General features: G+C 35.4%; 4 protein-coding genes across 9 annotated transcripts; 1 reads left to right on the forward strand and 3 right to left on the reverse strand.

Moving 5' to 3' along the window:
* The first annotated feature begins 3,860 nt into the window (after positions 1-3,860).
* LOC140877368 (chloride channel protein CLC-d) lies at positions 3,861-18,111 on the forward strand. Of its 4 annotated transcripts, none has more exons than XM_073280966.1 (23): positions 3,861-4,425; positions 4,864-4,936; positions 5,677-5,898; positions 5,999-6,045; positions 6,137-6,235; positions 6,438-6,512; positions 7,958-8,046; positions 12,596-12,736; positions 12,838-12,908; positions 12,999-13,078; positions 13,157-13,300; positions 13,954-14,013; positions 14,092-14,166; positions 14,657-14,808; positions 15,031-15,166; positions 15,617-15,748; positions 16,196-16,273; positions 16,357-16,412; positions 16,512-16,592; positions 16,679-16,835; positions 16,907-17,008; positions 17,090-17,131; positions 17,686-18,111. In XM_073280966.1, exons 1-23 carry the CDS (start codon positions 4,234-4,236, stop codon positions 17,689-17,691), a joined length of 2,310 nt encoding a protein of 769 aa, XP_073137067.1. In that variant the 5' UTR covers positions 3,861-4,233; the 3' UTR covers positions 17,692-18,111. The 4 variants fall into 4 exon arrangements, with proteins under 4 accessions (XP_073137067.1, XP_073137026.1, XP_073137135.1 ...); XM_073280925.1 differs by having other exon boundaries at positions 17,090-17,136; positions 17,686-18,110; XM_073281034.1 differs by having other exon boundaries at positions 4,278-4,415; positions 17,090-17,136; positions 17,686-18,110.
* A 10,263-nt stretch (positions 18,112-28,374) lies between these two features.
* On the reverse strand, positions 28,375-30,770 carry LOC140890049 (sugar transport protein 8-like). Its single transcript, XM_073297802.1, has 4 exons — positions 30,452-30,770; positions 29,928-30,247; positions 29,226-29,852; positions 28,375-29,061 (listed from the first exon to the last, which is right to left on the reverse strand). Exons 1-4 carry the CDS (start codon positions 30,567-30,569, stop codon positions 28,618-28,620), a joined length of 1,509 nt encoding a protein of 502 aa, XP_073153903.1. The 5' UTR covers positions 30,570-30,770; the 3' UTR covers positions 28,375-28,617.
* A 2,560-nt stretch (positions 30,771-33,330) lies between these two features.
* On the reverse strand, positions 33,331-38,280 carry LOC140867223 (vacuole membrane protein KMS1-like). 3 transcript variants are annotated; one of them, XM_073272451.1, is made up of 9 exons: positions 37,902-38,280; positions 36,956-37,047; positions 36,584-36,795; positions 36,342-36,420; positions 35,363-35,662; positions 34,835-34,995; positions 34,557-34,673; positions 34,289-34,468; positions 33,332-33,825 (listed from the first exon to the last, which is right to left on the reverse strand). In XM_073272451.1, exons 3-9 carry the CDS (start codon positions 36,650-36,652, stop codon positions 33,634-33,636), a joined length of 1,098 nt encoding a protein of 365 aa, XP_073128552.1. In that variant the 5' UTR covers positions 36,653-36,795; positions 36,956-37,047; positions 37,902-38,280; the 3' UTR covers positions 33,332-33,633. The 3 variants fall into 3 exon arrangements, with proteins under 3 accessions (XP_073128430.1, XP_073128552.1, XP_073128492.1); XM_073272329.1 differs by lacking the exon at positions 36,956-37,047 and having other exon boundaries at positions 33,331-33,825; XM_073272391.1 differs by having other exon boundaries at positions 36,956-38,280.
* Positions 38,281-40,030: 1,750 nt separating this feature from the next.
* Positions 40,031-42,166, reverse strand: LOC140875933 (DELLA protein RGL1-like). The gene has a single exon (XM_073279770.1). It carries the CDS (start codon positions 41,940-41,942, stop codon positions 40,200-40,202), a length of 1,743 nt encoding a protein of 580 aa, XP_073135871.1. The 5' UTR covers positions 41,943-42,166; the 3' UTR covers positions 40,031-40,199.
* Positions 42,167-72,089: the final 29,923 nt, after the last annotated feature.

Below are 72,089 nucleotides of genomic sequence, written 5' to 3' on the forward strand. Positions count from 1 at the left end.
ATTGGTTGTTCACGCTTCTAGCGTCCTTTTTCATTTACTTGCAAGTAATATAAGATATGGTCCTGCAGGACATTAATTCATTTTCACAACGACCAACCTCCATTATTATTTTCACATTGAGATATTAACTCATTTTCTTTAAAGGGGTTCTTCGTCACTAAAGACGATTTATATAAATTGTTCAACTTGAACATAAATGAAGTTAAACGAACTTATACACAAGATCAAATAATACATTTTGAGATTGAAAATTTGAACATCATGTTCACTTTATATTTCATTGGGATCGATCTCAAAAATATTCTTGTAGCTTCTAATTCCTCCCCCTCAATGTTGAAAACATTGTTTTACAAGAATAACAAATGAGAATTTCGCGTCATAAAATCTCATTGCTCAAAATAATTGATCATAAGATCCAAGTTATTTCCAACATATTTACAATCTCTTCAAGAGATTTATGTAGTGCATTTCTCGCACAAATATTAACTTTCAATACATAATCATTTGACATAATATATATTTCAGATATTCCCAACTATGACGCATTTATTCCCATGGTTTAGTAGTTGATTGGAGGCAAAATAAATCAACTAAACCAACGTATTTATAATCATAAAATTGATATGCATATTCTCTTTTTTGATCAAGCTTGTCTTGATTATATATTCTGGAAATTTTTCTCAATACGTATTTTCGCAAACATTATTTTGCGCTTCGTGAGCCCACGTTATTTATTCATTCGAGATAATATGGGGATTCTCTACCAATTTGAGCTAATGATAGTGATATCAAATTTGATAAGCCAATAAGAATTCATAAAATCTTCTGGATCTTTGATTCAAAAACATCCATATTTATCGATCCAGGAACTTTTGGCTTATTCATTAACAATTTTGTGCACCATCAATAGTTTTTCAATTATTTATATAATTTGAATGCTTAATTCAATCCATTATGCCAAACTCTGAAATTATTTGTATCAATTATACTTTTGGAGCTCTTTAGCTCTTCTAGAAATATTGATTTGTAATATACTATTTAAATCAAATCAATATATACTAGATTCAAAAATCATATACGTCAATATTGTATATCACTATTTTATAATATCAAGCACATCATATCAATTTTTTTTTCATCGTCAATCAAACGATCTTCAAGATCTTTCATACATTCATATCAACATCCGATGAAACATATAATTTGGGTAGACATCAACGGTCTCCACAAACTTTTATATTTTGCTTGATAGATATCAATAAAATCTCTTTACGTACTTCAGGTACGATAGTGATACGAGATACCGATGCACATTTAGTACAATACTTGATTGTGACGTATATCTCTATATTTTGTGCTGAATACATAATTCATATCTCGCTTCATACGAGATAACATATTCTTCCTTGAAGAATTAAACTACAGTGTATCAACTCTATTCATTGGCACTGTCACATTCTCTTAAAAGAACGGACAACATTAATCAGACATCTTTCATAATTGTTTTCCTTGAACAAAATATCATAAATAAGATATTACAAGAATTGAAATTGAAAAATCAAGTATACCTTTTTTTTCAAATTCTTGTATGCACCAAATTGAGATTTTACTTTCAACAATAATATTCGATCTATCACGAATATCATTTCACATTGAATTTGTATTCCTACATTTGCAAAGCATGTAAGATAATATTTTATCATTCATTTAAAGAGTAATAGCTTAATCAAATTTTGAAAAATTTCAAAATTTATATCCACAATAAAAATTGAGTAATTTAAATTCATTATCAAATTTTATGGAATAAAGATTTAACAACCCAATATATTTTTAAAATATAAAAATTTTCAAATTAGAAAATTTTTCACCAAATTGCATATTCAATTAATGCAATAACTCTTGCAATATATTAATAGAATTTATAAACTATAATCAAAAGTTTATATAATATCTAAAGTATATATAATCAATACATTAGGATTCATACTCCGAACCAAAAATACAAACATGAACCAACCAAATAATAAAATCAAATATGGAATATAAGATAAGATAAGATATAAATACGATCCATTTATGACATGATATATAATTATTATCATTGAATATCAAATCAATTTTCATAAAAAGTGTGACAAATAATAGATAATATTTCTTCTAGAACATTAACAAATATATGATTTGAATCGATATTTATTCAATATTTTTTTATATATATCTAATATATTTAATAACCTTCTCTTGTGGATATTCACAATTTTAGATCAGATATCGATATTTTTTTTACGAAATTTCGATGAATTTCTTTATTTATAAGATCCTAAAAAAACATTCAACCAAAGTTAATTTAATATTTTTCAAGAATATTGCTAAATCTTGGATCTTATATTAATATTCTTCATGAATATTATCAAATCTTGCATATCAGATATCAATCGAGATTTTTTCAGTTTCTCGATATACGAAATCATATATCACATCATTATAATGAATCTATTCAGATTCTCAATATATTTGATCTTGTATCAGATCTTAATCTTGAATATTTAAATATTCAATATATTATATCATGAATTCATGAATATCTTTCGATATATCAAAATTGTAATAATCAATCTCTCAAAATTCTCAATATATTATATCATGATCATGAATTTCTTCAAATTCTCAATACAAAATCATGTTGTGCTACTTTATAGCCATCAACATATTCATGATATTTCATGGGCACCAATATATCAATTATTTCATTGTGCTACTTTTAGAGCACCAATGAACATCTCTCATAAAATCGAGTATTGACAACACGTTGTGCTATTCCAATAACATCAATAAAATGAGAATTATTTTCATTCTCAGTTGGTTACAGCATCGTGCTGATAACATGTTATAAATCATGAGAGAAATAAAAGAGATGAGTAGAGAGAATTCATGAGAGAAGAGAAAATCATACGAGTCAATACTCAGGTGCAAATTTTATTGAACTTCATCACCTCTATTTATAGAGAAAATAATAGAATACAAATCTTTACAGATATTATATTGACATATTTATCTAGATTACAAATCTTCCAAATCTACCTAGATAAAGATAATCATCTATAATAACAATATATTTATAACAATAATCACTTATTTTTAGCGGCTGCAAACACTACCTAAGTTATTTGACAACTTATAATTTATTTTTTAAAAATGTAAGGACGACCTTACTTTTATGAAAAAAAATCTTATTTTAACATTTTATATCTCTAAAATATCCTTGCATATTTTTTATAAATCCTCATCATATACTCCCCATTAAATATTATTTTTAAAAAAATTCCAAATAACATAAATTTTTCTAAAATTAAAATATGAAATATTTTTATTTTTTAATATAGGTTTATTCTAAAAATATTTTCGTATATGTATAACTCATTGTATTATCTTCATAGAATGATATATTTTTTTTGTAAATTTGACGATAAAAAGATTTTATAATACCAAACATATCAACATCAATAAGTTGTTTATTTAAGATAAGTTTACATAAACACTTTAACAACATAACAATTTATAAGCTCTTAAAACAAATTTTAAGCTCTAAGAGCTTATAAACTATAAGCTATTTTTAATAAATTTGGTTAAACAACCTTTTTCTTCAATTAACCACTATAACTAATCATAACGATGCAATTTAAATTCCATAATTATTACTTTTCAATATTATCCCTCTTAATAATTGCATGAACTCATGAAAATTAACTAATTAACATTTGATTTTTATACCAATTGTTTGATCAAAAGTTTATGGTTTTTTGGATCGTAGCTCATAAAATATATGATGAATCGATCCAATTTATATTTACGAAAAAAAATATTTTTGTGGCGGAGTTTTTGTTAATGATTGAAATTTAATTTGGAAGAAAAGAGAAGGACAAAATAGGTGGTGGTCTTACGGAATCCGAAAACCACGAAAACCCTGCGCAGCTACGAAGAAGAGAGAGAGAGCCCACACGAATTCAGCATCCCAACCGTACCTGTCTGTCTCTCAGCGAAAACTATAAAATAATCATTATCAAAATTCACGTTTTCTCCCGTTCTGAGGCTACAGCGGGATCATTTGTCGATTTTATAGAGACACGGATCCGCTTTTGTGCTGAGGATTTTCGAGATATTCCTCTGATTTTGGGTTAATTGTAGTATTCATTTGATTGGGGCTTGGATTCAGTAGATAACGATAGGTGTGAGATGTTATCCAATCATTTGCATAATGGAGTGGAGACGGCGAAGTTGATGTGGTCCCGGTTGCCGGACGCCGAACCCGAAGCTGATGTCGGTGGATCAAATGGTGAATTGGGTCGGGACCGGAAGAATGAAGGAGGAAGTGTGGAAAGTCTTGATTATGAAGTTATTGAGAATCATGCATACAGGCAAGAGCAGGTGCATATATGTTATGTTTATGAAGCTTCAAGTTATTTGAATTGTGGTGGGGTGTGATCTAGTTGGTCATGGACTTCTAATTTGTTATAGCCGGATTGGATGTGAGGAATTTAGGGATCTGTTTTGCTTAATGTGGTACGTATGCTGTTTGGAAGACTATGATTTGATTGAGAGATTATGTTGCTATAGATTCAAACTGTAGTCTCTATTTATCCTTGCTTTAGTCCTATAAGATTATGTAATATTATTAATTGAGAGAATTTGTGAACTTGAATTCGGCAAACTTGAGAGCTTTCTTCTGATAAATTGGCAGTTTTAGGAAAATTTATAAAACCCGATCAGGATGCTTTATTTGAATGGCTGAAGTAATGCTTGCCATGTATCTATCTCATATAGTTTCAATGATAGTGCTGGTTGAATTTGAAAGTTCATTTGCAGGCAAAAAGGGGGAAGCTTTACGTAGGATATAGCGTGCTTGTGAAGTGGTTTTTAGCATTGCTTATTGGGATTGGTGAGTTTTGAAGTATTTTTAAACCTGTTATAGAACTCTCAATTCTTAAGCTAGACATCTCTATTTAAATCTTATGCAGGCCACTTGTAATCTGAGCTGCTAAGTTTGGTTTTTATGGTTACCTCTTACTTTTTGCAATTGCAACTTTATTTGTGATGATTTTTACTGTCTGGTGAAGCATGTGATAAAAGATTGTTTTAGAGGATAATTGCATCAGTTGAAATTCAGCTCTCCTTCAGTAGTTTCATTTTTATTTTGTTGAAACATATTTTTGTGTTAGGGTGTGAGTCAAATAATAGAGCTCAAACTCAGATGGTTTAGGTGAAATTACATCTGCAGTTTATATTCCACTTTTCAATATCCAATGGAACTGACGTAGAGTGTAATTTGGCCATCCATTGAGAAGCTAACACACACAACAGTTCACTCTGGACGACTCTTTTTTACCTAGCCTTTTCCTGGGTCATTTTCCCACTGCATCAGTTGTATAGAGAACCAAAATTTGGATGAGTCTAAAAAGAATATTCAAATCCGGAAGAGAAGTCTATTATGTAAGAGAGTGTGCCAATTTTATCTGCCAGTCCACAATTGCTAATTAAATTGGCCTGAAATCGTCACATTTTCCCATGTCAGTTATTTTTATTTTATGAATATGATGCTTAAGGATTTGGCTCCTGAAATGGCAAGTGCTTGTATATGTTTTTTTCCTCAAAATTAACTTCCTTTCTAATTGCATCTAGGAACTGGATTAGCTGCTGTTTTCATCAACCTTTCTGTTGAGAACTTCGCTGGATGGAAGTACTCGTTGACGTTTGATATAATTCAGAAGTCTTACTTTGCTGGATTCTTGGTTTATATGTTGATCAACTTGGCTTTAGTGTTATCTTCTGTATATATCATCACAAATTTTGCACCAGCTGCTGCAGGATCGGGTATACCTGAAATCAAAGGTTATTTAAATGGTAAGACTTAATGTAACCATCTAATTAAATGTTGATGAAGTATTTGGGATAATAGATTATTACTTTATTTTGAGTTGATGCTATCTATCTATTTGAGCAGGAATTGACACCCATGGTATACTGCTCTTCAGAACCTTAGTAGGAAAGGTCTGATGTCATATGTCTGTGCTTTTTCTTTGTTTATATTTATGATTTTGATATGTCGGTAGAAGAATTTTATGCTTTAATTTTTTAATAGATTTTCGGAAGCATAGGCTCGGTGGGAGGTGGCTTAGCCCTTGGTAAAGAAGGTCCCCTTGTACATACTGGTGCCTGTATTGCTTCATTGCTTGGACAAGTGAGTGTATCATTGCTGAATACCTATTTGCTTCAGCTCATTGAGCAACTCTTTTAAGCATTACTTTCTTAAAACATAGTGATTTAATTGTATAGTACTGGAGATTTTGGTTTAGCCATTGGCTCTCTATGCATGTCCGTGCATACCTGCATTTGGATTCCCACGGATTCTTATTTGATTAACTCCTAATTGATAAATGTAGGGTGGATCTACAAAATATCATCTGAGTTCGAGATGGCTACAAATTTTTACGAGTGAGCGAGATCGTCGTGATCTTGTGAGTAACTTGTTTAAAATGATATGGAATCTTTTTGCATTTGCAATTGAATTAGTTCTTTATGTTATTTTTGAAGATAGGTATTTTTTTTACATTTATGGTTCGATTATAATTCATTTTTCAATGTAGATTAAGTATTAAAAGTTTTTTTTTTTTGGATATGGGTCTCTTTTGTGTTCTCTGCTTGTGTTTTTGTTTTTGTTTGTGTTTGTGTTTGTGTTTGTGTTTGTGTTTGTGTTTGTGTTCTTGTTCTGTTTCTGGATACACAGATACTACAAAAGTACAAATACCATATATCATTTCGATAACAGTAATTAAGGACCGGTTAACCTATTTTAATCAAGAAATGGGGTATTTTGAAGAGAAACAATTGTATAAACTACAGAAATGACTCGTAGGTAGACTGATCCACCAGTTTGCGCTTATGTCGTTCTTCTATCCGGGCTATCCTGAACGGAGATCCAGAGAGTGCACTTTATATGAACAATGCAATTTAAAGTCTTGAAGGCACTTAAGGAAGCATTAGATTCATATTTCACTTCATCCTTTCAAAATCCGATGAGAATTTTGGGATTAGGGAGAAAAAAAGTTTGATTGTGTATGTTTTTCATGATGTGTTGGGTGAAAGACCATGAGATTGTTTTTGACTGCCTTTAGAACTACTGGAAGCTTCTGAATGTATTACAAAAAGTAGAGAGAAGGAATGGAAGTAGATACTAGAAAAAGTGTGGGACAAGTTGTTATGGAAAGAGATAAGTATCAGATTTACCTTTTGCAAAGAGTAAAATAGAAGGGGACTATGAGGAGAAAAATTTCCGGGATGGTATTTTCAGTTTTTGTGCAGAAAAATGATGCAAAAATAGTTGTTTCAAAAGCAAATAATGTGTTAGCTCAGCTTCTTCTCTCTCTTTTCTGGTGTTTATGCCTGATCCAATTCTGTCCTTTGCACGTGTGTGGACATGGTTTTACGGAAAGAGAGAAGAATCAGATTTGCCCATTGCAAAGAAAAAATAGAAGGGGACTTTGGGAAGAAAAATTTCCAGCTCAGTTTTTTCAGTTTTTGTGCAGAAGAATGATGCAAAAATAGTTGTTTCAAAAGCAAATCATGTGTTACCTCAGCTTCCTCTCTTTTTCTGGTGATTTATGCATGATGCAATTCTGTCCTTAGCAACATCTGAGAATTTGGTCGATGATTACAGTTTGATATGCATGTGCTACCAATTGCCATGAGAGGTATAATGATTCTAATTTTGATTGTTTCTGTGAATTAATTCATAGTTCTTTGACAAAGATCAGTTGATGATAATCTACTGTATTTTATACCGCTTATGTTCTATCTAAATCTAAAGATATCGAAAGCAGATGTTTTCATGATTAAAGACGTAATAGCACCTCTGAAACTTGTTCACTTACATGGTTTAATTTAATCAATGTTTTGAAAACAGGTCACCTGTGGATGTGCAGCAGGGGTTGCTGCAGCATTTAGAGCTCCTGTCGGTGGTGTGTTGTTTGCTCTGGAAGAAGTAACTTCTTGGTAAATCACTCTTTCTGTTATATTTTACTCTCCTTTTAGCATTATTTTGAACCGATGTTTGAATTCCTTGCGACTTTCATTTCTTTTGCCTGAAACCCACAACCTTCAGATCACGGATTCACCTTTTTGTTTTTGTTTTTTTAATTTTTATATGAACACATATTATAGATGGTAAATAAAGAGAATACGCTGGGCATTCTCATAGATCACAAAATCAGTGTATCAAGTGCTTAATCAGAAATGCCATAAAAAATAAATACATCATAAATGAACATAACTGCTGTACATAATCAAATGAAAAATCAGTCAGCAACAAGTGATCGATGGACGTGAATCAGAATCCGAAGATAGCCTCCATGTCAGGCCTCTCAACATCAAAAAGGGCTGTGTTGCATGCACTCCATATGTGATAGATCAGCGCCGCAATCCCCATATGGCACCTCCTTGCTCTCATGGTCTTCCCTCTGAATCTCCTGCGAAGAAATCTCAATAAACCTGGCATAGAGCTCACTGTAAAGTGTACCTTCAACCAATCCCACATCCTACTCCATAACTGCCTAGAAGCTGTACACTAAAAGAAAACATGCTGTGCAGTTTCACCTTTGGATGTATGGAGAATCAGTCAAATAGACTGGTGCAAGTTTATTTATCAAACCTGTGTGATGACAAGGACTCAAATTATCTGTTAAAAGAAAAGACAATGACCACACACACAGACAGTGCTTCTTTTGCATCACATGGAATAGTTTTTCTTGGATTCTAGTTCGGACCTCAGGTCCCCGAGAATAAAGTAGTAAAATTTCAAATAATATCATTTGAAACACAGGAAAAAAATATCATGTTTATTGATTACAGAGTTTCAATGAAGACATTCTGTTACGGGCCCAAATATGGCTAGAGGTTCTAAGATACTGGGCCTAACCAAATCAAGCCTATTAATAGAAACGTTTATTCTAGAAACAATAACTTGAGGAAGGGGAAAGAGTATTATAAAGGGAAGGAGTACATTTGATGGAAAACATTCTGTTAATTTGTTTAAAGGTTAATACTAGTGTTTGCTAGGGACTAGCGTGAGCAAGGGTTGTACATAGACATTTCTCTGGGAGTTCCTTTTACCTCATCTAAATACATTCAGCTTATATTCTATTTCTATCTCTTTGTGCAATTCTTGTGTGGTGGTATCAATTGGTCCGACCTGCCGGATAATTTTTGGGAGAGAAGAAATGGCAACCACAGAAACTCATGATCAACCGCTGCAAGAGATCTTGGACTAAGGCAATGTTGGAAAAATACCTCAAACAGCAAAACCAGATTGATGGAAGAAGTTTTAGCTTGAATTCCAGAAACACTACCCAAAAGAATAACCACAATCAAGCTGAAGAAGAAACTATCAGTGAGGATTTGGAGGATGCAGTTGAAATCGAGAGTGAGGAGTTCAGTAACCCAATTGTGGGGGACTTTGATGAACAGGCCTATGAGAAGGTACAGGAGAGTGCAGAGGAAGATTGTGATCCATTTACAAAGATGCAGATCGATGACACTGCCATGGAGGAAATATCAGTACCAGATTTTGGGGGAGTTGAGGAGCTAGAAGAGTTTTCAGAGTATCTTGGGGATCTGAAACTTTCTGGAGAAGGGAATCCATTGGAGTACGAAGAGCGAGATCAGATGGGATGGATGCTAAAGATCGAACGTTACCCAACGCTCAAAGCCATGGAGTTAATCGGACGGTACGATGGGCGAAAAACAGTGGAAGTGTGGAACCATACGAGTATTGTGCGTTGTGGCTGCAGAGACGGAGACTAGAAGACGTCCGCACCGTCTGGTTTGAAGTTTTATGGGACCAATTGGATTGGACTGGGCAACATACAAAAAATAATGAATTTCAGGCCTTTGGGAAGGAAGTTTGGGCTGATCAGGAGTGGGCTAGGGTTGAAGAAAGTTATTTGGGCTTTATCATCCATTGGGCCCAAATAAGCGTCGCAGGCTTCCTAAATCAATGCGCATCGCATTATCCGCCACGATCCACAAGTCACGGAAAAGAAGAACTGGCTGGAAGCCATGGCGATGAGATCCATCGGAGAGGGATGGCCGGATGGTCGCTAGTGGCCGGTCGTGGTGTTGGCGACATGAGTGGTTGTCGAGATTCACCTCAAAGAGGGAGAAAAGCGATTGAAGGAGTGGTTGAAAAACATCCTATAAATACCACATCTGAAGAAGTAAGAGTTAAAAGAATACGAGGGTTCAAATTCAAGCTCTTAGAGCTTACGATGCACAATGTGGAGAGGCTGACAAGTGCGAGAGTGATGACTCAGGCGGAGGGTGCTATAAGGTTGCTGGAGATTGCATCTGCTAGTCTGCAGTTTGCATGCGTGGCTGGAGATCTACTAATTTCAGAGGTTCTTGATGCTGCTAAAGATATATGCTACAAATATTCTGGACAATTGTTCAACATTAAAGCTGCTTCACGGAACACAAGACTTGAGAACGAGAGGTATGTCTTTCAGGGGATATTGATGGATGGGGATAAGGAATGGGCACCATTGGAGAAAACACTATACTGCTCAACATCATCATTTGTTGCTGCTGTTTCTCGCTTTCATGGAATTGTGGCTTCTCTTCAGTCCTCGAATATTATGAAACTATTTGATAAGCTTGTTGGAGCCCTTATATTGGTGTTGGGGCTCAGCGTTCTCAACCATGATTATTTTCCTAAACTGGTTTTGACGAAAAGAGGGTTAGGTATGGATGAAAGAAGCGTGGTTGAAGTATGGGATGGTGATGGGTATCAGCTTATGATGGGTGAGAAAGGTCATGATTCAGAGATAGGAGTAGTATCGTGGGTGAACATTGTAGACAGTTGCGTGTGTGGGATAAAAGGGGTGGCTCTTGTGCTGGTAGTTGCTTGGAGCCATGAGGTGATGGCAGATTGGGTATACTTAGAGAATGATTTGACAAGTGAATATGGACTTGAACAGAAATCGGATCGAAGGATCAAGCAAGGATTGATGATGTCGGAAGAGATTGACATTTATTTGATGAAGCCGCTGAAGCTATGGGATTTATCTGGTAGTGTTATTTTCTGGGAAACACTGTTGGGAAAGAACAGGACTCTCAATTCTCATTTGAAATTGCAGAAATTTAACAAGGCAGTCAACTTTTCTGCTATACTTAATGCTTGGACTGGCGATTGTCCTCTTGATTTTGAGATCATTGTATTTGACATTGGTTGGAAGGATGACGAATTCGTAGAAGATCAAGTTGTGGCTAAACAATTACGTTCTGTGGGGGGAGATGGAAGGGGTCTGTTTGCTTTTATCGTTGTGACCGGAGTGCTTGAAGCCAAACATCCTTTGGAATTTTTGTATTTTGGTAACGAGTTCTTCGATCTTGGTTTTGAGTTAATTGTCTTCGATGTTGGCCGGAGCATGGGAAAAGCAGAATCATCAAGTTCAAGACCCAGCCTTGTCCTCAAGGCTGATTTGAAGAGGGCGGTATTGTTACGGGCCCAAATATGGCTAGAGGTTCTAAGATACTGGGCCTAACCAAATCAAGCCTCTTAATAGAAACGTTTATTCTAGAAACAATAACTTGAGGAAGGGGGAAGAGTATTATAAAGGGAAGGAGTACATTTGAGGGGAAGCATTATGTTAATTTGTTTGAAGGTTAATACTAATGTTTGCTAGGGACTAGCGTGAGCTAGGGTTGTACAGAGACATTTCTCTGGGAGTTCCTTTTACCTCATCTAAATACATTCAACTTATATTCTATTTCTATCTCTTTGTGCAATTCTTGTGTGGTTGTATCACATTCTCAAAATTTTGTAAAACTAGCTAATCGTCTATGTTAAAAATATTCTTCTTAACATAAATGACCGATATAACTTGACCAACCGACCATTTATTTATATATGGCCTGGGTGTCATATATCTTTGAAGTCTACTTTTCACTGTCATGATTCAGATAAGGATAATACTGTTAAAATGTATTTCATATTATTTATAATTGATATACAAAATATAAATGACAATATATGTTACACGCAAACTTTAATACATTCATATGGATAAAATGTTAGAAAAGTCACTAAAATCCCTCAACATCAACTTAGTTTGCTCATAATATCTTTCCCAATCATTGTTCATTTATTTTACTTATCAACTATACTGTTTTAAAAGTTATAAAATTTGACGCGAAACTATTGTCAAACTTATATTCTTCATAATTTTGATGTTGTTCTCTTAAGGTTTTATTGTTTAATTTGGAAGCTTTGAATACTAAATATTCAAAGTTACTGATACATGACTGAAGAATTTTCGGTAAAAAAATTGAATTTTCCGATAGTATATCCCTTAAGGCGGTGCTGCCTATGCCTAAGCTGTCTTTTGAAAAAGTAATGACTTGTATGTATCAGAACTAACAATATATATAGCTGTACAGAAGGCTTAAATATTTTAGATTTTTCATATCCTTAATAATCTGAGAGGCTCAATCTTCATCAGCTGGGTTTAGTTACCATCTGACAATTTGGTTTTTGTCATTTTTTAAGGTGGAGGAGTCAGCTTATGTGGCGCGTCTTTTTTACATCTGCCATTGTGGCTGTTGTTGTACGTACTGCAATGGGTTGGTGTAAGAGTGGAAAATGTGGGCATTTTGGCTCTGGAGGTTTCATTATATGGGACATCTCGGAGTAAGGATTTTAGTCTTTTCTCTACCAACATCTCTATAATATCTTCCATGCTGACAGTTATTGTAAGCCTTGGTTTTTTTTCTAACCCAGTTTGATTTTAGTGGGCAAGAAGATTATTCATTTCAGGAATTCTTGCCAATGGCTGTTATTGGTGTTATAGGGGGGCTCCTTGGTACGTGAATAACCCTAATGTGATACTATTCTTGAGTAGATGTTCTTGGTGATATGATATTTATGTATGCTATTCTGCTTTGTGTCACAGGAGCCCTTTTTAATCAGCTTACTTTTTACATTGCTTACTGGCGTCGTAATTACCTGCATAAGAGAGGGAATCGTGTCAAAGTACATTTCTGAAATGAATTTACTTTCTTAAATGGCTCAGTGATATACAAATTTGACTCTGTTTTAGTAATCTTGCAGGTTATTGAAGTTTGTATAGTTTCTGTGTTAACCTCGATTATTTCATTTGGATTGCCACTTTTTAAGAAATGCACCCCATGTCCCGAAGGAGATGCTGGTATCGAATGTCCTCGTCCACCTGGGATGTATGGAAATTATGTCAATGTAAGATTCTTTGGGAATTTGAACATGTAATAGGTACCGTTTGGTTTGGATGATAAGATAAATAATATAGAGATAAGTAATATAATGTAATAAAAAATAAATAAGAAATGATAGTTAAAATATTATTTGATTTGATGGATAGATAGATTATAGTTTGTTTGATTTGATTGATTAAATTTTAAATAAAATGATAAAATTACAGTTTTGTCCTTTTAATAATTAAAAAATATGAATAATATTATTTATAAAAGGTAATATAGTATTTTAAATTTAATGATTTGATTGATGTAAAATAAATAATTAATGATTTGATTGATGTAAGATAAATAATTAGTAGATGGATAAATAATATGACAAAGAACGTGAGATTGAATAAGATAATTTGTACATAGATTAATAGTAAGCAAACCAAACGGTACCTTTAAGAGTACAAGCTATGTATCTTGGGAGACATACATTTATTTATTGAGAATGGTCTTGTAGAGTCTTAGAGTACTTGAAGAACGATGAGTAAACTCTGTATTTCTCTGTAGATACTGCAATCTTGAAGTTATTATAGAGTCTTTTAGTCACACACTTTGGTCAATTCAAATTTACATTACTTATATTTCTATCTCATCTTGTTGATAATTGTGTCTTTTATCATACAACAGTTTTATTGTGCTAACAACAACGAATACAATGACCTTGCAACCATATTCTTCAATACTCAGGTTGGAGTTCACCACAATGTTTCAGTTTATAATGGAGAATTATGCCACCTTCCTAATGTATCGTGTATAAACTTGCAGGATGATGCCATAAGAAATTTGTTCAGTGCAAAAACAATTCATGAATACAGTGCCCCAAGCCTTTTGACATTTTTGGTATGCATTACTGTGTCAGATTATTATTTTACTTTTGAGTGCAATCTGAGTTGGTTCAATACATTGATACAAATGATAGGTCTTTTGCCTACATTGTTTCTTTTCAAGAGTCAATGAATTATATTTCACTACAATATTGAATTATACACCTGAAAACAACATTCTTTCATAAGTTTATGCATTTGAATTAAACAAATGCCTGCTTTTACTTGCGAGGTGTACGAGGTGAGCATTTTCATGCTCTAATGAAAGATGTATCTTATGCTGTTTTAATTAACTTTATGAAGTACCTGACTTTCAAAAAAGATGTGATCTTATATCTATGTACCTTGTATGAAATGTTTGAGTTTCATCCTGGTTTTGATAGTTTCAAAAACTACTTAATTCTATCTCAGTGAGAAACTTTGTAAGATACTGTAAATCTGCCGTTTCTGTTCTAATCTGTTTTCTTATTCATAAGATTATACTTCCGTTGTGATTTCTTCTTCAGGTTATGTTTTATAGCTTGGCAGTAGTCACTTTTGGTACTGCTGTTCCAGCTGGTCAATTTGTTCCAGGCATAATGATTGGATCAACCTATGGGCGGCTGGTTGGCATGTTTGTTGTCAGTTTCTATAAGAAACTGAATATTGATGAAGGAACGTAAGTCCCTTTTCGGTTATGCTCGCCTTGAACACTTACTTTTCTATTGTCATCACCTTTGAATAGACATTAATATAGTATCTTGAAACCACGGTCTTTTCGCTGATAGTAGGGAGGCCATTTAAGGGTTGTAGTGTGTTGCAGTTCTTTTGAATCTTCATTTCAACACATCCTCCTATCACACTGAACTGAAATGTTTGTGATTTTGCTACTGGAATTTAGATATGCTCTATTAGGAGCTGCATCCTTTCTTGGTGGTTCAATGCGAATGACGGTGTCACTTTGTGTAATTATGGTTGAGATTACCAACAACCTGAAACTTCTACCTCTCATCATGCTGGTTCTTCTTATTTCAAAGGTATGCTGTTTTCAAATTATTTGCTATTATAGATAGCTGCTAAGAAAAATCTAGTGCTTTACGTCTTGACTTATTTCGCATCCACAGATGGGGAAACATGGAACATAAAGAAAGATCCACTATTTTAAACAATTGTTGACTTCACCTAATTTCCCGTTTTCTCCCAAGTTCTACCTTATTTCTAACTTTCTCAATATAATTTTGCAATACAAGATTATAATCCTTCTCTTGTTTTCCTAAGATAAGAATTCTGTTTATCGTTTTGAATTAAATGATCGTTAAAAATGAAGCACGCATTTGTTTTTGAATAAACTTTAACATAGTACCTTTTGAAGAATAAGGAACCAAGCTTAGGCATGTGTAAAAACAGCAGGCCTCTAACTTTCTTCTCCCTTGTGTTCTTCACCCGTGTGCTCTATTCTGAGTGTCCGTGATTTCCATGCATTGCAGGCTGTTGGTGATGCTTTCAACGAAGGACTGTACGAAGAGCAAGCTCGATTAAGGGGTATTCCTTTACTGGAATCCAGACCAAAATACCAAATGCGTAATATGACCGCAAAAGAGGCGTGTGGGAATCAAAAGGTTGTCATTCCATGTCTTTAATTCGTTCTGTTGCTATGGCCAAGTTTAATATTTGATCCAAGGTTTTCCTGTTAGTAGTATGAAAATTAACTGGAAAACTTATCCCTGCAGCCTTTTGGGTTAAAATTGGAATTATGTAGACCTGTCCGGTTAGGGTTTCTTTGTTGCCATTAGTGCACAAGGCTAAGTCAGTTTATAGATGATTCTTGTCTTCAAAAGTCGTTAAGAAACTTAGAGATGAGAATATCACGGTTGACGAGATTTTTTCATCTGTGATTTTTAACGAGTGCCTTGGATATAATACTTGCTCCATTTTCCAAAATTGATTTTATTACAGAATTCACTTGATTGTATTTTTCTGTGATTGAATGTGCTTTTTATTGTCAATGAGTTTCTTATTTTAACTAGTAAAGTTTCATCTCCTTTAATCTCCTGCCTGTCTTGTAGGTTGTCTACTTCCCTCGCATCGTGAAGGTTGTTGATGTACTCTCTATTTTAAGGAGCAACAATCACAATGGTTTTCCTGTACGTAAAAGTTTTTTTTGTTGGTTTTTGTTCTCTGAGCTGTTGGATGTCTAATCAGTATTTTCTTCTTCCTTTCAATCAAGGTCATTGATCACTCGCGAAATGGGGAAACACTTGTTATTGGCCTCATATTGCGAAGGTTGGATATTGGTCTTAGGTTTTAAATTATGTATGAAACACAAATTGTTTTTATCTCAGTATTATGCAATTGGTTTAACATGAAAGATTTATCGTGCAGTCATTTGCTAGTACTACTGCAATCAAAGGTTGACTTTCAACATAGTCCGTTACCTTGTGAAACTGGTCCTCTACCAATTAGGTAAAGGGAAAACGAGTATTTTCATCCTTGGCTGTTCGTTCAGCAACATGAAAAAAGTTTGTTATAGTGGGCGTTTCATGTTTCAGGCACAATCTTGCTGAATTTGTGAAACCTGTCTCAAGCAAGGGAATATGTATCAATGACATTCACTTAACTTCAGATGATTTGGAGATGTACATTGATCTTGCTCCATTTTTAAATCCGTCTCCTTATGTAGTTCCTGAAGATACTTCCTTAACTAAGGTGACAGTTTTTTTTCCTAACTGTCTTGTTGTTAAGTTGCTTGTACTAATTTCATGAGATGAATCATTCAGGTATACAATTTATTTCGTCAACTGGGATTAAGACATATACTTGTTGTTCCACGTGCTTCTCGTGTTGTTGGAATGATTACAAGGAAGGATTTGTTAATCGAGGTGCTTTAATAATACTATACTTTCTTATTGAGTGTATTTATATTTCATGGTAATTGAAAATATTTGCCATTTTACTGACAGGATAATGAAGAGTCAGCTGCCATGGAGCTTCAATCAACTAGTGTAAGGTCTCTATGCTGCTTTAACCATTTGGTCATAGTCCTAGATTTGGTTGTGTTGATATGCACAAAGCTTTGGGTGTAAACATTAGTTTAATTCAACGATTCAACTTCGGTGTTTCCCTTTTCTTTTTTTTATGCACACTTGAAGTAAGACGATCTTCTGGTTCCTCAAGCTAGAATTCATTCACTGCTACAACCTTTACATCAAAATATAAATGCTCCTCAACTAAAAAAAAAAAAAATTCCTCCTAACATTGTGTTGATTATATTTATCATATCTGTTTTAAAAACTGAAGGGAACTGACATTGATTGATACTCTTCTGCTATGGCTGAGATATTCTTTTTTCCAAAGATATGGAAAAAAAATACCTGAAAAATAAAATCTTGAGAACCATTTTCTTCTTATGACTACTGATATCCAAATAAAAAAGTATTGGTTAGTTTTCAGTTTCCTAGAAATAAAAAGCAGTCATCAAGTGTTGTTATTCAGCATTGAGATTCAATCCAAGTTCATTCCTGTAGGTATGTATAATGGTATTGCTTTCTTTTGGCAGGGATGATCAACACGAAGATAGAATATTGTTTTGGAAGAAAACAGATGCTGAACAGCCACTACTTGGTCTTTTATTAGACCCTTAATGCAGCTTCACTGTCTTCACGCATACTCTGTATGATCAGCTTCCTCCATTCGTTTGAGCTCGATATCTATTCCGACAATCCCAGATTAGTTCTTGATCACAATTTAGTGTATAGGTTTATACATTTTCGTTAATTTCCCTTTACATTAAGTGGGAAATAGAAGCACAAGTTGTGAAATATTTGGAGCTCATGAATTAGTTCCATTAATTTTATTTTGCTCCAAGCAAATGCTGTAATGGTGTAGAAGAGATAATTTGATGTAGTGAATAGTTAATACCTTTTGTATATTAGTAGATTATTGAGTTGTCTATAGATAATCTCCGCCCTGTCTTCTTGACCATGTGTGTCATGTTCCGTGTGTTTATTTATCTTGGATTCACATATTAGTGAAATGGATAATTGTCATGCATTATGTATGAAATGACAAAAAATTATGAAACTTGAGATTCCAAGTGAAATTGATGGGACAAAAGAAAGATATTGGTAATGTTTGAGAATGCTTCTAGGAACCATTAAATTTTTTGAAAAAAAAACTCAAAAACGATCTCTAGAAACATTCTCAAACACTAGCTTAAAAGTTTTGCTTGAACTCTCAATTCCTTGATTGACTATAAACCATTGAAAAAATCCGAAGAGATTGGAATTTGTGGTGGACTATGAATCTTGATCATAGAGACGAGGTCTCCACTTCGACTCCCACTTCAACATATTATCACACAATTCCATGTGTCATTTTATTTATAATTAATTAAGGTAATGGACATTTCTTAACATGGCGATAAAGTGCTCATGAAACGTAATTAGGAAAAATGAATCAAATTTACTTTGTCAAATGCCCGATGAAATATTTATTAGTGTAGACATTTCACCATTTTCATTTTTTGAACTTCCAAAATAGAACTTTGATTCCTTTTTTGTGCCAATTCGAAATTCAGCCAATAATTACCACTACTAGATCATATACTAAATTATATTGAGTTCCTATATCAAATTCAACTATATTGGGCTTGGCTCACCCGTTTGTAGGGATACAATGGGGCGGGGACGCATCTCCGTTCCCGTCCCGAATTCGAACCTCATTCTCATACTCGTTCCGATCCCCATAATTTTTTATTAGAGATTTCTCATCCCACAAGGACCAGTCTCCATCCCCGTCCCCATACCCGAAAAAATATATATATTATAAATAAATTTTATTATAAAATATTTATATATATATATGATATTAGTAAATTTTATTATATGAGAATATAAAAATTATTATTCAATTTTATGATAAAATACATAAATTTTTTTTATTATAATATTAACTTTTAAAATTAATAAAAATATTTTTAATAACAAATATTTCTATCAATTAAAATTATTATTTTAAAAAAATACTATATATCAAAAATTTATTAAGATTATATATTGTTTCTAAATTAATCAAAATAAAAAAAATATACATAGATTAATATAAATAGTTTATATGTGTACGTAACATGAATGATAATCAAATAATATTTTTATGTTATAAAAAATTATGTTATCATAAACAGATGTATTATATATAATGCATAAATATATATATAAACCAAATAATAATAACACTTTTAATTTTTATTTTTTTATAATATTTTAGATTTAATAAAATTTGATAATTAAAATATTTGTATACTATATTATTATTATTATTATTATTATTATTATTATTATCGGGGCGGGTTCGGGGATGGGGATAACATCCCCATACCCGCCCCAATATGTTGTGGGGTTTCCCCACGGGTATCCGAACCCGCGGAAAAAATTAGCATCCCTACCCGTTTGGTGTAAATTAATTTGTCATAATTGGTTTGAGCTTGTTGGGTCGGTCCGTTCTGTTTGTCAAATAATGGATTGTGACGAATTGTAGATCAACATGTATCGATTTGCCTAATGTAATTAAAAAATAGCTAAGCTCACCCCATCGTACCCCGCCAAATCAATGGGTTGGATTGGGAAATTCTCAGCTCGTCTAAAGCGGGCTACTCCGCCAAATGATGAGTTGTGGTAGATTATGAGTTGACTCATTTTGTCAGTTTGTTTTGTTCGCATATTTATATGTCATCTAATGGTTTAGTTATATATCAGTGGATTATAACTCTTCTAATCCATATAATTTATGATAAACACTCTCATGAGACGGTCTCATGGGTTAATTATGTGAGACGAGTCTCTTATTTCGGTCACCCATTAAAAAGTACTACTTTTTATGCTAAAAGTATTATTTATTATTGTAAATATGGGTATGATTAACCCGTCTCACATATGAGACTGTTTCACAGGAGTGTTACTCATAATTTATATGTCATCCAATGTTTACACCCGGTTCGGTTTTTTTCGGGTTGGATACCCGATCAGTCGGATAGTCAAAATGACTACCCAAACCCGACCCGATAATAGTCTGGTACTCGAAAAATTCAGGTAATTTCGGATACCAGTCATGCGGATTGCGGGTACCCGATTTACATAATAAATTTCCAACAATGGCTCAAAAATAGCTAGGTAGAGAACGAGATTGGAGTTTAAGTTTCTTGCGCAGAAATATAAATCGATTGACGATTTTGCTTCAACCAATGGAAGTTTGACGCATGTTTGTTCTCGTCTTCTCGAAACTTGAGTTAGATCTGTGGCTATGGCTTCGAACCAAATAATGGCAACCTTTAGCTTTCACACCTTTTTTTTTTTTCCTTTCTCATATCACCATACTAGATTACCCTCGGTCTTTGACTCCAACCAAGGCGGCTGAAACCTCTAAGCTTTACTTTGTTGTTGGGTATGTGTCGTATGACAGTCATGGTATTCTTCCCTCTATATATGGCAGACGAATATGGGAAATTTGAGGTGGGTCATGGGCCAGAGGTAAAAATATTATTTTAAACAATAATAGTCAAAATTTAACTGACACCAACCGACATCAATATTTCGGGTTCGGTATTTACCCGAACGGGTCGGATCGGGTCGGGTACCCGATACCCGACACTAAATGCCCACCTAGGGGTACAAACGAACCGAGTCGGTTCGTGAGCTTTACGAGCCCCTCGATAAATATTTGATTTGTATTCGAGCTTATCGAACTCGAGTCGAATTCGAACATGTTCGAACTTTTTTCGAGCCGAGCTCGAGTTAAAATTATTTTGTTCGATAGTTCGCGAATAGTTCGCGAGCCTTAATATTTAATTAATATAATATAATTATATAATAAATATATACATTTCGAACATTTTCGAACATTTCGAGCTTTTCGAACCATAATAACCGAGCAGTTCACGAATATGTTCGAATGTTTCGAGCCGAACTGAAACTCGAACTTCATTTCGAGCCGAGATCGAGCCAAAATATTTAAAATTATCGAGCTTCGAATCGAGCTCGAAATCGAATATACTCTTATCGAGCCAAATTCGATCCTTAATATTTTACCATTATTCGGCTCGATTCGGTTTGTTTGCACCCCTAATTGCGCTTGCGCAAACATCCCAACACATAAGACAACCACACTAGTATGCGTGCGATTATAATCCACAAATTTGTTTTTGCATTATCAATTTATCATTACACCATACTTGCCACCTTCTAACTTTCATATGACCGAAAAAGCGACAATGTAGTTCTAGTTCGTGAGGTTTAATGGTGCAGTAGGTACGATTAAAAATTAACTATTGGATTAGTGGGAACCATTTGAAAGTTTAGGTAAGGCGTTTTTAGGTAGTGTTTGTAAACATATAAAAATCATAACAAAACTTAGGTTGCGCTTGGATGGAAGAATTTCAAATGTGTTTTAGTTGTTGTGAGAAGTAACATCATAAACTTAAAATCCATTCATTTTGTGTTTTATGTAGTGTTACATTTTAATTAGGATGTATTTCAAGTTCAACCAATAATGATGCTATTTGAAGTTGATTCCGCTTTATATAAATAAAGATTCATGATAATCACACTCATATGCATATATGAAATTATGAAACAATTATTGTTCAAAAAAAAAAAAGAAATTATGAAACAATTAAACAGCTAACCTTGAGTATCCATAGATTCCTTTCTGTTGAAGAATCAAGAAATAATTTTTCTATTGTCTTTTTAAGTCACAGAGCTTTTTCATTGATCCATAGATAATAATCTGTGTTATTGTATTACACGGAAAGAGAAGACCGTTTCTAACAACTGATCTCATATAACAACACATTCCTATCAATAGTGACAGAAAAACCACCTTTCAAATTGACCAATCTTATCAATTAAATATTATCTATTTAAACAATAAATTGAATATTAGAAACTATTAATTTTATATCTAATTATATTGTGACATGTGGGCCACAATGCTAACATTCTCTTACTTGGCCCACATGGAAGGAAAATCATTATGGTTTAAATAAATAATAACTTAATGCTTGTAGCATAAAGATAAAAATATTCATTCATTGGTTCATCATAATATCATGATTAAGTATGTACACTAATATGAGTCATGGCGGTTCTACATCATTAATTCGACATAGTTTCTTCCATGTACCACAACATTACTGTCCTACTTAATATGAATCATAAATGAAAAAGGTCAATAATTGTCCATATTAGTGTCTTTCTGACAAGTTTCTAAAAACTGTGAAGAGCTTCGAAGAGGGGAAATCAAGCTTCAAGCTTTTCAAGCTTAAGCGAGTTTAGAAAGAGCTTAAGCGTGAAAAAGCGTTTTTAATTTTTATGATAATTTTAATTATTTTAAGACAAACATTAAATAAAATATTAGATTAACCATAAATATATGATTTAATAGATAATTCAAATTAATTCTAAACTATAAATATACATATTTATAAAAATGTTTTCATTTTAAAAAATAAATGAAATCTTTCGTTCTAAAAAGTGGTCGTTTAATCGAGCTTAAGCGTATTAAAACTTTAAAAAGATTAAGCGTCGCTTTAGAGAGCTTTTTAGATCACTATTTTCTGAACATCTCCAACCCAGTACCAAATTGGCGTGAAAAGCCATTTTGGTGCAGGGTTTATTGCTCCAATGGGGGCGCTCCTCCTTACCAAATTTGGCGCAAGGAGACCCTCTGCGTCAAATTTGGTGCAAACCTTTCTTATTTTTTTAATTTTTTAATAATTATAAATAATTGATAAATAATATAATTTAAAAATTCAATGTACAAATATATATTATATCATGTTATTTAATTGAATTTTATGTATTCAAGTTATTTTATGTTATTAATTAGTATTATATAACAGTTAATTAGTATAAAATAATTAAATTAACAATTTACATATTATATTAATTGTATTTATTCATGATATAATATTTTTATATTATATTAATAATATTCATTAATGTATAAATATATATTAATTACATGATAAAAATAATATATGTAAAATAAAAAAAATATTTCGAGAATATTTTTTTTGGTGTTAGATTTGAAGTAAATGGGTTGGAGATGAAAGTTATGTTTGGTGCAAAACTTACACTATTTTAGTGCAATATCTACATTAAGATGTCAAATGCATATATTTATTAGAATATTTTAATAATGTTCATTTTTAACTCGTTCGACATGTTCAATAAATTTCTTTGCAAGCAACCTTTTTGTCTAACAGATCTGCAATTAGGAGTGTCATACCATATCGTACCGTACCGTACCAAAAATCGTATACCGCAACAAAAATTACGGTATAAGAAAATGTTAAGTTGATACCGTACCGAAACTTTTGGTGTACCGAAATTTTCGGAACATATAAATAGCATACCGATCATACCGAAATTTTTACGATATACCCAAATTTCGGTACGGTATCAGTATATACCGTTTTATACCGAAAACAACCTTATATTTTTTAAAATTTATAAATTTATTGTTTATAAATACTATATATTTTTAATTTTTTAATATTATTTCGGTATTTGGGAATACCGGTATATACCAAAATTTTCAAATTTCATACCGTTACCGAACCGAAAAATTCGATATCGTTACCATATCGTACCGAAATTCGATAAATTCGATATTTTTTCGATACGGTAACTTCGGTATACAAAAAATTCGATATTCTTTCCCACCCTTATTTGCAATCATGATATTTGCACTAATATGCTCAATTGACACTTTTTGTTTCTGAGCTTCTTCTAACGGCAAGATACTTTAATTCCATGTGTTATGCACTTTAGGATACTTGTCATTTCTTGAAAAGAAGAATGCTGCAGAATTATCACAAAAAAATTTTAGCGGCTTGGCAATATTGTCGATTATTCAAAGTCCGAAAATAAAGTTCCTCAGCTAGTTTACTTGAATTGTTGTTTCAAAACTTGCCACAAATTCAGCTTTCATAATAGATGTAGTAATTACAGTATGTTTCATACTTTTTCATGAGATTGTTCCTCCAGTTAAAAGGAACACATCCAAGTTATCCAATTACTTATAGATGATCAGACCTTCGATAAATAAGCACATGATTTTTTTTCCTTGCAAGTACCTCAATACTTTCTTTGCTACTTTACAGTGTTGTAAAACTGGATTACTCTGATATCGGCCAAGCATTCCAACAACAAAATTAATATCTGACCTCGTACAAGCTTGGGCATACATCAAGCTCCCAACAATTGATGCACAAGGAATTTCATTCATTTGTTTTTTTTTCATTTCATTCTTTGGACATGGCATAAAACCAAATTTATCTCACTTCTGAATAGAAACTATATTTGGTGAGCGTAATTCCATCTTAAATCTCTCTATAACTTTGATAGTGTATGCTTTCTAAGACAATCCTAGCATTTCTTGTGATCTATCCCGAAATATTTCTATTTCGATCACATAGGTTTCTTCACCCATATCTATCATTTCAAAGCTCTTGAAGAGAAATTTCTAGGTTTGATATAATAAACCAAGATCATTTGCTACAAGCAAGATGTCATCAACATACAAAATCAAAAAAAAACTGCTCCCACTTAATCTTAGATATATACATCGATCAACAATGTTTTCCCTAAATTCATAAGAAATTATGGTATCATGCAACTTCAGATTTCATTGACGAGAAGCTTGTTTAATTTTTTATATTGACTTCTTAAGTTTACACACCATGTGTTTTTTTTATTTCTATGAAAAAATATTCAGGTTGATCCATATATAATTCTTCCCCCAAATTTCCAATCAGAAAGACAATTTTCACTCCATTTGGTGAAGTTCTAAGTCATAAAGAGCCGCCAAGGCCATTATAATTCTAATAGAATTTTCTTGGAAACAGGTGAAAAGATATATTTGTAATCAATATAATACCAATTTTTTGGGTGACCCCTTTGGCAATAAGCCTGACCTTGCATCTTTTTATATTTTCATTAGAGTCGTATTTGGTCTTAAAGACCCATTTACATTCAACTTTTATACGACCTTCGGGTAATTCAACAAATTCTCAAATTATTATGAGCCATTGATTTCAACTCTTCTTTCAAGGCATCTAACTATTTATTAGAATTAGTACTTACCTTTTATGGCTTGTGAAAAGAAAACTGAAAAGGTCTCTTTGTAATCAATACCAATTTTCTGGATGAATCCTTTGACAACAAGTTTGGCCTTGTATCTTTCGATATTACCATTAGAGTCGTATTTGGTCTTAAAGACCCATTTACATTCAACTTGTGTACGACCATCTGGTAATTCAACAAAATCTCAGACTTTATTATGAGTCATTGATTCCAATTCTTTTTTCATGGCATCTAACCATTTATTAGAATTATTACTTTATTATACCGCGTACTCATCAGAAATAGCAGCTTTTGTCTTTCAGACCTTCTTAATACTATTTGACGTGTTTTATCCACTATAGGTTCATTGATAATAAGTTCATTCATGGGAGTTTGATCATTATGTTGTTCTTGTGAGTTGTTCAACGGTTCAACAACTGTAGGCACAACAATTTGAGAAAAATTCTTAGGTAGAGGAATCTCGTCCCTTATTTCTTCAATATATACTTTACGTGGCTCTTCACACCCACTAATATCGTCATTTTCAATAAATTTGATATTTCTAGTTTCAACAATTCTTGTACTATGGTTAGGACAATAAATTTATACCCTTCAGATTTTTTTGAATAACCGATGAAGAAACCACTTATTGTTCTTGAATCCAGTTTTTTTTCATGTGGATTGCAAATTTTTATTTTTTTCGGGCAACTCTAAATATGTAGGTGCCTTAAACTAGGTTTTCTACTAGTACACAAATTAAAAGGAGTTTTGGGAATTACCTTACTAGGAACCTTATTCAATAAATACGCAACAATTTTTAATGCATGCATCTGCAAAGGCGTGGGTAATGATACTCATCACACTCCTAAACATATCTAATAAAGTACGATTACACCTTTTTGCTACAACATTTTTGTTGTGTTTTACCTGGAATAGTGTATTGAGCACAAATGCCATGTTTCTCAAGGAATTTAGCAAACGTGCCTGGACATTGTCCTGATTCATCATATTTTTCATAATACTCACTACCTTTATCAGATCAAACAATTTTTAATTTTCTATCTAAGTGTCTTTCAGCCTCATTCATAAATACATCCAAGGCATTTACTAACTTATATTTTTCATGTAATAGATAGACATAACTATAACGTGAAAAGTCGTCAAATATTTTTCCTCTTCTATAGATGAAATACCAAAATACCCACAAATATCAATGTGTATTATCTCAAGGAGTCGTGTGCTTCTTGTGGCTCCTTTCTTTGTATGTTTTGTTTATTTTCCCTTTAATACAATCCACACAAATGCCAAGATCGGTCAAATCTAAATCTGATAGTATTTCATTCTTTATCAATCTCTCTAATCTTTCTTTGGAGATATGCCCCAAACGTTTATGCCACAAGTTAGCAGACCTCTCATTTACTAAACCACGTTTAGTTCCAACATTATGGTGCGATTAAAAGAGTCTCAGCAAAGAGGTTATCAAGACTAAATTTGTATAAACTATCATTAAGAATACCAGAACCAATGAAAAGATTTTGTTTGAACAAATTGAAACAACCATTTCCAAATTTAAAACAATAACCAACATAATCAAGTCTTGACAAGGAAACTAAATTACGAGAAATAGAATGTACATGAAAAGTTTCAAACAAATCTAATTGATGCCTAGTATAATTAAACGATAAGTTCCAATGACTTATACCGGAGCTTTGACTCGATTTCCCATATAAACATAATTTTCATTTGGATTTGTGATTCAGGTCATAAGGAATCCCTGCATCGAATTTGAAACATGAGTAGTACAACCAGAATCAAGCCACCATGTGTTATTAAGAACTTCAACTAAATTTCATTTAAAACATATGAAAGCATGAAATATACTTTTCTTTTCGAACCATGCTTTACGTTTCAGGTAATCTTTCTTAAAGTGTCATTGTTTCCCACAAAAGCGATACTTAGGATTGTTGTGTTCCTTTTCCTGGACTTGGGCAAGTGACTCATTCACCTTATGTAACCTTTGTTTGCTCTTTCCTTTCTTTCTTCCAGCTTAATTTGTTTCCAGATCCTTGATTGGCTACAAGATGAATGGAATGAGTTCCTTGATTCTTAAGTCTTGTTTCCTCTTGAACTAGAATACTGTGAAGTTCATTCACATTTCATTTGTCTTTCATGGTATTGCAGTCATTTGGAATGGACCATACTCAGACGATAACAAACTTATGATAAATTGAACAAGGAAATTCTCATCCACATTCATTCCCAAGGACTTAAGTCTTGCTGCAATGTTCGTCATTTTAATAACATGCTCATGCATGCTACGAGAACCATCAAACTCTATGGTGGTTAAAGTAACCATTAATATCCCAGCAAGACACTTATCAAAAGTTTGGGAACGTTCTCCCACAATTTCCATAAATTCCTAAGCACTTTCAGTACGGGAAGGGCATACTTGATGTTGTTTGCCACGCTCATTCGCATAAACATTAAGCTTAGTCTACTCGATCTTTCCCAAGCATCATGCATGCTCTTTTCATCATCACTGCTAGTATCAGTAATAACAGTAGGTTTCTCAACTTGAAATGACAAATCAATATCCAAAACACTAAGGTGAAATTGAATTTGTTCGCACCAGTCAGGAAAGTTGAGACCATAAAACTTGGAAATAGACGAAGCTTGCGATTGAAGTGAAACAGGAATAGGTACTACAAGAATAATACATTAATAATCACTTGTTAATGCTTTGAGTATATAACTTAATTAAAAATTCAGCACCGATAGATATTAATGTGTATTGATGTTCACCTTTAGAGATCCAACTGTGTATAAACATTATGATGTTTAATGATTTACTGTCATTTGGTAACCAAATTATTTAAGTAAAATTATTTTGTTATCTTTGGATATACAAAAATATCTAACATAATATATTAATTACCACATTTTTATATATTCATATAAACTCTAAGAACAAACGATGGAGTTACTTTTGGGTGATCTTAAAATACTTTATAGTTACGAATTTTAATTACCTCTAGCAAACTATAGCATCACATATAGGTAATTAAAGTTTTGATTATATAATTTATTTTTTTTTTGCCACAAATAATAAATATCTGGTTAATATAAAACAGAATAGCATAGTATATATAGCATTCCAATTGAAACGGGAAATGCGCCCCAAAATAAGGTTTTTTTCCCATAACATAAAAGTAACTAAAAAACAGTACACGATAACAAGACGGGAAAAAGGGTAAATAAGAAGATTCAATGGAAACAACAAATTTAAATTATTTTTACAAGACGCCAAAAATAAAGTGACTTCAACCCCAGATAAGATGAAATTAATCCCCAGATGTTTATTATTTCTTTCATGTCATTTGATGACTCTTTGTCTTATTGTCATCGTCGAAGAACTTCTTCCACACAGGATGCTGCTTCCAAACCCTTTCTTCGACCATATCGATGGGCACGCCCTTGGTCTCAGGCACGAGGAAGACAACGAAGATGCCCATCACCAGAATCCAGGCAGAGAAGAAGTAGAAAATGAAGGCCCTCATGTGGCACATCATGGACAAGAAAGCTTGAGCAATAATGAAAGTGAACAACATATTGGAGCTAACCGCGAACGCAAACCCGGCGGTTCTGGTCTCGACAGGGAAAATTTCGCTCGGAATCAGCCATCCCATTGGTCCCCAAGACCAGGCAAAACCCATCACATATGTGCACACAAGGCATACCACCACAGCTGCTAGGACTTTGTCTAGTGACCCTTGGTCCTTCAAGTGAGTCAGTAAGATAGTCCCGATAGCCATCTGCATGCAACATAAAAATCATTAATACATTTTCTTTCATCGATCAATCATACTGTAAACTAGCTAGCCAAGTCATATAATTAATTAGTACTATATATATATATATATATATATGTTATGATAGAATAGAATAGAATAGAATAGAATATAAAAAAGGTATGTACCTGGGAAATAATCATTTGAACGCAGGCTTCTAGAAGCAACTTCCTCCTTCCAATCTTGTCGACAGCATAGATAGAGACGAACGTGGAGCCAACATTGACCAAACCCGTGATGACAGAAGACAACAAGGAGGCGTCGGACTTGAATCCCAAAGTCTGGAAGAGGACGGGAGCGTAGAACATGATTGCGTTGATACCTGTTAACTGCTGGAAAATCTGAATGCAAATGGCAACGGTGAGAGGAGGTATTCCAGATCTCTTGAAAAGCTTCTGGAACGGCTTCTTCACTTGTCGAGCCTGTTCGCAGGCAACAACAATCTGCCGGAACTCAGCATCAACATCATCCACCCCGCGAATCCTTTTCAAGGCAGATTTTCCTTTATCTTCATGCCCTCTTTCCACAAGGCTTGAGGGGGTCTCTGTAATAATCAACGACCCAACCAACAGCAAAGCAGCCGGGACCGCCGCCATTCCCAAGGAAATTCTCCACCCATGAGGGTGAATAGTTGATGTGCCATAGTTGATAAGGTTTGCTATGAAAATTCCAATGGTGACAAACAGTTGGAAGAGGATGTTGACTGCTCCTCTGTGCTGTGCAGGGGCTACTTCTGTCAAGAACAAAGGAACAGCCTGCCGTACGTACGTGCCAAAAATTAAACATCGATCAACATTAATTAATATTCATCAAACAACATATATACACACCTCATTCCCGAATCCAACTCCGATACCAAAGAGGATTCTTCCAAGAATGAGCATCCACAAGACGCTGGCGGCTGCACTGAAACATGCGCCGAGGATGAAGAAGGTGGACGCCATGAGAATGGTAAGCCTGCGTCCTAAAACTGTACAGGCTCTGGAAGCAAAGAAGCTGGCTATGAGTGCGGCTAGATACAAGGATGATGTGAAGAGTTGGAGCAGCTGATCGTCATATTTACAGTAGTTGTTCTCATTGGCATGCATCTTTCTTTCGTGAACCCTTGGGAAGAATTTTATCAAGAAATCATCCATTCCACTCACACCACCTGCCATCAGCATCAGTAGTACGTACGTAGTACATTTTCAATTAATTACCTACCTAGTATTTCATTATAATATATAATCATCTACGAATATTTAATATAATAGCCTTCATTTCATGCCTAATTCTGTTTTATATATATATTTTTTGGATCCATGATCTATCTATGAAAAAATGAAAATCTTTGAAATACAACATATATATATACCTGAGATACCAATGTCATAACCAAACATTAAGCCACCAAAGGCAGCAAGAATCCAGCATGCCATCACATAGGTTGTGACCTTGGACTTGAAAACGATGATCGGCTCTTCGGATCCCATTTTATATCTTCTTAAAGAATTATTTCTTTTTGCTTCCAAGAGAATTAATCTCTAAAGGGTTGAAATTGATTCAAAATTTTTTTATCTACAAATATAAACAAATACGCAGGAGCTAGGGAGAGACAAAGAACCAAAGAAATACTCTATTTCATGTATCTTTGTCCTTTATTCTCCTGCCTTTATTTCTCTTAGATTATTGTGTGCATTATATGGCTTATACCAAATAACGCTTTTATAGTCAAAATAATCCTACATTTACGGAATTTTTTCGTTTGCCAAGATGGGATTTTGTGATGGATAGGAAGTTTAGTTTCTATTTCGGAAAATGTATGGTCCAAATTTTGGTTTGATATGGGAAAGTGGTTAAGTACCTTTGATTCTCGCTATAATTAATGGTTGACTGTAATTAATTTCTCTTACCACACACAATATTATGGATAATGTTTTATGACTCAACATAAATTAAATGTAATTCATTGATTATGAGTAATAACTGGATCCGTTATAAATTTGAATGTTTTGGATTTTGGATATTTGCATTGGTTGGTTGATTGAACAAGTTAGAATATGTGATTGAAATAAAGTATTTTTTAGTGCATATCATTATGTTGTATTTACTTATTGGAGTGGAATTATATGTGGATAAATAATATCAATAGTATTAGACTTTTTTTTTTTAGTCAATTAGACTAATTTTATAAATAGAATAATGATGAATAAACAATAACATATGTATTTTGATCGATCAATTTCGTAATTGAAATTATATTTAAGCGATAGAGTTACAACTTTGTCATCTCCTATAAGATATAATCTTATTTTTAATTTTTTATATATAAAATTGAGATTGTGATTTTTATCGAAGAATGTAAATTATTATTATTCTACATGTAAATTATTTTAATTCACCAAAATTATTGGATATGTATTATTTATTTTTTTTTAAAAATTAATAAATTGAGTAATATAACATCGAATGAAATGTATTAAATATCTTAAATTATTTTAATTTTTATTCATGTTTTATAATTTTTTTAAATGGGTTTTACATATATTTTTTGGAAAATGGTATTAATGTTTTTTCATCAATCGGAAATAAAATTATTTTAAAATGATTATTCTTCACACTTTTTATTTGTGATAAATTGTCAAGATTTAAAATATAAATTATACTATAAATATGGATGTATTTTATGAGTTAATACAAACCATAAAAAGTAAAGTAAATGTGAGATTGATAAATGAGAAGGTTGTGAATATAATCGTATGTTTATTATAGTAAGTAAAAACAATTTTATAGTTATATTATAAAGTAATAATATTTTAACTCAATAAATAAAATATTTTTAATATAGTGATAAAATAAATATTTATTGTTGGAGTCTGGAGATACTGTTGCCAGATGGTCGGAGTAACTGTTATAATCATAAAATAAATTGTAGGTTAGGAAAAATATAAATCTCCTGAAAAAAATGACTGCACGTGGAGAGGTCTGAGCACTGCTATGAAAAAACGTAAATCTCAATCATGTCCCGTTTTGTTTGATTTCGATGGTCCGAAATTTCTCCATTTGGTTTAAACATATCTGATAAACTTTGTGGCTTTTCGAATCGTAATTTTATTTAAATATAAACAATTAGATTTATATTATTATATTTTTACCAATATACTTCCTCGTCCAAATTATATAGTCCACGTTTATTTTTTTGTTTGTCCCAAATATATAGACATATATCATATTTAGTAATATTTTTACACTCTTTTACTAATATTAATATATAATATATACCCTTATTAACTACACCTTGAAAATTGTGCAATCATTTTTTTAATACATTAAATAGGGATAAAATAGAAAGTTTGTATAAAATTTATTTTTCAATTGATTTTTATTAATCTGTGTGAAATAAAAAGTATGACTATATAACCGAGATGGATGAAATATTAAAATATATTTTATATGTGTAATTTATTTATTGATGGATAATTTTATTATAATAATACTATATGAGAACAAAATATCATTTTATTATATATTTATATATAGTTTCAAAAAATATATTATAATTGAATATATGATTTATTAGTCGATAATTTTAAATATTTTATATTAAAGAGCATGGTAATTATTTATTATGATATAATTTTAATCAATAACATAATATTGAAAATAGAATTATGTATCTAATTGAATTTAATAATAAAAACTGAACTTAGAAAAAGCAATTTATTTAATGGTAAAATCGATTTTTTTTTTTTTTTGAATCATGTACCAATTCAGTTATCTACAATAATTCATTTACTAACTTGTCAATTTATAAATCCTTAATATGTCAAAAACTTGTGACTGTAATAAATTATTAAAAGGAATTAAAATAAAACAATAAATAATTAGTATAGAAGCTAAGTTACCAATTAAGCTCTACTTAATGAATGAGTTTCAAGCTAGAGTCATGTTTTCCGTCTTTCCTTCGGTTTGTCATTTATCTACGGTATTAATTCTCTAATTTTCGCTTCTTTTTTTTTAATTTTAATCATTTTTTTTTATTACGAACACGACGTGTTGACGTCGGACATTACTGAAATTGTTTGGTATCACGTCAACACTCATTTTGACCCAAGAAAAAACTAACTAAAATTGGGGGAAAAAAAAAGAAAGAAGCATAGACAAAATTCCAAAAGAAAATTGGTCCCGCAATACCATATACAAAATGCTGCAATGCTCACAAAGTTTACAATATTTGCTCTCTCTTGTCTAAGAATAATAATTCGAGAATATGTAAGAAACAACTATAAAATTTGAATAGATGCCACAAATACTTTGAAAGAAGCATGAGCAAAACAATGACTTGCATTGCTAAAACTAGTTCTGGGTTCCAAATTTCATGTTCACGTGTTACAATGACCTCTCTCTACACCAAAAAAAAAAAAAAGAACAAATTGGGTTCTTTCTATACGAGTTTCACATTAAAAGTAACAACTTTAAATTCTACGTACTAATTCTTGTAATCATCATTTGTTTTTTTTAGAAAAAAAAAAATAGAAGAGAATGGTGAAAAAAATTTCATGAAGATGTATGTGTAGAATCATCAGAAGGCTGTGATAGCTTGGTTTGTAATGTAGCAGTCTCCATGTCTTGCTCATTCTTTAAATACCCTTTCGCGGTTGCATTCACAATCTTAACAAAGAAGTTCATCAGCACGAACCAAACCACGGTATTCCAAATGAAAGCCAGCGATAAATCCCATTTCTTCCCCTGGAAATATGTTTTCAAGTTATGCAAGTGAAGGAAAAGAAGATTCTTCTTTCGTTCATCTAACGGGCAATTACCTCTCGATCATCTACAGGCAAACCTATACAATAATCCTTAAATCATGCGCACAATTTAAGGTAATCGTAAAAGTCAGTTGTGCCACTCACCAGTTGGTTTTGATTGAGATCAAGTTTAGCCCTGAGAACTTTTTACTTAGATTTGTGTGCTCGTTGAGCTACTCAAGTTAGGATACCTTTTTTCTCAAGTTTTAGATTAGTCTATTCTGCTCTTCTTTTTTAAAAAAAATAATTACATGTTTTGACAATGTCAATAACGTTCGCACTTCAATCTTAGATTAGCTCAATTGACGGTAGACAAAAAATTGAGTTTGTCGAACTTGAACTTCGTAACTCAACATGATTCAATATGAGTTCAAGTGGGGGGTAACAGTGAGAAATAAAAGTACCTCAATATTTAAAGGAGCATGAGGTTTGGTGGCCAAATACTTGTCTTTCATTGAGTGAAGGCTGGCGACGATGTTAGGTAAGATGGAGTCAAAACCAGGTACAAGGCTAAGCACCCAAATTAACTCGTTTTCAATCCAGTCGAGAAGTTGATTGTTGCATACCGAAATGATAAGTAGAGTCTGTAGAAGATTGGCATGTGTTAGTTTACAGTTTCAAAAACATGAGCACCTCATGTGATGTCCAATGAAACAGAATCAACATACAAACCTGTATATGAGTCTTGATTATAGCTTTTCCTATCATTGTAGCCAAGAAAAATTCCCAAAATGAGATTCCAAATTGTCCACAAATTATGCCAGCGAAATCAAATAAAGGATTAGGTACCTACAAAAAAATCCCCATCGACGTCATACAATAGCCAGCTAAAAAGAGACAAAATTATTATTTCATTTGTAGAGAAATTTGACAAAAAGAGGAAGTATATAAAAGTAAAAACTGAAAACCATGTACGAAATCATAATGGAATAATATGAAGTAAAACTAACCGAAGCAAGAACTAAAATAGAGAAGAAGTTCATATTATGAGCATGTGACAAGAACCATTTCTTCATCCGATTTAGACGAGTAGTCATAAATCCATTGTCTTCCGTTAAGGAGGAAGCATCTAATTCTTTCATGGCATCAACGGTGCCACCTGACATGCTTGCTGCAAAAGGAAGAGGTTGTATATGAGGTCTTTAACAAGTTAATACACATAATTGCTACTTTCTGTAAACTGGGAGCCCAAGTTTCAGCTTTTGATCAATCAGTTAAAAGCTCAAAAACAAACTTCAGAGTTCAAAAGTGATACCTAGTAGAATGTGAAAGATATAAGACAAGGCTGCTAATATCGCAATTTTTGGGTTAGGATTGGAAGCTTTACCAAGTAGATAGACACCGCCATTTGACTCCCACTGAATCACGTAAAGATTTTTTTTCACAAAACAAGGCCCACATTTTATGCTTCTAAAGTTGCATAGATTTTCGAACTCTACACAAAGCCTGAACTACCAACAAGACAGAGAAATTAGTACCTGCCCTTGAAATGAAGTACGGGGGAAGTTCACCAAGTGCAGTCCCAATGCCCCACAGAACTGCCTCTAACTGGACCTGAGGCAATATGCTACTAAGTGGAACCTGTATACCATGTGTGGATTGAAACATTGACGGCCCAAATTCAGAACAATTCTTTCCAAGCCATGAAGGGCCTTGTTTCATCTGTATAGTATCATATGGTGCACTTTTGATGTCTACCCGGCCACATTGCATTGCTTTTATAGTGAAGAAGGCTATATGAGGACCCAGATAGAGAACAAAAGTATGTAATCCTGATCCTGTAAAGGAAACATATCAACTTAAATAATTGTCGACAAGATGTTCCATTTGTCATCAACTATACCCCCTCATATACTCTTAAAGATGTTTGGATAATTAGCATGCACAAAAGATAATGGTCTTGATGCATTTGACTAAAGTAACTTAGAATGCCTCATATTGATGCCAATCTGAAATCATAGGAGGAGATATTTCAAAACCTATAGCATGGGAGAGATACCCAGTCAAAGAGCCAATCAGATGGTAGTTGCACCATTCAAACAAAAGAGAAATTTAAAATTTGTGTAATTTTTTTAAATTTCACCCTAGAATACTAATCGAATTGCCCCTACTTCGTAATTTCTTGATCTTGGCCCGAGTATACTCATTCTCTAAAAAATGTTTGGTAAATTAAGATGTGCACCCATGATAGGTCGAATATGAGAGTAAGAGCTCAATTGGGTAAATGTATTACAGGCTCAAGTCAGTGTACTGTTAACACACAAGCTAAGTTAATAATATCGACTACACCTTGATTATGCAGTTCCTCAGATTCAGCTCGTAACAAACATATTATAGATATTACATTAAATCTTCATTACAGCCACAAAGATGTTCCAGAAGGTAATCTACTGTTATTTTCAAGAACACATGGGAATTAAAATGCACATTCTCATTTGTAGGTAGTGTTTGCTTTACCGAGTCCAATGGATGATGCAACACCTAGAGCCATCCACCAAAATCCAAATTGCAAATAACGTAGAACTTCCTCGACGTGCTGCATCAGATTATAAATGTACGGTGAAAAGCAAAAAAAATTGATAACCATAGACAAAAGCAACAGGAACTAAAATCGGTATAATAAAAACAGCTTTTTCTCAAAAGATAAACGATAGAAACTTTTGGCCTATCAAGAACCCCGAAGTGAACCATTTGAATACCTTTTCATGAGGTCCGTCAACAGTTACAAGTAGTGCCCCAGATATAAAGAAAACGATAGAAAACAGCATAAGCCAGCCACCATGCGACAAAAGATAAGCTACTGTTTTTCTCAGATACAGTATGATGGCCAGTATGAAGAGCTTTATAGTCTTGAGAGGTTGTGAGGTTAGAGTCAAATTTTCTAAGTCTTGTTGATGCTTTGCATGAAGTTCTGCAAAATCATAAATGTATTCAAATTCAAAGCAGATGACGTTGTAACCCATATGAAAATCAGGAATAGTTGATGATTGGACGAATCATGTCGTGGGATGCACTACACAAACATTTAGAGTTCAAATAAAAGTATCAACCCATCCAGAAATCCAGTATACCTGATGTTGGATAGGCCGCCCACTAGAATATTTACATCCACCAATGGTAACCAGGGATTTCTCCCTTAAATTTGTAAAAGATTCACAAAGTCCTGCTCAATACACGTTCATGTAGAAACTATGGTTTCTCGCTTAATCAAGTGAAAGAATTTTCAATTTATTTGATGCTGAGACATCAGTTTGTAAATGTAGTTTATGCAAACACTGCTAATCTTCTCCCTCTAACGTGTGGACTCAATGTTTTCTACAGAAAAATTAATCCTTTGTGAAATAAGGGGATATGCTTCCTTCTGAGATCATTTCATTTCATTCTAATGCACATACATCTAGCCTGGAGGAAACTGTATTCCTTAGAAAAGAAATATAAAGAATCTTCTTCACCTTCGCCATGATAGAATATGCAATCATAATTCGAAAAGCAACTTACAATAACCAAACCATCTTCCAAGAAAAACCACTCCTATCTATGAGCTGCATGCTTTGAATGCATGAAAGCGCAAAAAATTGTAAATTTTGATCCCTAAAACCTAAAAAGCCATGCTCATATAAATTGATCAAACGAGTCAAAACGGACTCAATAATGTGTCAAATCAAGCACAAGCTCGTTAAAAAAAAGGAAAAGAGAACGCTTTCCCAGCAAACTTTTTACTAATCTCCCCCTCGTTCGATGTCCAGCTCCACAAATTAGTCAACACCCATTTCATCTCAGCACAAAGAACACGCTACTCCTCCATTAACTTCCTCCCCCACCCCAAAAGGGGAAAAAAAAACCATGCTTTCAAGAAGTTAAAACGAAATTCAAGGCATCCCAACAAAAAACATACAAGAAAAATCCTAATCTAACCCTCCAAACTAAAAAAATAACCCACCTACCTATAAAATATACCAAAGGCATTAAAGCGAAAAATCCCAAGTAAATAAAACAAACACAGAAGCAAAAACCTGCCTGAGATCGACATGTCCATATCTCGAGAAGGCGAGCTAAAAATTTTCTTGGAAAATGATTCAACCTTTAAATCCGTCTCCTCCTATGAGCTCTCATCACATGCGACTCACGCACACTCACACATAACTTGTGCGTGGAGTATTACGCATTAAACAACCACAACTAGCTTCGTAAATTCAAGACAATGCGAAAAAACAAATAAGAGAAGGAATGTTTGAAGTTGACTAAAAGCTAAATCAATCAAATAACAAAATCCGAGAGGGTTTTATGATGATTGCGTCGCGAATTTACGAGGAAAGAACAACAGATTGTTTGATTTGACGAGCCCCATTGGCTCTCTCGTTGCCGCTTTCCCCCGCCCTCTTACCACAACACACGCCTTGTATAATAAATGCACACGCAAATAATTTGATATAATAATACTAATCATATAAAGTTTCGAAATGAATTAAATATAACATAGGTTTTTTTATTATATGATTTATGCTTTAAAAACATTGTCCTCTGGAATTTATGATAATAGATTTTTTAAAATAATAAATATTAAATTAAATCAGAGTAAAATTGATATTAAATAAAATAATATGTTATGAAATTAAAATGTCTCAAATTTAATAATGCAGTATACATATTATATGTACATGCATAATATATTTTTATTTTATAAACAACTGATCGAAAAAAGAAATTAAAGATAGTTAAGATTTATTAAATTTAGATCGATGGTGTTAGTTGAGAAAAAAAATGAGTGACAATTTTGAATTTACCCATAAATACATGGAATGAAGTTTCTATATTATATGAAAAATATTATTGTTTTATACTAAAATTATTATTTTTCACTCTATATATAGATTGAGTCGGCATCTTTCATTGATAAATATATATGAAATTGTTTCACACGATACCTACTCACATTATATGTGCTTGCAACGAAATTGTAGAAAATATTGACGGGATAAGTATTATTAGTCCAAAACTCTCATACTACGATATGTGTATTGTATCTAATATGATACTTCATCCGAAACTTAAAATTATGATGTCGAATGAATTATAAGTCATCAACATAATAAAAATATTAATATTACATGTTGGCTTAAAAAAATAAGTCATCAACATAATAAAAAATATTAGTATTACATGTTTGTTTAAAATTTTGGTTGTGTGTGTCGGTACCAAAATACAAATAATTTTTTTCTTGTAGTAGGAGAAAACTTTTTACACGGTTCAAGCCTCAAGGGGTGTTGTTCATAATCATCTACACCGATGAGCCCTCTATTGAATCATTGCAAATTTGCAATTGATGTTCGATCCCGAAGAGAAGGAAAAGATCTTAGAAAAGTGGGGTTTTATGATCCAATGAAGAATCAAACTTATTTAAATGTTCCTGCTATTCTATACTTCCTTGAAAGGGGTGCTTACTCTAATATGTTCGAGTATTAAAACTAATGCTTATTTGTCTACGTTGATTAAGTGATGATTATCGATCATCAATATCACAATCATATCAAAGTTTTTAATCGAGCAATAATGATTGATTAGGTATTAACTAAGGATATATTTAAAATTTCAAATTAAATGAAGTATTATCCTAGAGTCATTGTACTAAGAGAGCATCCGAGGGTAGACAATAGATATGAGGTTCACATTTTTTCAGTGGCCACGCAAGTTAGGAAAAATGTTCACACCTTCGGTATTATCCTAAAGATAACATGAAATTTCGAATAAAATATGATATATACTGTATTTAATTCTCCTAATGGTTAGCACTGATTAAATCCATGAAACAATAAAACGTCGAGCATCCACTAGGCATGCTAAACGGATCGGTTCGGACCGGAACAGGCCCGAAACCGGTTCGATAAACCCTAAACCGGGACCGGTATGGAAGAACCAGATCCGGAACCGACTTCAATCCATTAAGGAATAAATTGAACCGGTTCTCTATTTTTGGAACCGGTTCAACGGGTTCCGGTTCTGGGACCGGATCCGACCCGGAACCGGTAATTTATTTCAAAAAAAAAAATTAAGGCCTTTTATAACTTCAGAATCGGAACATAGTCATATCGTTAATAATAATAATTTTATATTAAATATTTTAAATTTAATGGGTCTAGAACCAATTCGATCCGAACGAACCGGTCTATAACTTATAGAACCGGTTCGGATTGATTCCAAGGTAATTAATTACCTTGGAAGGGGAACGGGAACCGGTTCTGTACCGTTCCTGACCCAATCGATCTTATCATGCACCAATGTAGAAAGAATATGTACAGCTGCAAGAGATTACTTTTGTTACAGAACAGAGCAAAACTTCCATGCAGAAAGAGAGCTAAGTGGTGTCCCTTTCCAACCAATGATCAAGCTTTTCTCGTCACTATCTAAGGTGAATGAATTCCCACATGCAAAGCTCTTGAGCACTAGATTTGCCTGATACAAACAAGACATGCTAAGTTCCATCTCTTCCAGACCACAACTTGCGAAGAAAGCCCTCCAAACGCCGCTGCACACATGTCGAATCTTCCTCGCCTCTCCCTCGCACGCCACAATGTTCCTTATCGACGATCCGAAGCAGTCTGACTCGGCAAAGGCCCTGTTCTCTTCGTCGTCCTCCAGACAGGCTGCCATGGATTCGAAGTAAGCGCAGTAGAAGAAGAGAGATTCCACGAATCGGTCCACGAAAATCGGAGAGTTACAGTTTCCGTCAACTTCAGAGACTACCATTACACGCGGATTGACGGTTCTAATGACTCCCATCAAGTGTTCCAGCCGATCCGGCTGTACGATCATACTGGTTAAGGTGTAGGCCGCAAAGACGGCAACTTTTTCGTCGGCTTCCAGCTCAAACCTGGTGGGATCAAGATCTAGGATATCTGCCACCATAACTACATTGAAAGAAAACTTCAAGTTGAGAGAATCTGCGAAGCTCGTCAGACGCCTATTTGCCTCGTCCAATGTCTTCTTTGATCTGGTCCCTACAGCAGTGACCTTGAGAAGCTCCAGAGGATGTTCGCGTCGGACCGCTAGAGCTTGCATCAGGATCGTGAATTGTAATCCTGTTCTGATCTCAAAATCAATGATATGGATCTTGCCAGCTTCTGCTACATGATCCAATATGGCTTGAATGCCGGCGAATTTGGTTACCTGCGAGAGAGGTAACTTATTGTGAAACGCGATCAAAGCCGAGTTGTTCGAGGTGGTCAATGCTTCTGTAGGATCATCAAACTTTTTCCCCAATCCCTTTGGGGTAACTCTCCCCGTTTCCCTATCAATCCTCTCATGTAAAGCTTCGGTAAAGTAGTACACCAGCCTCTGAACAAGGCTACCCGCGCCAGAGGAACCTAATCTATCACATTCCTCCAAGAGTTTTCTTGCAGATGTATACTTTTGATCCCCCACTTTCTCCGCACAAGACAGAAGATTGTGAACAAGTTGAACGCCTTCAGAGTCTTTAACCGAATGGCACAAAATCGAAGACGAATATGGATGGCTGAGAAAGGAGATTTCGTCCCTGCTTTGAGAAGTGGACTGGATGAATCTTTCGGCAGCTAACCGGATGATGGTTTCGGTAGACGACGGCGGGGTTGGATGATCATTCCCCATTGTTGGTTCTGCATCATTCATCTTCTGGCCATCTAACTTCCTGCACCTGCTTCCATATCTCTTCAAAATCTCAAATGAATCTGAGTGAAACAAGAAAGCTCCCTCCTTCTCATGTTCGATTCTCTCCGAGTTATCCTTTCCAACATCATTCCTCAACTCATTGCCGTGAGACAGATTTCGTGGCCAGACAACATCCGGACACAAATGACTATATACATGTGATTTTGAGATGGGACGTGCAGAATCGGCGGCATCGTACTCGAATCCCGTGCCATAACTAAACAAATCCACATCCATACACGACTCTCCCTGTTCTTGATCACATCCCCAGAAGCCATTCTGCTCTGCCAATATCTCAGGACTGGTTAATAGTCCATACTCATCTAAACCTTGGCTTCTGTAGATTTGCTCACTCTGTGAAATATCGGCGAACATCTTATAGACGTTCTACCAACAAACACACACTGGAATTCGACTCACTCCTCTATTCATTCATAATCATATTATGATTTCTATGCAAAAGTAGCATAGTTGATCTATTTCTCAAGAAATGGCATTGACTTCCAGATAAAAATGTATACGGACCTTGTTGATGGCAACAAATATTCCGACATCATTAACAAGGACACATTTTCCATAGGGAAGGGATTTGGACAAGAAGTCGGTACGAAGTCAGTGTCTTCGATATTTCCAATTTGGATCATTCGCATTTAAAATTCATGGATGCATTCTTGACGTCCCACCTTGTAATTAGAGATCTCAATTTGGGTTATACGTCGGATTGGTCCGCCCCGCCATACAAAAAAGGTGGGTTGAGTTGACAATTTTTCAACCCGTCTAAAAAATAGGTCGGCCCGCCCGCCCTACCTAATGGTGGGTTGCGGGTTGGTCCGTCCCGCCACTTAAAATAGGTGGTTGAGTTGGAGTTTTCCCAACCCGCCTTAAAGGTGGGCCGCCCCGCCTAATGATGGATTGCGACGGATTGTGGGCTGGCCCACCCCGCTAACCCTTTTTGACATCTCTACTTGTAACGTCCGAAAAATTTATAAATCCGTTCATGAATATTAAAGGGGTTTCAAATAAATTTTAAATGATTTTATAATAATCATTTATGAATTAAAGGTTAAATTTAATTGAATGAATTTATTTCATTTAATGGTAATTTAAAGATTATTTTAAATTAAATGATTTCATTTTATTTATACAATTTAAAAGTTATGTTTAAAATATTTCATGCAAATTATTTTGCGTGAGGTTTTATATTTTAAAGTTGAGATTTTAGGTGTTAAAATATATGTTTAAAATTTTGTATTAAATGATTTAATATTATATAATTTATATGATGTTTAACGATTGTAAAAGTTAGCTTTTGATATTTTCAGGTATGAGTTAATTCCGATGACAAAGGGGAACGAGACTAGCTCATGAGCAAAGTATAAGAAAACTTACATCCAATATGTTTTATGAGTATTTTATTTTAAAAGTATTGCATGATATTTAATTTATAAAGTTTAGGAAAGAAATATTATAAAAAAAAAGTATTTTTAATTCGATGGACCAGAGTCCGGCCCATGAGTTTTTTTTAAAATACGGAGTCAGGACTTAACGCATTAAATATTATACGTCAAATCTCTTCTCTCTTATTCCCCCTTCACGCCACATCCGCCTCCCCACCCCTAGGTTTTCCAAAATCCTCTCTCAAGTTTTCAAGGACTCTCGCATGGTTTGATCGTGAGAAGGCTAGGATCGTGTTCTCGGAGTTCGTTCCATACCAAGCAAGAGAAAGACAAGTTTTAAATGCTTTTGAAACCACCAATCAAGTGTATAAATATTTTGATATGAAAATGGGTATATTGATGTGTATGTGTTGATCGATACAAGTAGCGAATTTTTAATGTTTTGAAACCATCATTCAAGGGTATAGATATTTTCTATAAAAGCTCATGTGTTTATGGCGATTTTATGCATGATTTATGAAGAATTTTTGAATTATGATGTTTAGTCGTGAAGCGTGATGTGTTCATGATGTTTTTGGATGAAAAGTTATTGAATTTTATGGATTTAAGGGTAAAAGCATGATAATTTTGGTGTGAGTATTTTAGATCTAAGTTTTGAATCATGTTGGTTGATATTGATCGTGTTTGGGCAAAACCTTTTGAGTTTTAAAGTTTTTACATGCCCAAGATCATTGATTTTCAATGGTTATATGTTTTATGTGAAAGGAGTCGGAGAAAGACCGAAAGGAGCGAAGAAAATTGCGGCTCGCACCCTGCACCGCTGCCTGCGTGCGCAGGTGCGCCCAGTGCAGCGCAGGTGCGCCCAATGCAGCGCAGGGGAGCCCTTGCACCGCGCCCTGGGTTGTGGAAACCCGCGCTATTTCTTCCGCTCGAGCGCACGGGGTGCTGCCCAGATATTCTTAAAACTTGCATTTTAAGTTCAAAATTTATGTTTATGATATTTTAAGCTATTTTAAATGTTTTTAAGATGTCTTATGGGAAAAAGTTTCAAATTGGAATGTCGGGACGGATGAAACGACCCACGTGGATCGATTATGTTATGTATTGCATATGTATGTAAATTTTTCTTCATGAAACTTATTTTTGATATTGAAAGTCATGAAATTTTATCAAGTATGACATGCATGATGGATTCACGAAAGTTTTATGAGCATGATATGATGAAGTTACGAGATGTATGATGATGAATGTTATGATATGCATGAGAAAGATTTTAATGTTTTATGTGCTTTTGAGGTGGCAATACGGGACTGGTACTCTGGGATGAGTTTCTGATGGGCCTTTCCAAACTATGGCTCACGGGATGGAATATAAGGGACTGGTATTCCGAGATGAGCTCCGAAGGGGCCTTTCAAAGAATGAAAGTTTAAGGACGGAATCCATATGCTTGTTGTACAATAAGAACCTATGAAGTGCTCTTATGATGGTTGCCACAAATTCACATATATCATCACCCCAAATGTTAAGTTTTTTTATGTTATGTTCATGATGTAGTACTATTTCTTTTACTTGCAAGTTTTCACACAATTTTCAGTATGCATATTCTTTCTGAGTCTTTAAACTTACTATACTTGATTGGTGTAGTTAGATTTGAGATGTAAATGAATTGAATCTTTGGTGGAAAGGCTGAAGAGTCCAAGAGGCGAAGGCATTGCATGATACGACAGTTTCGAAGCTCTGACGTTTTAAAGCAAGAAGTTTTCTTATGTTTATTGTTCTGTCATTATTAAATTATTTTATGCATGACATCTTAAAAATCAGTTTTAAGAAAAGTTTAGATTAGTATTTTCAAAGCCGGTCTTGTGTCGATAGATTTTAATGATTTTAAGTTGTAAACTTTTACGTTGATTATTTCATTTGAAAGTTTATGTTTGGTTTCATGAATGTTTATTTAAAGTGTTTTTCCGCATTAAATTTATTTTATTGGAACTCATGTTTCACATGCTTTCTTAAGATTTCAAATTGTCGGTTCCGGTTTTTCTATGTAAGTACTAGATTTGGCTTGCTCGTATTAGTACCGATCATTGTCTTTTGGGTTGCATCAGTGTTTCAAATATTTTTATGCACGTTATAGTCATTAGATTTTAATTTAAATCTCGATGCATTGAACTTGCAAACGCAATGCATGCCCTGCACTACACTTTTGAATTCGAAAAATTTTCCCACACTCTTCCGCATCCTAATTCTTGAAAATATATAAAAATATGGGACGTCACACAATTAATCGTTGAAATCTAATTGAGAATCCACGTACAACATTACACTGAAATCAGGACAAAAAACTTGGTGTAATTGCACCAGATGTTCCCTCCAACATCTCGCTTAGAAATAAAAAAAACATAGGTAAACTTCATATTTTGTTTTCTGTAGAAGAAATCGAACTGCTGATCATTAGTCAAATACTCACATTCTTCACTTACTAAAAGACTCCTTGAAATCTCAAGTGTACATCTTATGCTAGAATAAGTGCATCCAAGAATCTACATATACTGATATATCTAGACATGTTGAAAACAAAGGTATTCCCTTTATATTTTTAGCCCATATAATTTTTTAATTATGTCATATATTCATGTTTGAGAAATTAAATTCGGGGTTTCATAATTCATTATCACAATTCACAATAACTTTAAATATGAGTTAAGATTCAGTCCGATGTCAAAAAAATTTGTTTGAACTCTCTAGTCTCACATTTCTTTTCACTGATGAAAATCCATACAAAAGGTTTAATATCTGGTAATAATATATGATATTTGAGTATTAACAGTTTCAAATCTGGTACAAAAATTAAAATTTTAATATTTTTAGTTATAACATTGAAACACATTTTCTAATATAAAAAACTTACTGAACATACATTTTTATGTACAAAATATTTATATTAAAGCACTTGTTTATTATTAATTAGAACATATATTAGTATTTTGGGAATTACAAAAAAATAACAATTTGTGTGCACTAATTTTAGAAATTTGAGTACAAAAATATTAAATTTATGTATTGATTTATATATTTATGACATTAATTACCTCAAATTGAGTACAAAATCATGATTTATATTTTCAGTTTTAGAGAAATATATATATATATATATATATATATATATATATATATATAAAAGAAAACAAGTCTCTAAAAATAGTAACTTCATGTTTTTCTGCCTAAACATCAATACTATAAGTAGAAAAAGTAATCACGATAGAAAAAAAAAAATAAATTATTGTGAAGAATATTAATTATTCACAAATATTTGACACATATTCCAAGACAAAATGAATGGATGTCTTGGATTTTGCATAAATGGTCGAATTATTTATTTTTTTAAAAAATAATAATAGAGTTTAAATAATATATAATAAAATTTCATAATTTAATATGAGTTAAATAATACATAGATTCTTGTGCTAAAGTATGTCAAAAATAACAAGTTTTTCTCAAAATCACAATTTTTTTAAAAAATTAATTGTCAAAATATATATTTATATCTGTCATATTAAATATTTAAAAATAAATAGCAAATAAAAACATAATTAAGTGTTAAGCAATTTTGATTTTTTTTTTTATAAAATTCAAATGTGAATCAATTCTTTGAAAATATAATTATATACTTAAGTGTTTACATTTATTACAACATATAATTTATTTTGATCATGATTTTGAATTTTATTTTTTAAAAATATTTTTTTTGTACTTTTTTTAGAAATAAAATAATATGTTATTTTTAAATATAATTTTCTAATTTATTTTTATTAGTAACCAATCTACTCAGTCAAGATATTGAATATAAGGGTGAAAAAATCAATTTGATATAATATGATATAATTTATCTTCATTTGTGAATTATCTCAAATGACATCAATTTTTTTGATAATAACATTTAAAATTTAAATAACTAAACATATTATATCGATAAAAAATTATTCAAACACTTACTTACTAATTCTAATATTTAATTACAACATAATACTTCATGCATTATAGAACTTTTCATATTTTTATTAAAATTCAACTTTTAATCTCAGGACTATTGAATTATAAAAAATTTTAAATTCAAGTTCGATTATGACAGTCAATTAAATTTTCATTCTTGTTTTTAATTTTCATCTTAACAACTACTATTTCTTCCTGTTAGGAAGGATTTTATAAATATCATTAACATATTTGACTTCTTTTACGAATTCAACAAATTTATCATTTTGTATTGTTTTTTCAAATTTAAACTATAACATGAAAATCGATGTTGTTGGGTTGTGAAACACAATCAATCTTGGTTTTGATGATAACAAACTTGTTACTGTGTTTATAACATATTTTCATCAAGTGTTGTAGATAGTGGATCAAAGTTGGAAGGTTTGAGCTGAAAATCAAGTTATTCAAGCTGGCGCAGTTCATTAAATCAATCATATCTCATAGCTCGGTGATCCAAAAGACTTGAGGCCAAAACGGTTGGAAATCTTACTCAAATATCTACAAGTCATTTTTCTGTTCAGATCAGTTAATTCGGCCGTTAACTAGGCGAAAGGTGGGTCGCAACATCGAGCTGGATGCAAATCAGATCAAAGCTCTGGTAATCAGATCAAATAGATCAGCTCTGGTATTTTGGCTATAACTTACAGCTCGCTTATCCAAACAGGATGATTCAGTATGAGTTACGAATCTAAGAGAATGATCTACAAATCATCTTCACAAGTCAAAGCCTAAATCGGAGTTTAACAAGCTGATAAATCGAGATGAAGTTTCAAGTTCTGCACAGAAATTCTGCAGAACAGAATATCTGGAGCAGCTGAGTATTTCGAGTATATCTTTCACATACAAACTCAAAATTGAACGATTCTTGATTTTCTGGAAATCCAAGACAAAGGGCTACAACTTTCATGTTCAACACCTTGCCCAGAAATCAGTGAATCAGGGGCTATAAGCAAGTGAAAATATCAGATTGGATCATGAACGAACCAGATCAGTTGGAATGATGCAGATCAACTAAGAGAATATATCAACTATGAACCAGATCAGATCAATCGAACCAAACTAGATCAAAGTCGGACCAGACCAAATCAAAACTTGACCAGACCAGATAAGTTTGACCAGATCAAATCGGTCAAACCAGCCCCATGAACAGTAAATTCAGCTCAAAGTCAGAAAGTGCCAGCTACTCAAATATGACCGTTGCAACTTCAAAAAATGTCCAGAAACATCCCAAACGGTCATATTCTTGAATCTAACGTTCATATCATTCTTGAAGCTTATAAATAAAACACTTTGAAGACCAAACACAAGCTTTTGATTGGGATTAAAATCATATACAGATTATATAAGAAAAAGAAGCTAGAAAGAGAGCAAACCCAAGTTGTGAGGAAGAAGAAGAAGAGATGAGCTTTCAACGTTAAATCCTCTACACCAAACCCATTTTATAGAACACTCTTCCATGTTTAATATCTTTGTATATGAGTTGAAGAGAGCTCACTCACACACATATGAAAGACATGCTTTGAAAGATTAGTTGAGTGAGAGTCTTAGCACAAAGACATTAAATATTGTGTTTGTAGTCTTGGCATAAGAGACGTTAAACATTATGAAGATTGTGAGGTTGAGGCCTAAAATCGAGAGTTCTAGGAGTTCTTTTTTAGGCAATGGGTAAGCCCTAAATCGGATTGAGTTTGTCAAATGGGTTGTATTAATCAAAGTCTTCTAGTGGATCCTTCCGAGGTGGAAGAAGGGGAGATGTAGAAGGATTTGGCCTTCGAACTTACACAAAAAAATCCGTATATATTTATTTCATTTAATTTACTTTTGCTACTATTTTTAGGAAGCCTCGTTGAAGCATTTTATGTGTTTTTCATAGACCAAAATATTACATACAAAGCGCTTGATAAAATGCTTCAACCAAATTGTTTTTGTCATTTGAACTTTCATCTTTTAAAATGACTTCCAAAATGTTTATTCGGTTTCTACGAAGGATTATTTTGAGTGTATTCCGCTTGGTTTGAAAACCAAACTCAATTTAATTCATCGGTGCTCGGTTCATGTTTGAACATTTCAAGAACGATCTATTGTAGCTCTAAAATATTTTTAAATGTGTATTCACCCCCCTTTACACACAGTGATCGGTCCTATCAATTGGTATCAGAGACGGTTGTTTTTGAAAGAGCATTTGAAACTGATTTTGATCTTCAAAATTTCGTTTTTCAAATTTTCTAACACATATATGCATAGTTGAGAATTTTTGGTAGCTTGCAGCGACTCTGAGAAAAATGGCATAACTCCTCGCTCGAGTGTCCAAAAGACAAACCGTTTTTTGCATTGCAAACTAGACTTGTAGAGGATCGCAGCGGTATAAAATTTGCAACCTAGTCATGCATGGAAAATGCATTTTATTCGTTGAAGTCAGACCATGTGTGCTGCGACAGAAAATTGGGCATGGACATAGAGTTGTTGTTTTTGTCAAGAAGCTCAAGGATGTTGCACTCATCAATAGAAGGGACAAAGAAACTCAAATTTCAGTCACACATCATCAAGAAAACTCGGTACACTTGTTCTAAATTTGCTTTAAGGGAGCTTTTTGAGTTTGATTGTCAATATGATATTCTACTTGTAGTAACCCGTATCCAAAAGTAATGATTAATAGGTAATTAATCAAGTGATCATGTTTAAATTTAATAAAACATGATTAAAGAAATTCCAAATGGATTAATGGAGCCAAAAATAGATCCAGGACACTCGAAAATGGTGGGCATAACTCGGGAGGTTCGGACGCTCCGAACTGGTGTTCGGAGGACCCGAACGTGATCGGAGTCAGGATCGGAGGCCCGAGGAGTTCGGACGATCCGAAGAGGGGTTCGGAGGATCCGAACCAGGATCGGAGGCTCCGTCGGTGGAATCGGAGGACCCGAACAGGGTTAGGGCTTACGTCATCAACTACGTCTGCAAGGTGAAATCAGGGCTGACATCACTGATGGGACTTCGGAGGACCCGAAGTTGGGATCGGACGATCCGATCGTGTTCGGACGATCCTAAGTCTTGATCGGAGGATCCGAACCAGTTCGTAGGGCCCAAAGCCGAGTTCGGACGGCCCGAACTTCGTCTATAAATAGGGGAGCCGAGGTTCATTTGTGACTCGCTCATTTCCTCTCTTCTCTCTCAATTCCTAAGCCTTCTAACTCAGATCTAGGGAGATCTAGGCGTCCTACGGAAAATCCGAAAGTGGCTTAGTGATCTAGGCGTCGTCGCGGAGCTGTGGCCTAGTTTTGAGGCTATCTACAGCAAAGGGCTAACGACAGACGCAGGTATAGCTTTGGCATCCTAAAAATATTTAGGAGTATGCATTAGCTTAGTTAAGACTTTTAGAGCTTTATTGTTGATGCATGGATATTTGCATTGTAGTAGCAGTAGACTGGACTATAGGCCAGTGGAGCTAGGTTTGACCAGGAGTGTTAGAGATACGTAAGTACTGACCGAGATAGCCGGCATGATATATTTGCATGTATGTTGCATGAGTATGTGCTATATGTCTTATCATGTTTTAGCATGTTTTACCATCTTAGCACATACATGATTTTACGTGTGACTGCATCCGGAGAGATTGAGTCATTGATAGTCTCCATAGGGAACAGTGATCTCATATTGGACTCGAGTCAGGTATGACAGTTTTCATATGGGACTTGTATCCTATTTTGGATTCGGGTCAGTATGGGGTTATCTCAGCCCTGATATGGAATATACGAGTACCCCGCGGAGTAGCTCTCTAGCCGATACTGTATATTCCCGGCGCCATGAGCAAGTGTTTCCACTTGAGTTTTAAATCATATTGTGTACGCATATCTGTATTTATATCATTGCTTTCGTATTGAGCGTTGTCGCTCACGCCCCTGTGTTTGGGTATCGTGGTGTACCTTGTGGCGGGGCAGGTTTGAGGCTGGACGGTCCAGGCGGCTCTCAGCATGATTGAGCTTGGGAGAGTGCGAGGTTGTAGAGGGTAGGGATTTGTTTACCCTGAACCTTTGATTTGGTTGTATAATAATATTTATACACGATTGTTATCGTTAGTTGTATTCTGCCGATTGGATTTGTTGTATTTTAATTATCTGCTATTTACGCTTTAAGTTTAATTGCATGCGCTTTTATCGTAACTCTGATTAGTTAGTGGATCCGGGTTGGGTCACTACATTTTTGGTATCAGAGCGCATTGCACTGGGAACTCCGTAAAGCAGATTAAGTTATTATCTGTTATTATGTAACAGATGGCAGATTACGATGAGAGCCTCGATAGCGGAGGCGGCGGTCGTTGGGGCGATCCGAATGATCGTAGCCATCGTCAAGGACAGCTTGAGGAGCGCAAGCGAGTGAGCATGCGCAGATTCAAGGAGGTTAGCCCGAAGCCTTTTTCGGGAGGTGAGACAGCTGAAGAGGTGGAGGATTGGCTTGAGAGGATGGAGCAGTGTTTTCAGGAGTTCCGTTGCACAGATGAGGATAGGATGGAGATTCTTGCCTTCATGCTTGAGGGACGAGCGAGGAAGTGGTGGAGATCTACTTCCGCACCATTCATAGCAGCTAGAGGAGTAGCCACCTGGGCAGAGTTCCGTGCTGCTTATCAGAGGTTGTATTTTCCTCCAGCTCTTCGTCAGGCGAAAGCTAGTGAGTTGCTGAGTTTGCGACAGGGGACGATGACGATCGAGGAGTACCAGCAGAAGTTCTTTGATCTGCTACCCTATTGTCCTCATGTTGCTGATAGTTCTATGGCGAAGTTTGACCATTTCCTTCAGGGTTTGAACCCTGATATTCATTGGATGGTTGCTGTGGGCGGCGATGAGACTTATGAGGATTTGGTGGACCGTTGTCGCCAGGCTGAGGACAGTATTCGGAGGAACAGGGGACTTTACTCTTCTTCTTCCAGGTCAGCGAGTGCCAGTGCTTTGGGTCCTAAGGGACAGTCTTTCAAGAAGCCAGGAGGTACTTCTTCTTCTTCCTCTGGATCTGGTGGAGTGCATAACTTTGGCGGTCAAAGGACGAACCATTGTCGTCAGTGCAGACGCAGACATCCGCTAGGGCAGTGTGGTCGATCGACCAGTGCATGTTTTCAGTATGGCCAGGAGGGTCACATGAAGAGGGATTGTTCGATGTTGGTTGGAGCAGCGAGTGGTTCCGGAGGTTCTCAGGAATCTGTTCAGCCACCTCAGTACCAGCAGCCACATTTCCAGCAACAGTTTTTGCAGCAGCTCCAGCAGCCGCAGCAGTCTCAGCGATAGCCTACTCAGACTCCTTCTCGGGGTCATTCTTCTTTGAGGCCACGTGCCCAGGGTCAGGTCTTTGTGCTTAATCAGGAACAGGCAGAGGCTGACAGTGATCGGATGATTGCAGGCATCTGTAGTTTATGTGGTTTTCTTGCATACGTTTTAATTGATACCGATGCATCGCATTATTTCGTATCAGCACGTTTTGCTAAGAAGTATAAGTTGTCATATATTCCTTTAGACGTGTTGCTAGTGGTTTTTACTCCTATGGATAGCGAGGTTTTAGCCAAGCGTCTAGTTGTGGGTTGTGTTTTGGATTTCGAGGGGCATCAGCTTAGTGCTAACCTGATGATTCTACCGATGGAGGATTTCGATTGCATCATTGTGATAGATCTCTTGACTACCTACCGAGCGATAGTGGATTGATATCAGAGGTTTGTTCAGTTCCGACCGGAGGATGACGATTCATGGTATTTCTATGGTGAGGGAGCACGACCTCCGATGCCAGTCGTTTCTACTCTGAAGGCCCGACGTGCTTTAGAGTCTGGCGGGGAAGGCTACCTTATCTACGCCATTGACGCATCCTTGGGAGAGCCAGATATCCAAGAGATACTAGTGGTTCGCGATTTCCCAGATGTATTTCCGGAGGAGATTCCAGGTTTGCCACCAGTAAGGGAGATCGAGTTTGGCATCGAGTTAGTGCCAGGGACTGCACCGATTTCCAGAACTCCTTATCATTTAGCGCCATCAGAGATGAAAGAGCTGCAGAAGAAATAACAAAATCTTCTTGATAAAGGCTATATTCGACCTAGTGTTTCACCATGGGGAGCCCCAGTGCTGTTTGTCAAGAAGAAGGATGGTTCAATGCGGTTGTGTATTGATTATCGTCAGTTGAATCAAGCGACAGTGAAGAATAAGTATCCTCTTTCACGGATAGATGATCTCTTTGATCAGTTACATGGTACTTCTGTCTATTCGAAGATTGATCTTCGGTCTGGGTATCATCAGTTGCGAGTTTGGCAGGAGGATGTTCCTAAGACAGCATTTCGTACACGGTATGGGCACTATGAGTTTCTAGTGATGCCGTTTGGTCTGACGAATGCTCCAGCTATTTTTATGGATCTGATGAACAGAGTTTTCCGCGATTTTCTGGATAAGTTCGTGGTAGTGTTCATCGATGATATTTTGGTGTATTCTCGCAGCATGGATGAGCATGCCTATCATCTCTATACTGTATTGTAGGTCTTGAGGGAGAGATAGTTGTACGCGAAGTTGAGCAAGTGTGACTTCTGGATTGACCGAGTTGTGTTCCTTGGTCATGTCATTTCTCAGGAGGGCATATCTGTTGACCCAAGCAAGACAGAGGCTATTCTAAATTGGTCACGTCCGACTACAGCTTCTGAGATTCGTAGTTTCCTTGGTTTAGCAGGATACTACCGACGTTTTGTGGAGAACATCTCTCAGATAGCTAAGCCTTTGACTCAGTTGACGAAGAAAGATGTTTCTTTCGTGTGGTCTGATGCTTGTGAAGATAGTTTCCGTGAGTTGAGACGTCGTTTGACGACAACTCCAGTTCTTGCTTTGCCGTCTGGATCAGGTGGTTTTGTAGTCTTCACCGATGCTTCTCTCCAGGGTTTGGGGTATGTGTTGATACAGAATGGTCATGTGATTGCGTATGCTTCCAGACAGTTGAAGACTCACGAGGAGAACTATCCCGTATATGATCTAGAGCTTGCAATCATTGTCTTTGCCTTGAAGATATGACGTCACTATTTGTACGGAGAACGATTTGAAATCTTCACCGATCATAAGAGTTTGAAGTATCTGTTCACTCAAGCTGAGTTGAACATGCGGCAGCATCGTTGGATGGATCTGTTGAAAGATTATGACTGTGAAATCAAGTACCATCCAGGTTCTTCTAACCCTGTTGCTGATGCGCTTAGTCGCAAGGTCTATGTGAGTTCCCTTCGTACCAGTTCAGTTTCGAAGGTAGTGGAGGAGTGTTGTTCTTTAGGATTCACATTCCGTCATAAGAAAGAACAGCAAGGAATTTGTGTTTCTTCTGTGCTTGCAGAGCCAGCGTTGTATCGACAAATCCGTGAAGCTTAGAGTTCTGATCTGAAGATGCAGAAGTTGGCCCGTTTGGCTGAGGGTGATAATACTTCTGGTTTTCATCTACAAGGAGACGGTCTGTTGTGTCTCTCTGGTCGAGTAGTTGTTGTAGTAACCCAGATTCCATTTTAAGATAATGATATGTTAAACATGATTAAGGGTTAGTAATTAACCAATTCCAGGGCATAATCAGACTTCAGAATCAAGAATTGGATTTTTATTTTTTGAGCCAATTCGGATGGTCCGAAGAGGAATTCGGACAACCCGAACTCAGCAACTCGGGGGCTCCGAAGATGGCTTGTTGACTTCGGAGTTAAGGTAAGTTCGGACGATCCGAACTAAGGATCGGACGGCCCGAACTCCCTCACGCCATGCAAGCAAGATTACTCAGCCATGGATTTTGACAAGTGTCGAACGAAGAGAAGTTCGGATAATCCGAACCTGAGTTCGGAGGCTCCAAACCCGACGTGGCTTGCATGCATGCACGGAGTTCGATCGAACGATCCGAACCCCAGTTCGGAGGGCCCGAACTTGTTCGAAAAGTTTCCTATAAATAGGGGTCTTCAGATTTACTTCTGAATACGAATTCCTGAGTTTCCTTCTCTAGTTATATAGTGTGAGTTATACACTTGAGGGCCCTATCAATTATAATAGAGGTTCTGGAATAACCAAGGAGTGGTTATAGTCATCCGGGACTAGCGACTTCAAAGGGCTATCGATGGACGAAGGTATGGTCCGGGAATCTATTTAAGTTTTGGGAGTACTTATTAGCTTAGTTAAGACTTATAGAACTTGTGTAGTGATACAATGAACTTCTGAATATAGGCTTGGAACCTAGGATCCTACTATACTTGAACTAGCTTAGAGGTACGTACACATTGACTGAGATTGCCAGCGAGTATACATGTTTATATGTTGCATTTATTTGGCATTATTATATGGCATGATATATGATTTACCTCTTTCTATATTCATATGTCATGTGCATATACACGTTGAGCCTACACCTTTATATACCTGATTATAGAGCCGCTCAACTCTATACTCAATAGTCTGTAACTGAGAGTACCGCAACGGCGGGGACATTTATGTCTGACTACTCTGGTGTACTTGACGAGTGTGGTTGCACCCAGAGGTTGATCCGTGCGGTGGCAGCACTCATGTGGCGCCGGTACTGAGCATGACTTTTCAGATGACCCTTTACCAGTCATCATGTTGCATGCACTATATACATATGTTTACTCATGTTTATGTACTGGGCGTTAGCGCTCACGTCCTAGTTATTATCTTGGACACCCTATTCCATGGGGCAGCTCGCAGGATGGACGGAGCTGGTAGTGAAAGAGTGGGTGCCCGGTGAGCCAACTTGTGGCTAAGGGCTTTGATGACTCTTTGTATAAACAATCTTTTGTTTAATATAATTTACACTTTTATTAATGGCAATGACTTTATCTTTCTTCATATTGTTATATTGTGATATACTATTGTTGTTTTGATAAAGACCTTGAATATACTATAGTGTATGTAAGATGTGGTAGTACATGGGGATGACTATCATGAAACACATCTTATAGTCACTGTATATTCTAAACAGTTCCTAGTCGATTGAGCCGTCCGTTAATAAGGATAAGGATCGCTCGAGATTGAGACTAGCATTTGCGATGCCGAGTACCACGTTTCATTGGTATGGAACATAGAGATGTTCAAAGCATGCAAATGGATATTCATACGATGAATGATCGAACTACCCTATCCGGACTTTCCAAGTGGTTATCACTTATCGAGTGGATAAAGTCCGCGGTTTTGGTTGTACACCATTAGTCCTTACTACTTGAAACATCATTGAGACTCTATATGCTAGTACTATACTTTGACTCGTTTACCGACTCTATTGGGGTCATCAGGTGTCGGGATTGGGTACAGTTACGACACATATAGGAGTCGATGCTTTGTTGTCACACATACTTTCTAGTGTGGATATCCTATGCAATCTGAGGAGATATTAGTGTGACGAATCTCTGGCCAGAGTACATGATATGTTTTAAGAAATGGTTTCTTAGTAGCACATGCGATGTCACTATTTGATCTTCAAGATGCATTGCATAGTTATCGAATCTCGAACGACTCTCGATTTACCAATGGTTGTTGATTCGATCGGGATATATGGATGAAGGGACCGTACTGTACGCTAACCAAAATCTATTGGTTCTTGCAGGCACTATCAGTGATACCTAGGGAATCATGGGGCGATGTTGCTAGGCGCTCTTACCATGATTCGATGGGCAAGTCGGAAATTGTTGTTCCGAGTCACAAGGAGTTGTGAGCCCACGGCTAGCTGTATCCCTGAACCATTGAGGGTCACACAAGTAATGGATTTTTAATCCCCGTTGAGATAGTTAAATTTAAAGAGTTAAATTTAATGAACAAAGAAGTGGGACTTTTTATTTAAGAGTAGAGGGAGTAAGATTTCCTAAAATGACATAGGGATGGGCATTTTTGGAAATCATTGAATTCGGATTCAGAAAAATTTATCTTGACTTTAAAAGGTGCAGAAATGGTTTCTGTGCACATTGGTGAAATTGGTTTATCAATCTGAGTCACGATGAATTTTATATTAATTTCTGAACATGCGGGCTTTGCTTGTCAGGCTTGAACTTATGACTAATGGGCCCTAAGCTGTTAGCAGCCCACATTATAAATAAGTTATTGCAGTACAGAAATTACACAACAGTGGCTCACAATTTTCGAAAAACCCTAGTTTTTATCACTGTGGCCGCCGCCCCCTCTCCCTCTCTGCTCGAAAATTCCAGCCTGTGAATTTTGAATTTGCAGTCTGGTTTAACGGATCAAATTCGTTAATTCTTTTCGTAGAAACTTCTGATAGATTTTCTAGTGCAATCTATCAGAGGGATTAAATTTCCGTTCGTGGACCTGATTGAAGAATTGTTCGTCCATCAGTTCCTGGGATATACAACAAGAGCAGAGTAATCTGTTGGTGTCCATAATCTCGATTCGAGATTGGAGGTAAAAATTTAATTGTGATTTAATTTTTACACGCACAATTTAATCGTAAAGTTTTGATACCCATTATGGAATCGTTCCATATAAAAATTTTTAACTTTTGCTGCAACTGGTATCAATTCTGATTGATCTGATCACCGTTCTCCAACAGTGGTATCAGAGACAGGTTGCTCAGATCAAGCGATTAAATGAATCGATTGTACAAAAATTTTTTAAGCCTCGGTTTTTGAAACAAAATAAATTTTTTAAATAAATTTTTTTTTTCGGGCAAAACACGGGCAGCGATTGGATCGCTGCCCGGGGGGGGGGGGGGGCCGCGGGGGGCGCTGCCCATGGGCGGCGACGTGATCTCTGCCCAGGGCAGCGATCGTCGCTGCCCTAGGGGCAGCGACGGGCAGCCCGGCCCGAGCCCCTTTGGGGCGCGGGCAGCCCGGGAGCATCCCGGGCGGCCCGGGAAAATTAATTTTTATTTTTAAATTAAAATTTTAATATGTTAAAATTCTATTTTTGGTCCGATCAAAAATTGTTTTGATTGGTCCACGAGGCGTCGGATCGAATTGTTCGAGTCCGAAAATTTTAAAATTGATTTTTGGATAAATTTGAATTTTTGGAAAATTTATAGATTTTATCCGTTAAATCAGATTTTATGAAATTAATTATTTTTGGTACAATTGATGATAAGATATGATCTTATGGAAATATTGAGTAAAATATGATTTTATGTATAAAATTGGATTTTATATGTAAAATATGATTTTATTTGATAAAAAGATAAAATATGATTTTGTATGTAAAATAAGATTTTATATATGGAATATGATTTTATACTTTTAATTTAAATTGCCATTGCATGTTATCCAATAAATTAATTTTGAATTAAATATTATTGGATAAGGATGATCGATTGCCATGACCAATTTTGTAGGTGTATGTTAGGAATTTACATTTGTTTTTATTGTTGTTGGATTTATTAATGGGCCTGGTTTATGGCCCAATATGAATTGTCATATGTAATAAAAGTGGGCCTGGTTTATGGTCCGTTCCCACCCCTTAAAATGTATCCCCTACTTGTCATAGTTATTTATTGTAAATACATTAGACTTAGTGGGAGATGAAGATTTGAAGACGGAGGTGGGCCCAGCAGACAATAAAGACTGAAGAAATGTAAATTGGAAGCTCAATGTAATAGGATTGCATTGCATACTTGCATATTACCTAGGATTGGACTTAGACTCGTGATTGGCAACCACGGGTCGATTAGAAATGGAATCGATCATCCTATATAATATATGATATTATCGTTGTATGCATGTTTTAGACTAAATTGTATGAATCCCGCAAGCATACAAATTTTAAATGATGAGACAAATTTTCAAAATTAAAATCCCTCATTTTAAATATGATTTAAAATTGATATCAAGATAAATAAAGGAAATTTAAAATTGTTTAAATGTTCCTACCTTCCATCAACGATCAATGTATGAGATGCTACCCGCGGATACGGTCCGGCTCATATTATTGGGGGGGCCCGTTCGTCGGAAAGCTGTACATTGGATCGACAAATGTTGTAAGTTACGTGGAACTCCCATGGGATCGGCTCATATTATTGGGGGATCCACATGGCGACCGTACATCACAACTTAATATTGATGGGTCATCTTGACATGTCACAATAAACGGCGTCATATTATTGGGCCCTTATTGGACATGAGGTAAAAACGTGGAGGTTGCTTTGGAAGCAATTGGGCTCTACCTTTTGAAAATTATGGTTGGCTGATATTATTCGGGACCATAGTTTGTCAATTGGACTCCATGTTCCCACTAAGGAAAACAGTTTCCCGTTTTCACTAGAGGGTAGTGAAATCGTTAAAATAGTGGGAGTGAGATTCATAAAATAAATTTCGCCTATTTTATGTCTTAGTAAATTAATTAAACAATTACTGATAATTGTCTGTTTCTTTTCAGTATTTCATAAAGATGAATTCGCGAAATCCACTATTCTCTATTCTCGAACAAAATAAACTGACTGGCGCAAACTATACGGAATGGTTCCGTAAGTTGAAGATTGTCTTGACCTCGGAGAAGATGCTCTACGTGTTAGAAAAATCTCCTCCGAAGAAAGCACTAGCTGACATAAGTCCGGAAGAGTTGGCCAAACTTGATACATGGTGGGACCATGATATCAAGGCCAAATACTATATGCAAGCCTCGATATCTGATGAACTCCAGAGGCGATTTGAGGACACCGTGAATGCTGCTGACATTCACGTACAACTCAAGGAACTTTTTGGGGCTCAATCGAGAGCTGAAAGGTTCGCTACTGTAAAAGAGCTAATGACGTGTTGCATGCGTGAAGGGACTTCGGTCCGTGATCATGGGGTACGAGTGATTTGGCTCATACAGAAGTTGGTAACGCTTGATTTGGTGTTGGAGCATGAACTCAACGTGGACTTATTACTTCTCTCTCTTCCTTCTCCGTTTGACGGATTTGTGGTGAATTTCAATATGAACAAGATAGAGGCCTCCCTTGAAGAGATGGTCAATATGCTTGTAACATATGAAGCCACTTTAAAGAAGGATAAACCAGTTCTCTTGGTGGGCTCCTCTTCTTCAGCTAAGAAGGGGCCAAGTACAAAGGGTAAGAAACGTTCTGCCCCACCCAAGAAAACCGGACCCGAGAAGAAGAACGAGACAAAGGCTTCAAACATGGAAAAGTCCAAGGATATTTGCCATCACTGCAAGAAACCCGGTCATTGGAAACGTAACTGCAAGGAATATCAAGAGCAGTTGCGAACTGCGAAGGGTATGTTCTATATTGAAATAAATGTTTCACTTAATACTACTTCTTGGGTATTGGATATCGGATGTGGATCTCACATTTGCAATGATTTGCAGGTGATGACAAGAAGTCGCAAGCTTAGAATGGGTGAGTCCCAGCTGAGGCTCGGAAATGGTTCTAGAGTTGAAGCTAAAGCTGTGGGAGATGTTTATTTAATTTTGCAGAACGATTTTAAGTTACTTTTGAGAGATGTTTTATTTGTTCCATATTTGATTAAAAACATTATTTCTGTTTCTATGCTTGATAGAGATGGTTATTCTTGCAATTTTGTGAATGAGATTTGCAATATTTACAAGAATGAATGTTTGATTGGAAATGGACAACTTGAAAACGATCTATATAACTTAAAATTAAAAGACGTTCCAATAAATTATGTTGATAAACCGGTAACAACAAAAAAAAGGAAAATCGATAGTCAAAACCCGGCAAACCTTTGGCATGCTAGGCTGGGTCATATTTCCTCAAGGAGGATGAACAAGCTAGTGGGAGAGGGCATGTTTGATATGTCTGATATTAACTCTCTACCTACTTGTGAGTCCTGCCTGAAAGGAAAAATGACTAAATCTCCTTTTAAGGGGAAACCTGAGCGTAGTCAAAATCTGTTGGATTTGATCCATACAGACGTTTGTGGTCCATTTAGAATTGGTACTAAATATGGCCATACCTACTTCATTACCTTTACTGATGATTATTCAAGGTATGGGTATTTATATTTAATGAAATATAAGTCTGAAGCATTTGAAAAGTTCAAAGAATTCAAGGCTGAAGTAGAAAACAAGCTAGGTAAAAGTATTAAAGCACTTCGATCGGATCGAGGTGGAGAATACTTAAGTATCGAGTTTTTGGACTATCTAAAAGATAATGGGATTCTCTCTCAGTGGACTCCTCCTATGACACCTCAGCTAAATGGTGTATCGGAGCGTCGTAATCGAACTTATTTGGACATGGTTCGATCCATGATGAGCTTCACTGAGCTTCCACCTTCGTTTTGGGGTTACGCGCTTGAAATGACGGTGTTGTTGTTGAACAACGTCCATACCAAAGCAGTGGACAAAACACCATACGAGTTATGGAATGGCAAAGATCCTAAGTATTCGTACTTGAGGATTTGGGGATGTCCTGCTTACGTGAAGCAGACAGTGGGAGATAAGTTGGATAGTCGATCCACCTTATGTTATTTTGTAGGGTATCCGAAGAATTCAATCGGATATTATTTCTATCATCCTGCTGAAACAAAGGTGTTTGTTTCAAGGAATGCCACCTTCTTGGAGAAGGAGTTCTTATTGGATAAGAAAGGCGAGATGATGGAACTCGAAGAAATTCGAGAAGAACCCGAAATACAAAATAATGATCCTACACCTCAGGAACCAATGATGGACACGCCTATACCTAGAAGATCCGAGAGGACTTCTAGACCTCCTATTCGATATGGTCTTCTTCTTGAAGGGGATCAAGATGAACCCGATGTTGGATGTGATCCAAAAAACTTCAAGGAAGCAATTTCTGATGCGGATTCAAATTTATGGCTTGAAGCTATGCAGTCGGAAATAGATTCGATGCATACAAACCAAGTTTGGTCTTTAGTAGATCCTCCCGATGGAATTGTTCCAATAGGGTGTAAATGGATCTACAAGAGAAAGCTTGGGCCTGATGGTAAGGTATTGACCTACAAGGCACGATTGGTGGCGAAAGGTTATACTCAAAGACAAGGAGTTGACTATGATGAAACCTTTTCACCAGTTGCAATGTTCAAGTCCATAAGAATCTTTATTGCCATATCTGCTTGGTATGACTATGAGATATGACAAATGGATGTGAAGACTGCATTTCTTAATGGAAACATTAAGAAAGAGATCTATATGACGCAGCCTGAGGGATACACATCCATGGGAAGCGAGCATAAGGTATGCAAGCTTCAGAGATCAATCTATGGTCTCAAACAAGCATCAAGAAGTTGGAACCAGAAATTTGATGAAACAATAAAGGATTTTGGTTTCATCAAGAACCCGGAGGAACCGTGCGTGTACAAGAAAGTAGTTAAGGATGCTGTGACATTATTAGTACTTTATGTTGATGACATCCTACTCATTGGGAATGACGTAGGGATGTTGCAGTCAACAAAGATATGGTTATCTGGTAGATTCTCGATGAAGGATTTGGGTGAGGCATCCTATATTCTAGGGATACAGATCTATAGAGATAGATCTAAGAGAATGATAGGACTCACTCAAGCAACCTACATCGACACCATATTGAAACGGTTTTCAATGGATGGGTCCAAGAGAGGACATCTACCTATGTGTCATGGAGTTTCTCTATCCAAGTCTATGTGTCCCAAGACTGATGAAGAGATAGAGAAAATGGCACATGTACCATATGCGTCAGCCATTGGTAGTATCATGTATGGGATGATATCTACCAGACCGGATGTAGCATTTGCTCTGAGTGTCACGAGCAGATATCAAGCTAATCCCAGTCAAATGCATTGGAAAGCCGTGAAGGACATTCTTAAGTACTTACGAAGGACTAAGAATATGTTCATGGTATATGGAGGAAGAGAACTGAAATTGGAAGGCTATACCGACTCTAGCTTCCAAAGTGACGTGGATGACTCGAAGTCAACCTCTGGATTTGTGTTCATGCTCAATGGCGGTGCTGTCTCTTGGAAGAGTTTCAAGCAGGACACCACAGCGGATTCCACCACTGAGGTAGAATACATTGCGGCATCAGCTGCTGCTAAAGAGGCCGTTTGGATGAGGAATTTCGTCCAAGAGTTGGGCGTTATTCCTGAAGTTGTTGGTCCAGTCCCGGTGTACTGTGACAACACGGGTGCCGTTGCTCAGGCAAAGGAACCAAGGTCTCATCAAAGATCCAAACACGTACTGAGGAAATACCACATCATCTAGGAGATCGTGGAAAGAGGAGACATCACTGTCGAGAGAGTGGCCTCTGCAGACAATATCGCTGATCCACTTACTAAGCCCTTGCCAGGACCATTATTTGACAAACATCGCGAAGCAATGGGTCTACGTAGTATGACTAGTTGGCTTTAGGGCAAGTGGGAGATTGAAAGAGTGGGTGCCCGGTGAGCCAACTTGTGGCTAAGGGCTTTGATGACTCTTTGTATAAACAATCTTTTTTTTAATATAATTTACACTTTTATTAATGGCAATGACTTTATCTTTCTTCATATTGTTATATTGTGATATACTATTGTTGTTTTGATAAAGACCTTGAATATACTATAGTGTATGTAAGATGTGGTAGTACATGGGGATGACTATCATGAAACACATCTTATAGTCACTGTATATTCTAAACAGTTCCTAGTCGATTGAGCCGTCCGTTAATAAGGATAAGGATCGCTCGAGATTGAGACTAGCATTTGCGATGCCGAGTACCACGTTTCATTGGTATGGAACATAGAGATGTTCAAAGCATTCAAATGGATATTCATACGATGAATGATCGAAATACCCTATCCGGACTTTCCAAGTGGTTATCACTTATCGAGTGGATAAAGTCCGCGGTTTTGGTTGTACACCATTAGTCCTTACTACTTGAAACATCATTGAGACTCTATATGCTAGTACTGTACTTTGACTCGTTTACCGACTCTATTGGGGTCATCAGGTGTCGGGATTGGGTACAGTTACGACACATATAGGAGTCGATGCTTTGTTGTCAAGGATTCGCCACATACTTGCTAGTGTGGATATCCTATGCAATCTGAGGAGATATTAGTGTGACGAATCTCTGGCCAGAGTACATGATGTGTTTTAAGAAATGGTTTCTTAGTAGCACATACGATGTCACTATTTGATCTTCAAGATGCATTGCATAGTTATCGAATCTCGAACGACTCTCGATTTACCAATGGTTGTTGATTCGATCGGGATATATGGATGAAGGGACCGTACTGTACGCTAACCAAAATCTATTGGTTCTTGCAGGCACTATCAGTGATACCTAGGGTATCATGGGGCGATGTTGCTAGGCGCTCTTACCATGATTCGATGGGCAAGTCGGAAATTGTTGTTCCGAGTCACAAGGAGTTGTGAGCCCACGGCTAGCTGTATCCCTGAACCATTGAGGGTCACACAAGTAATGGATTTTTAATCCCCGTTGAGATAGTTAAATTTAAAGAGTTAAATTTAATGAACAAAGAAGTGGGACTTCTTATTTAAGAGTAGAGGGAGTAAGATTTCCTAAAATGACATAGGGATGGGCATTTTTGGAAATCACTGAATTCGGATTCAGAAAAATTTATCTTGACTTTAAAAGGTGCAGAAATGGTTTCTGTGCACATTGGTGAAATTGGTTTATCAATCTGAGTCACGATGAATTTTATATTAATTTCTGAACATGCGGGCTTTGCTTGTCAGGCTTGAACTTATGACTAATGGGCCCTAAGCTGTTAGCAGCCCACATTATAAATAAGTTATTGCAGTACAGAAATTACACAACAGTGACTCACAATTTTTGAAAAACCCTAGTTTTTATCACTGTGGCCGCCGCCCCCTCTCCCTCTCTGCTCGAAAATTCCAGCCTGTGAATTTTGAATTTGCAGTCTGGTTTAACGGATCAAATTCGTTAATTCTCTTCGTAGAAACTTCTGATAGATTTTCTAGTGCAATCTATCAGAGGGATTAAATTTCCGTTCGTGGACCTGATTGAAGAATTGTTCGTCCATCAATTCCTGGGATATACAACAAGAGCAGAGTAATCTGTTGGTGTCCATAATCTCGATTCGAGATTGGAGGTAAAAATTTAATTGTGATTTAATTTTTACACGCACAATTTAATTGTAAAGTTTTAATACCCATTATGGAATCGTTCCATATAAAAATTTTAAACTTCCGCTGCACCGGGTATCAATTCTGATTGATCTGATCACCGTTCTCCAACAGGTAGTTCAAGGAAGGACTAGGGAGCAGGAGCCTTGAGGAGTTTATTATACAACAGGATTCGATATAGCTGTATAATGTTTACTTTTAACTTTTTTGATATGGTTGTATCACTACAATATTAAGCCTGAATATATTTTACTAAGCTGATATGTAAATTATGGATTATGTTTCCGCACGTTTTACTCTGTTAAATATTTTGATGTATTAAGTTTAATGCATGCTATTAGTTGCCAGTTAGTAGGTGATTCCATGCAGGGTCACTACATTTTTGGTATCAGAGCATGCATAGATTTTGGGAATTAGTACTTGGGATTTAATTTAGTCTTGAGTAATTCTTGCACATTTGGGATTTTAATGTGCAATTCTTTTCAGGATATGGCTGACGAGAGTCACGGTAGTGTTGGACAAGGAGGTGGTCATCATTGTCATCATCGCCATCGTGATGATCAGTATCGTCCTCATGAGGGTAGACGTCGCTACACTATTAATAAGTTCATGCAAGTAGGACCGAAACACTTGGTGGGAGGCGAGAATCCTGAACAAGCAAGAAGTTGGATGTCCAAACTCGAGAGTGCTTTTCGAGCTTTCGATTGCACTGAGGAGCAAAAATTGGAAGTTCTAGAATTCATTCTAGAGGATCGAGCACGATTTTGGTGGGATGCCAAGGCTGCTCAGGCACGTACTGAGAGAGGACAGGTAACTTGGGGAGATTTCTGTCAGCAGTTTCAGAAACTGTATTTTCCTCCAGCTGTTCGCCAGGCACGATCGATGGAGTTGCTTACTCTGAGGCAAGGATCAATGACTATTGATCAATATCAGCAACGATTTCTTGATCTGCTATCTTTCAGTCCTCATATCAGTGACAGTGATGCATCCAAGTATGATATCTTTCTGTAAGGCTTGAATCAAGATATCTACTCACAAGTTGTCGTCTGTGATGATCCGACATCTTATGAGACTTTGGTGAACCGTTGCCGTCTTGTGGAGACCAGCAACAAGAGGGCACAGTTGATGATGCCAGGACAGCCTAGTGGATCTTTTGAGCCTAGAGCTCAATCTGTTGTGCAATCTGGACCTATGTCTTCTTCTACTCCTACTACTTCGTCTGGTTCTCGTGGTTCACAAGGTACATTCCATTTGGGAAGAAGAAGAAGAAGGAGGAATTTTGCAGCCACTGTGGAGAGAAACATCCTGCAGCTTCATGTCGAAAGGCTACTAGTGCTTGTTATATTTGTGGTGAGCAGGGACATCTGCGGAGAGATTGTCCTCAGTGTATGGGTTCTGCTAGTGGATCGGGATCACAGGTTGGATCTCAGGCTTCTACTTTTCCACGTCAGCAGCCAGCACCACAGAGTTCTTCTGGTTGCCGTCCACACTCACAAGGGCATGTGTTTGCTCTGTCTCAAGACCAGGATACTGAGGGAAGCGATCGCATGTTGGCAGGTACTTTTTTGTTATGTGGTATTCCTGCACTTGTTTTAATTGATACTGGAGCATCGCATTCCTTTATTTCTAGCCATTTTGTAAAGAGACATAGATTACCTTATGCATCATTAGATATGGATTTAGTTGCATCTACTCCGCTGGAGCAGGAGGTAGTAACTAAGCGTCTAGTGATGGGTTGCCTTCTAGAGTTAGAGGGTAATGTGTTATCGGCTAATTTGATGATATTAGTGATGGCAGATTTTGATTGTATTTTGGGAATAGATATGCTGACTTTGTATCACGCAACTGTGGATTGTTATCAACGTCTGGTACAGTTTCATCCAGATGAGGGTGATAGCTGGTACTTTTATGGTGAGGGTGCGCGACGTCCAATGCCACTTGTATCGGCTCTGAAGGCATGTCATGTCTTGGAGTTAGGTGGAGAGGGATATGTAAGGCCCGAAAATATTAAGTTCTTAATTACGGGATTTAAGATTTAAATTCCGAATAAAAGGGAAAAGATGAATTTAAGAATTTATGAAAATTAGAGATTTCAATTTCGGGTCAGAAATATTTAATTTGAGGATTTTCGGATTTTAAGATTTTAATATCCGAAATTCTAAAATTAAAAGATTAAAAATATTTGAATTGATATTTATGGAATTTAAGATGTGAATTCCAAGATGATAAATATCAAAGATTGAATTTGAGATAAAATCCAGGCAAGGACCCATTTGCAAATATTGAGAAGTTCAGGGACTAAAATGCGATAAGTTCTGAAATGATTTAATTTTAATCCAAGAATATTTAATTTGAGAATATTTAGAGTTTAGAATTAAATTCTATTATTCTTAAATTTTTAGGATTGAAATTGAATTAAATCGCTTGTCCGGGGACTGAATTGCAATTAGGCCAAAGTTTAGGGACCAAACTGCAAATTCCTTGCAACTTGGCCATAAAAACGTGACAAAGGTATCAGAATGTTCAGAATTGAACGAGAGAGAAAAAAAAACGAAGGGTTAAGCCATTTTTGTCCCTTCAAGTCCCGATTAAAATCGATCCGCCCGGTAGAATTTCCGATTGAACATATATTTGCGATCACAGCTCTGAGTGCTACGTTTTGACGTAAGTTTTATGAAGTTCTACCATGTTTGAATTTTAAGTTGTTGCTAGAATTAAGATTTGATGATATAAACGTGTTCTAGCATATACGACGATAGCATATCTAAGACGGATCGTGAAAAGATCGTCGTTTGAACATGTTTTCGATTTTTGAAAGATTTTTCATAATTCTGAATTTTTAGGGCTGATGATTTCGAAATTGTATTGATGAATTGGTGTTGCTTTTGAGTTGAGATGAGTAGTAAGATTGATGTTTAAGCTTTTGGAAAAACCGAAATTGTACCGTTACGCCGCCGGTTCAAGATTTTGAATTGTTATGCATTCTAAATGTCTAGAGCTCATCTTCAAGTTTATTGTGGATGAATTGAATATAAGATTATGTTGAGAATGAAGATATAATGATATTTGAATCAAAATATTTATCGGACTCGAATAGTTGCGACGTCGGTTTGAATTCCGATCGTATTAGCAAGATTTGAATTGATAAGCTTTAAAGAAACATCAATTCAGATTGGATATTGATGTTTAGCTATGTTATAAACCATTTCAGATTTGAAGTGAATATTATCGAAGTTGAATCGACGAGTTCGAGTTCGAATGACTTGAAGTGTTTGAAGTTGAATCAAAAACACCTTCAAGTAGCACTGATTGAAATGAGAAGATTTTGATGACAGAATTGACAAGTTGTTATTGATCAGCAGTTGCAAGATTTTGCAATGATTCAAGATGTTTGAATCGCGATGAAAGGTATGAATCGACATTATTCTTGCCAGGTAGAACAACTCGAGAACGTGGTGGTTTTTGAGTTATCCTGAAATCACATACTTAGTTGTTTCAGTGCTCTTATGTGATTTATATGAGTTTTGATTCTTTGATTGATTATGTGATTATATGTTCAAGATGTTTTACAGCCTTTAATGCATACAGCTTATGTTGCATTCATCTTGAACTCCAGCCTGTACAGCATAAGGGCAGATTAGCCTAGATTGCGAAATGACGTTTGGAGAATTATAGTTGAGTGACATGGATTGCAGCCTTCGCTTTCAGAGCCAGAAGACTCTCTATAATTGCACCAAAGTCAGAGGATTAAAATACTTGATGCCGCTTCGATTGGGAGTGTCGGCGGTTTGATAGTTATTTTATTCCTCGGGATCCCAAAGAACTAAGCTTTATTGATATCAGATTTGACAGCCTATTCCTTGGCACATGAATTGCATTTATGCATTAACCTAGAGTTTTCTATGGTTTAGATTATGCAGTTATAAATGCTAGCAATGTTGTGATGCACTATTCAAGATATGAATGTGTGCTATTGCTTTAGATGAATCATTATGTGTTAAGAGTTTAAGCATCGATGATGATTCTATGATTTACATGTTATTACATGTTTTATGATTTTAGAGTTTTATAGCATATAGATTTCATATGCTTTCATGATGTATATGCATGTCTTTCATACTGAGATTTATTCTCACCGGAGTTATCCGGCTGTTTCTTTGTTTGTATGTGTACATTGCATCAGGTTAGGGGCATGAGCGAGTCAGATGTGAATTGGATAGCACGAGATGGAAAGATTAGAAGTGGAGATTTGGGTTTTAAGCAGCTGATATTTATTGTATACAAACATGTTTAGAAGACAAGGAATCTTGTACATGTTTATGTGAATCCTAGTTTATATTCAAGAATGGATGTATTTGAATATTAGGATTTATTTGTCAATGCATGTATATTATTTGGTAGCTTATCAAATGCATGTTCCATGGTTGACAATAAGAGTGTTTCCTGCAGATTTTCTGGAAATACAGCTCGCTCGATCGGTAGGATTTCACCGATCGAGCGAGGCCTTTATGTTGCTCAACAGAAGGTTGCCATTTTGGGCTCGCTCGATCTGTAAGATTTCACCGATTGAGCGAGGCCAATATGGTTGCAGACCGAGAGTTTTTACTTTGTGCTCGTTCGATCGGTAAAGTTTACCCGATCGAGCGAGGGGCCTTCTTTTAAAAAAAAAAAAATTTTTAGCTCTTGGTTTATTATTCATGTATTGTTTGATTAATTGTTAATTAATCATTTATTGCCCTAAGATGAGATTAGCAACCCGGGTCCCCACAACAGGTGGTATCAAAGCATAAAGTCTTGGATTAAGATAGAAGTTGAGCGGGGTAGATTGAGTCGCATGCATTTATAGTATTGCATGATTATGCTTTACTTGCTTTACAGAATTGTATGCGACGAAGAGTATTGATTGCCACTGCTTGCTTTCCTGATAGAATTACATGCTTATATGCTGATATGTAGGCTTGAGTTATTGAATTCATCAGAATAAACGAATTCGTTGCAAGCATGTTTTATATGAAAAACATGATAATTTTCAAGCATGTGTTCTATTCAGAAGCATGAGATTATATGTATGTTATACTGCAATTGTATGTTATAATCTCTGCCATATATATTGCTTCTGTTATTGAATAAGACAGAGTATGCAGAGAGCATGAGAACCTCAGACAGAACAGAACATCAGATAGAACAAAACCGTGTTGAGGTAAGATTTTGAACCGAGTGTACTGAGGAGTATGTTAGTTGAACAACTCCAAAGCTATGAATCATCAACTCAGAAAGATACAGAATATGCTATGTCTAGAAAGGAGTTGATGTGAAGAGCTGGATCAGTTGTTCAAGAGAAGCATATTCAGATGAACATAGAACCAGCCTGATTTTATATCAACTCCAGGACTTAGCAAGAAGTTGGTGAAGTTGCCAGAAGAAGTACTGAAATTGTTTGGCAAGTAAGTAAACAGAATTGTTTCTTTTCGTATATGCTAAAGAAGATAGAACAGTAGACTTTGCAGACTAGAAGCATAAGTTGATTTCAAGCCAGTAATAGAAGAACAAAATCATGAACCGGTAGTACGAGGCAGAGTTGAATTTTTATTCACGCCTCTGTAATTGTGAAAACCTATAATCATCACCTTCACTAAACTTTCATAGCAGTATAGCTATGAAGCAAGCGATAGTGACAATAACAGCAAAGATTGATTTAGTCTAAACGCCAGCAGATGAAGACATGTAAGCATAACTCCCCCAGCTGAAACAGATCAAGAGAAAATTTGAATGACAGATAATGTCATAAGCAATAAGCAAGTACAAAAAATGAGGCTCAAGTTGTATCAGATAAGAATATTATAGGTAAGTGAGTTAATTCTAGTTAACCGCTTATATATTGATTGCATAGCATACATTCATAGATCAGTGATTTGTTATGCTATAAGTTGTATCTGATGAACCTGTATTCATCGTATTTGCTGAGATTTTGCCTGTGAGTAGATGGAATACATTTGTAAGATTAGTCATAGAAGATGAAATACAGAATTGAGGAAATAAGATTGAATGTGCTGATATCAGATGTGAGATATTAAGCTAGAATGCATTATAGAGATTAATGTAATAACTAAGTATCAGTTAACAGCTGATTGAATCTGTGCACTGATAAAGAAATAGACATGATTAGCAATTTATGATATGAGTTTCAGAAAGTAGATTTTGTTATTTCGGTACTGGTTATATCACGTTTGACCGTGGTAGATATATTGAACTAGTACAAAATTAACCTAGAATTGACAGCTATGTCAGTGGTTAGAATGTACAGAAATAGTTCAATGACATATTTCGACCTTTCTACGACATAAATGCAGTTCTATATAGAGTGGTGTCTAGTACGATGGTATTATGACAACTTGTATAGAAGAGCATTACGTGAACTGAAGAACTCCAGAAACAACTAGAAGATTGAGTAGAACAGAGTTATGTAGTACCGAAATGATGATTAATTCTATAACAATAAGTTAAGTCGAAAAGATGATATTCGACTATTGTCAGTTAAGAATTAATAACTGAACTCATGTCAATAGAGAATAAGAAGGATCAGTTACAGTTGAGCGTTATCTTCAATTTTGCTGAAGCTATTACATCATAGAAATCGTGATTCTTGAATTTTTTGATATCGATTCTGAGGTTTTTGTATTCGACCTCGATTGAGTTTGATGGACTCTTATTTTTTTTACTAGAGTCTGATTTGATTCTTTCTTCTTGATTTTTATGATGCAAGTGATATTGTATCACTTAGCAGATTTTATCATTCAGAATATGTAATTTTGGATGATCTTGATTTGAGCAAGTTCCTTTGAGCTGAGATTTGAGAATTTTGATTATTTGATGTATTTATTCAGTGTATTTTGAAGTATTTGGCTCGTAACTGATAGAAATTCAGATTCAGAATACTAGCAAGATTTCTGGGTTTTAGCTAATTGCTGGATTTATTGGGTACAGATCTGTACTTGTTGAATATTTATGCTTGACAGATACTTAAACGATCAGATTTGTTGCGATCCAAGCTAAACTCGATTGGTTTGGAA

This window comes from Henckelia pumila, chromosome 1 (assembly GCF_033568475.1).
Source record: "Henckelia pumila isolate YLH828 chromosome 1, ASM3356847v2, whole genome shotgun sequence".
NCBI lineage: Eukaryota > Viridiplantae > Streptophyta > Magnoliopsida > Lamiales > Gesneriaceae > Henckelia > Henckelia pumila.

Bases quoted from the DNA above. Each gene is read 5' to 3' on its own strand.
- LOC140890049 (XM_073297802.1), bottom strand. From the start codon at position 30,569: ATGGGATCCGAAGAGCCGATCATCGTTTTCAAGTCCAAGGTCACAACC. The intron at 30,248-30,451 runs GTATATATATAT...TGCTGATGGCAG, and splicing joins TTATGACATTGGTATCTCAG to GTGGTGTGAGTGGAATGGAT. The intron at 29,853-29,927 runs GTGTGTATATAT...TACGTACGGCAG, and splicing joins GAGTTGGATTCGGGAATGAG to GCTGTTCCTTTGTTCTTGAC.
- LOC140867223 (XM_073272329.1), bottom strand. The intron at 34,996-35,362 runs GTACTAATTTCT...TTCCTTTTGCAG, and splicing joins GTACTTCATTTCAAGGGCAG to CAAGCATGTCAGGTGGCACC. The intron at 33,826-34,288 runs GTACTTTTATTT...ACATATTTCCAG, and splicing joins ATGCTCCTTTAAATATTGAG to GGGAAGAAATGGGATTTATC.
- LOC140877368 (XM_073280925.1), top strand. From the start codon at position 4,234: ATGTTATCCAATCATTTGCATAATGGAGTGGAGACGGCGAAGTTGATG. The intron at 4,426-4,863 runs GTGCATATATGT...GTTCATTTGCAG, and splicing joins ATGCATACAGGCAAGAGCAG to GCAAAAAGGGGGAAGCTTTA. The intron at 14,167-14,656 runs GTATGCATTACT...TTTCTTCTTCAG, and splicing joins CAAGCCTTTTGACATTTTTG to GTTATGTTTTATAGCTTGGC.
- LOC140875933 (XM_073279770.1), bottom strand. From the start codon at position 41,942: ATGTTCGCCGATATTTCACAGAGTGAGCAAATCTACAGAAGCCAAGGT.